Source organism: Cornus florida, unplaced genomic scaffold (genome assembly GCF_030987335.1).
Source record: "Cornus florida cultivar Cherokee Brave unplaced genomic scaffold, ASM3098733v1 CherokeeBrave_3.0.0_Hap2_Chr08, whole genome shotgun sequence".
Lineage (NCBI taxonomy): Eukaryota > Viridiplantae > Streptophyta > Magnoliopsida > Cornales > Cornaceae > Cornus > Cornus florida.
Window position 1 is genome coordinate 31,656,906 of NW_026775578.1, and position 72,089 is coordinate 31,728,994.

The 72,089-nt window shown below is 35.9% G+C and overlaps 5 protein-coding genes and 1 non-coding gene across 7 annotated transcripts; 1 reads left to right on the forward strand and 5 right to left on the reverse strand.

Moving 5' to 3' along the window:
• Positions 1-14,911: 14,911 nt before the first annotated feature.
• On the reverse strand, positions 14,912-15,385 carry LOC132269993 (protein FAR1-RELATED SEQUENCE 1-like). Its single transcript, XM_059771219.1, has one exon. It carries the CDS (start codon positions 15,383-15,385, stop codon positions 14,912-14,914), a length of 474 nt encoding a protein of 157 aa, XP_059627202.1.
• A 529-nt stretch (positions 15,386-15,914) lies between these two features.
• Positions 15,915-17,029, reverse strand: LOC132269994 (protein FAR1-RELATED SEQUENCE 5-like). The gene is made up of 4 exons (XM_059771220.1): positions 17,022-17,029; positions 16,853-16,919; positions 16,562-16,754; positions 15,915-16,462 (listed from the first exon to the last, which is right to left on the reverse strand). Exons 1-4 carry the CDS (start codon positions 17,027-17,029, stop codon positions 15,915-15,917), a joined length of 816 nt encoding a protein of 271 aa, XP_059627203.1.
• Positions 17,030-24,820: 7,791 nt separating this feature from the next.
• Positions 24,821-30,911, forward strand: LOC132271132 (bark storage protein A-like). 2 transcript variants are annotated; one of them, XM_059772417.1, is made up of 7 exons: positions 24,821-25,096; positions 27,730-27,998; positions 28,091-28,158; positions 28,849-29,004; positions 29,105-29,314; positions 29,853-30,032; positions 30,644-30,911. In XM_059772417.1, the coding sequence occupies exons 2-7, from the start codon at positions 27,764-27,766 to the stop codon at positions 30,809-30,811; spliced, it is 1,017 nt and encodes a 338-aa protein (XP_059628400.1). In that variant the 5' UTR covers positions 24,821-25,096; positions 27,730-27,763; the 3' UTR covers positions 30,812-30,911. The 2 variants fall into 2 exon arrangements, with proteins under 2 accessions (XP_059628400.1, XP_059628401.1); XM_059772418.1 differs by having other exon boundaries at positions 27,735-27,998.
• Positions 30,912-31,709: 798 nt separating this feature from the next.
• LOC132271133 (uncharacterized) lies at positions 31,710-34,110 on the reverse strand. Its single transcript, XM_059772419.1, has 4 exons — positions 33,887-34,110; positions 33,665-33,784; positions 32,608-32,838; positions 31,710-32,275 (listed from the first exon to the last, which is right to left on the reverse strand). The coding sequence occupies exons 1-4, from the start codon at positions 34,064-34,066 to the stop codon at positions 31,892-31,894; spliced, it is 915 nt and encodes a 304-aa protein (XP_059628402.1). The 5' UTR covers positions 34,067-34,110; the 3' UTR covers positions 31,710-31,891.
• Positions 34,111-35,476: 1,366 nt separating this feature from the next.
• Positions 35,477-35,549, reverse strand: TRNAR-UCU (transfer RNA arginine (anticodon UCU)). The gene has a single exon. It is a non-coding gene; the product is annotated as a tRNA-Arg (tRNA).
• Positions 35,550-36,613: 1,064 nt separating this feature from the next.
• Positions 36,614-46,334, reverse strand: LOC132271135 (pyruvate kinase 1, cytosolic-like). The gene is made up of 16 exons (XM_059772420.1): positions 46,062-46,334; positions 45,783-45,879; positions 45,397-45,494; positions 44,882-45,037; positions 43,142-43,219; positions 42,580-42,711; positions 42,096-42,176; positions 41,805-41,876; positions 41,611-41,700; positions 41,090-41,234; positions 40,782-40,870; positions 39,038-39,133; positions 38,803-38,870; positions 38,490-38,589; positions 37,512-37,571; positions 36,614-37,042 (listed from the first exon to the last, which is right to left on the reverse strand). Exons 1-16 carry the CDS (start codon positions 46,128-46,130, stop codon positions 36,890-36,892), a joined length of 1,584 nt encoding a protein of 527 aa, XP_059628403.1. The 5' UTR covers positions 46,131-46,334; the 3' UTR covers positions 36,614-36,889.
• Between the last annotated feature and the right edge of the window lie 25,755 nt (positions 46,335-72,089).

Below are 72,089 nucleotides of genomic sequence, written 5' to 3' on the forward strand. Positions count from 1 at the left end.
ATCAAAAATGGGTTCGATCGATCGAACTGCATCTTGGATCGATCGAAGTGGTCTGACTCCTCCGAATAAGGAAAAGGCTGAGATATTTCGAAGATATTTATGGGGAAAAGGACAAAAGTGGTTGGTAGGCGTACAGCTATGGATGAGATCAATCATTTGAATAGGACAAAATAAAGTTCGATCGATCGAAGGTGATGTTGGATCGATCGAACTTTGAATTTCAGCAAAGGCCAAGGTTGGATCTATCGAGAAGTACTGTGATCGATCATAGATGTTCGATCGATCGAACTCTAAGTTGGATCGATCGAACTTTTCAGCTGCACAACTTTGATTCCTTTTTGCTCATTTCTTTCTCCACTTTGCTCCCTCCTTTGGTTTATCTCAGGATTGCTTCAATTAAGCTCTTATTTGGCTGAGTTAGCTCAATTTTGGGATTAGTGCCTGAAAATATAAATAACACGTAATAAGTCTAAAACGGCAAAGTAAGATAGATAAAGGTACTAGAATGCTTAAGCTTAACGGGTTTAAATGCGCACTTTTCAGTGCTCATCACACCCCCAAACTTAAATATTGCTAGTCCCTAGCAATGAACTAAGAAGTAAAGGAATGAAATAAACAACTATACAAGTATAAACTGGAAAGCAAGTAAAATGATAACACCATTTTCGTAGGGAACACGATTGCATTTAGCATATGCAACAAGCCTTTTAAACCCCTAGGTTACCCCTAATGGACGAGTAAAGTCTCGTGAGGGTTTCCAAAAATGGTACCCACAAACATTAAACTCATTATTTCAAAAGAGGCACCAATATTGCAAACAAGCATTGGGAGAAAACTACCTCAAGTATGCAATTTTTCAATCGTTTCTAAGCAATCTCCCAAAATTTCAATATCAAGCAAGCAAGCATGGTCCTCCACACATCAAGAAAATGATCATGAAAATCGAAACAAGTCTAGAATCCATGTGAGAGGTCCGGCATCAAGTGTGTTGCTATCTTAGCCAACTAGAGAAATAATTACATCCTTACCCTCAAACTAGCATACAAATCTAGTACCGATCATCAAGACAAGAGAGTGGACCTTTTATTAAAGCTTTATTGTTCTAGGTACGCTTATTTTTTTCACTCATTTTCTTCTTCTTTTTTTTTTTATTGAGGATCAAAGATGGAAATATTGTACAATGTGTTAATCTCTTAAGCTTTTTAGAAGATTCATGTAGCGAGCTTTAGGTCAATGACTCCCAAACCAGATGGCTTTAGGGCATTAGGTGTTAAGACACCCCAACGGACTTACAAACTCAAATTAACTAGGCTACAAATCAAGACAACAACCATCTAATCATTTCCTACTTCTCACCTTTTGGGAGAAGTCCTCACTTTTATTGCTTTTGCAACTTCTTCTTTTTTTTCTTTTTCTTTTTCTTTTTCTTTTTTTTTTTCAATTATTAACCTAGAGTTTGGCCCTCCACCTTTCGGCGCGAGAAGTTCACTGCTTAATGAGGCAAGAATCCCGGCTACTCAATGAAAAGGGGTTGTTATCCACCTTTATCAAGAATGAAAGCTTTCAATGCACTACTAGCCCAATTGGGATATAACCAATTCAATAATCAACAAAGCATGTACCCCACAATTGAATGCTAGCGTGCGCCAGTACTAGTGTAGAATCCTAGAATGAATCTCAAAACAATCGCAAATTCAAGATGATGTGGACCACAAATGCAAGCAAGATATCAATCTTTTGAAAAATTTACTCCTAAATGGCATTCAAAAGGCATACAAGGAGTATTGGACTCTCAAGTCAAGCAATTTTTAAATTTTAAGCAATATAGTCCTCAAAAGATCAAAATCATAGTTAGAAATGGACCAAGTATAGAAATATCCCTCAAATACACAAAACATGCTCAAAATTTGAATTTTAAAGCAACACTAAAACATACACCAATACCCCCAAACTTAAACTACACATTGTCCTCAATGTGTGAAGAGAACAAAGGAAATAGTATACCAGTGCTGTAGACATGAATGATCGAGATAGAAATATCCAAAGTGGGTGGTATGGCCCCCCCAAACTTGGGATAAACTGTGGTCCTGAAAAGTTTGCACTCGGATAAACTCATTAGATAACAAGATAGGATAATCAGTGCACAGTGGACATGCAAGTGTAAAATGGGATAAAAGATAGAGAATAGAGAGAGGTGTAAGGTGGTCCTGAAAAATTGGGCAGCACTCTCTCACTGAAGTCACTGTGGTGTACCTGATGGAGTCAAACATACAAATATGAGATACTAAGACACATCCATAATCAAAAAGCAATATATAGAGAATATAAAGTGCAGGTACATCAATAAAATAATAAAGCCGACAGACTGGCCGTAAAGTATAATACAATAACAGTGATAGTATAATACAGATCCAGAATAAAAGAAATGAAAGCATAGAACAACTGGAAGTGGAGTCTCAGGAGGCCTGATCGTGAAGATCTGCAGTGGCTGGAGGTGCAGGTGCGGGTGCAGGTAGTCGGCTGGAGAGATCGGCAAAGCAAGCCATGACATTCGCCCTGAAAGAAGTGAACTCAGCTCGGTGGGCAGTGATGTCGGCTCACATGGCTGCTACGTCCTCCTCCAATGTCTGCAAGCGTGCTCCAAATCTGGGAGTGGGAACTAGAGACTCAGGCAGAGATGCCTCTGAAGAAGACTCCCAAACTCGCTCCTGAGCGACTCGATCACTGGTATCATCGGCATCAGCATTATCTGCAGCATCGGCATACTCCTCCGTAAGTCGCTCCAGGTCAATGTCCATGCGATCGGCAGCCGGATCGACTGGTGCGTCGTCCGTTACGATATCTGCTGCTGCTGGAGGTGCCGGCTGTGCCTGGGCTGCCTCCTCCTCCTCTAGTTCAGCTGCTGCCTCTACAGCTGGCTCCTGAAGACTCCGAATAAGAGCATTATAACTCTTCTTCCAGTCGCTCCTCCCATAGAAGCTGGACCGTGGAAGGGGCTCCTCATCTGGGGGCACTCTGTAGCGCTGGTCAAGAAGGATCTGCGTGATGAGGTGTCCGAAGGGCAAGACCTTGGACCGCTTAGGGTCCTCCCTGGAAATGAAAGAATCATACAGCAACCTCATCACGCTCCAGATGAGGGCTGGGATAGATACCCAGCAGCCAGTGTAAAAAGTGTAAAGAGCTGTCAAGTAGTCATGACGCCTCTGGATCTTGTGGCCCGCCATGTAAATGTTCTGGAAGAGAACTGTGTCGATGAACCAGAGGTCGTCAGGCAAGAAGGTCCTGGTGGCGAATGTCTGACCACCGACATGATGGCCTGTCAAAGAGACAGCCATGTCAGAAAATGAAGGCCTATGCAGCCTCGGGTATATCTCTGCAAGCTCAGGTGGACACCGGTGTGGGCACTGGCAAGCACGGGCCAGAGTGTCAACTGTGATGACAATCTCGTGGCCGTCCACTGTAGTGATCATCTCTACAGTAGATCGTGGCGAGGGCCGGAGATGCTGAAAGAATAGCCGCACCAGTCGCGGGTATACAAGGCTGGTAACTGGGGCAAGGATGGCTGAGAGGCCCCGTTGCATGATATCCTGATAGCCAGACCGGGTCAGGATGGACTCGGAGAAGTACGCAGTATCGAAGTACGACTCCTGAGCCACGGTCATGGCAGCATATCTCGGCAGTAACTGGTCACGGCGCTGAGCCGGTAGAGGTGGCTGCGGTGATGGCATGGTGGCTGCATCTGCCTGATGGCGCGTAAGAGAAGGTGATGGTGTGAAGGCTGGAGGAGCCTGGGATGTAGATGACATGTGGTTAGCTCCCTCCTCAGCCTCGTGGGATGGGGACTGAGGGGGAATAGCCTGTGCGGGCTCTTCCTGAGCATGAGATGGCTCTGCAACCATCTCTATCCTGGGCCGTACATGTCTGCGGGGTCGCTGTGGCCCCGAAGATCTCCTGGCTGTACTCTTGTACCGCAGAGGCATGATCTGTAAAAAGATAAGAAAATTTCAATATATAAGTCAGTGCCAGATATATAAGAATTTAAGTGCATAATAAAAACATGTATGTCAAATAAGATAGACAAAATATGGATGACATGAATCTATGATAATAATGAAATGTAAGTCATGCTAAGCAATGTGGGTATGAAATGCATCCAATGTGGAATATCACAGGCATTGTGCATATAAAGATAGCATAAAGACGACACAAGATGAATGGAGTGTGTATGTGTGATCTTTGAAAGTTCGATCGATCGAAGTGAAAAATGTTCAAAAGTTGGATCGATCGAAGTTAATTGGATCAATCCAACACTTGGATCGATCGAAGCATGAAAATGCACAGGTTGGATCGATCGAAGATAGTGAAATGAAGTTCATTACTTCGATCGATCGAAGCACAAGTTCGATCGATCGAACTGTACCAATGCCGATTCTGAAAAGTCGTAGATCTGTGAGATCTAGAGCACGGGGCCCACACAAACGTGTTTGTGGGCCCATCTACACACCAAACATCCAATCCTCAACACCCAAACACTCCCCAAATGCCACAAATCACATCACAATCCCCAATTTGGTTCGGCCGAATGGATATGTATATGTATATCATGTAACAGGAAATTTAAGCTTCAATAATGGACGATTTACACATTTATAACATGATTCAACATAGAAAATCAATAACATGCATCTATTTAAGCTTGGAATCAAGAAAATTGCATTCAGTTTACCGCTAAACCGAGAGAGATGAGATGAGAGAAAGGTGTTAAGCCGCAGGGAAAATGAGACTTGAGTTGGCCGAAATTTGCTCGCCGGAGATAGGGAAGATGATTGGGAATTGGGTTTTTGCCGGATTAGGATGAGATTGAGAGAAGAGGGAGACTAGGGTTCGGTTTCCTTTTGAAGTTGGATCGATCCAAAGTGATCGATCCAACTCGGTTATATTTTAAAAACACGATATGCAGAGTTCGATCGATCGAAGATGGAGTTTGATCGATAGAACTTAGGTCTCCACTCTTAATGGCATTTTTTTGAAATTTTGGATTTTTTTTTTTTTTTTTGAATTTTGAATTTTGAAAAATAATCAAAGGAAATTAAATTAATGAGATGTAAATTTCGATTGATCAAAGAAAGATTTCGATCGATCGAAGAGGATAAAGAATGTACAAGTTTAAGGGCTCAAGAGTTGGCACGTGCTGGAACCTTGGATCGATCGAACTTGGAATTCGATCGATCGAACATGAAAAATTTTGAAAAGTCCCGAGAGCATGCATTTTGGAATTTGGATGCAGGTCCAAAATTTTTTTAAGTGTTGGGACTCATGATCGATCGAACCACATGTTGGATCGATCGAAGGGTAGTTCAATCGATCGAAATAGTTTACGATTGAAAATTTTTCTAATTATTGGGTGCAAAATGAGAGCTGGATCGATCGAGTCCATAGTTAGATCGATCAAACCAATTTTCGATCGATCGAACCAAAACTTGGATCGATCGAAATTATGCCTAAATGCTCAAAATGACTTGAATGCTCATACAATCCCTTACTCAGTTCCTTCCAATGTGTATGAACCACAAAAACAGTATCTAGGCTTCGCAAGAATCAAAATGCAAGATAGAAATGAGGGAAGAATAGGGTTTTGACATCCTACGAGTTTCGGTGCTAGTCTTTAACGTCTCTAGCAAGACCTTGGGCTCTTTCAGCCCGGATCAAAGATCTTGCAATGCATCCCCTCCTTTTTGGGATGAGAGATGTTTCGAGTCACTCCCAACAAATGGTTCTTGGAAGAACTTGTTGGGGTAAACTCAAAAGACGTCTTGAGTTCCTTGTCAAAACTTTCCTTGGGCTTCCACGCCCTTTCACAACAAGAGTTTGAAATCACTTTTCTTGCATGCAATGCTGAAGATGAAGATGAAGGCTTTGAAACATTGTTCATACACAAAAGCTCATTCCTTTCACAAGCAAGATCATGATATTCCTCTACCACATTAACCTCTTCCTCATATTTGTCAAATGGATTGGGTGTGGGGTTAAAGATGTTCAACTTCACTCTCATGTGCCCAAAAGAAATCTTCATTATCCCCGTCCTACAATTTATGTTGGCATTTGAGGTTACCAAGAAAGGACGGCCAAGGATGACCGGAATTTGGTTCTTTGGATTGGGCACCGGTTCCGTGTCAATAACGACAAAGTCAATTGGGAAGAAGAACTTATCAATCTTAATCAACACATCCTCAATTATCCCCCTAGGCTTCTTAATGGATCGGTCGGCAAGTTGTAAAACCACCGACGTCGGTTTCAATTCACTTAGGCCCAATTTGACATAAACCGAATAGGGAAGAAGGTTAACACTAGCCCCTAAGTCAAGAAGTGCCCGGTTGATGACATGTTCACCAATGACACAAGATGTTGTAGGTGCACCGGGGTCCTTAAACTTTGGCAAAGTGTTGTGTTATAGAATGGAACTCACTTGTTCGGTTAAGACCACTTTCTTTGATGTTTGGCTCTTGTTCTTCCGCTTTTGGGTGCATAAGTCCTTCAAGAATTTGGCATAAGCCGGAATTTGCTTAATTGCATCCAAAAGTGGAAGATTGACTGTGACTTGCCTAAACATATCCATTATCTCATTGTTCTCGGTCTTTTGCCTTTCTTTTGAAATGGACCCTTTCAAGGCATCCGGAAATGGAGCTTTTTCAAAAACTCTTTCAGCATTTTGTTTCAAAGAATTTTCAGCATTGGACTTGTTCAATTCATTGGATTTCAAATCACTTTTCAAAGAAGAATCATGAATAACATTTTTCAAAGAACTTTTCTCAAACACATTTTTCAACACTGTTTTCAATGAATCTCTTTGGAAATCATCTTTCAACTCACAATTTGAGGGCTTCTCATTCTCAAGATCATGCACATGCAATGAAGGAGGAATAGTGTGTGGAACAGGACGGGTGACAACTTGAGGTTGTACCGGTTCACTCTCTTCATTAGGCATTCTAACTTGATTGTCTACTACCTTACCACTTCTCAAGGTTGTTACCGCATTGACATGCTCAACATTTTGCCCTTCCAATGAGGATTTGGTTTCTACAACACATTGTTGTTTGATTGGGGCATTCATGTGCATCTTTCCCTTCTCTCTAGCATTAAGTGTTTCAGCTATTTGCCCTACTTGGGTTTCTAGCTTGGCAATTGATTGAGAATGAGAATGCAACAATTGAGTATTTGCTTCTAGAGTGCCCAAAGCATTTAAAACCTTTTCCTCAAAAGCGGAACCTCTAGAATTTCCTTGAGAATATGATTGGTTAGGAAAATGAGAATTAGCAAATTGATTTCCTTGTGAGTTATATGGTCTTGAACCTTGGGATCCTTGGTTTTGAAGTGGAAGTGGAATGTATTTCCTTGAAAACCGCCTTGGGAAGAGTTTGAGCCCTCCCCTTAGTTTTTCCAAGAAAAATTAGGATGATTCCTCCAACTGGGATTGTAATGGTTACCATAAGGATTGTTCCCTTGATTCACAAATGTTTCATTAACTTGCTCAATGGGTTCATTTTGAATTTGTCCATGAGGACAATTAGAAGTAGAATGAAGAACACTAGAACAAGTCATACATGATTCATTTTGAGCTCTAGGAGAATGGTTAGGAAAGGAAGACACTTGATTCGCCAAGTTTTAATTGATTAATTGATCAAACTTTTGAGATAAAGACTTCATCTCGGCGGTTATATCATTTGAGTGGTCAACTTGATGCAAGCCAACACTCTTCCTACCTTGAGAATTTCTACCATTCCTAGATGACAATGTTCTATGCAAAGAGTTTTCACTCATGCTCTCATAAAGACGCCACACGTCTTCCTCTTGCCGTTCTATAAAGGAACCTCCCATTGAAGCATCAACCATGCCTTTATAATTGTCCAATAAGCTTTCAAAGAAGAATTGGACCAATTGCCATTTAGGCATGTCATGGTGAGGACACTTCCTAAGCAATTCATTGAAGCATTCCCATGCCTCGTGGAAAGTTTTTCCTTCCCCGTGTGTGAATTCTCTAATGGCTGTTCTCATAGCATTGGTCTTAGAAATCGGATAGTACTTTTTCAAAAATTCTTGTTGCATTTATGCCCAAGAAGTTATAGAAAAAGGCCTAAGGTTGTTAAACCAATACTTCGCCTTATCTTTAAGGGTGAATGGAAAAAGTTTCAGCCTTAAAACTTCTTCCCGCATGTCCGTGTATCGAACGGTAGAACAAACTTCAAGAAACTCATCCAAATGCTTGTAAGGCTCTTCATTAGGAAGTCCATGAAAGTTAGGTAGCATTTGGATAGTTTGTGCTTTAATCTCATAATGGTGTGCTCTAAATGGTGGCAATTGAATGCATGTGGGTGCATTATACTCATTAGGCACATAGTGATCTCTTAATGCGAGTGGTGGATTAGCAACTTGAGGTGCAACATGGACACCTTGGTTATATTGAGCTTGATTAATGATGGGGGGTTGTGGTGCATACATTGGCCTTGGAATTCCCATTGGAATTTGGCCTTGTTGTTGAGGAGGTTGATGAATGTATGGCCTAGGCATGCCTAATGGAACTTGCATATTATCATTTTGCACATTAGGATGAAGGATGCCTTGTTGGTCTATGTGACCAAGGTCTTTAACATGATCATCATTGAGAGCGTCCATTGGTAGATTGGTTCTATGTGAACTTCCTCTTCCCCTTGGATTCCTAATAGTGGATTCTAAATGCAAATCAAGATGGACAAGAGTAGGTCTCAATGAACGACGACCATGCATGCACAATGCAACACGAATAAGCAACTTTCTCAACAATGCAATTAAACTTCACAACCACAATTTTCAAATGCAATGTATGTCAAATAAATGCCTCCACGTGGGCCCCTGATTTATCTAAGGAGATTGAGTAAGAAGGTCTCACAATAGTTCTTTAGCACTTCAACTCCAAAATTAAAAGCTTAGCTTAGCAATTTTACTTAGCAATTTTTCATTTTAAGCATTTTTCCTTTGCTTTGCTTTGCTCCTTAGCTTGGAATTACTTTACTAGCTCCTTGCTCAATGCACCTAGTCAATGAAGAACAAACTTAATAAGCAATCAAAAACAGAAAATAAAAAGAAAGTAAAGACACGATCAAAAGTGTACTAATCCTAATTGAATTTCACAATTCGACGTTGCCAATTTAAAATCCCCGGCAAAGGCGCCAAAAACTTGCTGTCGGTTTCCTTGATGGAGTCGCCACAACCAACAAAGCTTGAAGAGTTGTGAATTTAGGAGGTGGCCAAGTTTTACATTTATAAAAAACCACTACTACCTTTCTCTATATAAAATATAGATAGGGCGAGTAGGGATCACACAATTGATTGGTTGGTTGATTAAGCTAAATTGAATTCAACTAAATGAAATAATATGAAGTAAACAAGAGAGAGAGAGGTCTTGGGGTGTAGAGATCACCACCAAGCAATACTTTTCTATACTACTAACAAGTGATCAATTGAGGGTAATGGATGTGTTGCAATATGATAAGGGTGTGTGTGCATTAGGTTGATTCAATTGGCAAGGATGACAAATCAAGCAAGTATTGTCTAAACATCATGTGAAGAGCACAATATATCTAAGCAATAGAGCATATATTGTCTAGACAACATGGGGATAGCACAATAGATCAAAACAAGTCATTAATCCCTTATTAGGCTCACAATCCACATACAACACAATATTAGAGGAATATGCCATTTGGACTCACAAGCATGGAACATCAAACATCAAGAGTAGATTGTCCTCCCATCTAACATTACACTACCACTACACTAAATCTACACTACTAGCATGAAATAAAGCTATCTAGACTAGAGAAGAGGCACAAACCATCAAGAATAGGCATAAACCATCAAATGAACCAAAATAGCATTCATTAAGCATATCATCTTAATAATCTCTAGATCTATAGCATCAATACACATAGACATGCATCAAAAACACTAAATCTAGGGATAAGCACATGAATATCCTACTCTAACATACATAGACATATGGATAGAATAGAATAGTCAATTGGAAGCATTAAACCATACAAACCATGAAATAATCAAGATTTATATATACATGAATATCAAGATGTATCATACAACACTAATCCCTCAATAATACACAAGATTAGAGTATAAAAAGCATGCTTGGGGCTAACTCTAGCCCCAAGAGGATGTCTAGCCACTCATGGTAGGGATGATCCAACCCTCAAGGGCTAACTCCATGGCTGCTCCTTGTTGGTGAAGATCTCCTCCAATGGTTGCTCTAGCTTCCTCCCTTCTTCCTCTCCAAGAATAGCCTCCAAGATGATTTTCAATGTGTGACAAGAGACTTTAGAGACCCTCCCAAAAAGTGTATCATATTCCTTATATAGGTAGGTCAAATACACCCCATGATGAGCTGTGGTCGTGCAAGGCATATTCTCCAATGATTGGATGAAGGACGGAATAAATGAGCTGGACTTTAACTTTTTCTCGCTGGAAGAAGTTCGATCGATCGAACTTTAACTTGGATCGATCGAAAATGGGTTCGATCGATCGAACTGCATCTTGGATCGATCGAAGTGGTCTGATTCCTCCGGATAAGGACAAGGCTGAGATATTTTGAAGATATTTATGGCGAAAAGGACAAAAGTGGTTGGTAGGCGTACAGCTGTGGATGAGATCAATCATTTGAATAGGACAAAATAGGGTTCGATCGATCGAAGGTGATGTTGGATCGATCGAACTTTGAATTTCAGCAAAGGCCAAGGTTGGATCTATCGAGAAGTACTGTGATCGATCATAGATGTTCGATCGATCGAACTCTAAGTTGGATCGATCGAACTTTTCAGCTGCACAACTTTGATTCCTTTTTGCTCCTTTCTTTCTCCACTTTGCTCCCTCCTTTGGTTTATCTCAGGATTGCTTCAATTAATCTCTTATTTGGCTGAGTTAGCTCAATTTTGGGATTAGTGCCTGAAAATATAAATAACACGTAATAAATCTAAAACGGCAAAGTAAGATAGATAAAGGTACTAGAATGCTTAAGCTTAACGGGTTTAAATGCGCACTTTTCAGTGCTCATCAATATGCTTCTATCCCTGACACACTCGACAAAATGGTGCTCCGCAGCGATTCAAATATGGCGACGATGTTTCAATTGAAATATCCCTGTAGAATGCTGATTGTTTTCTTTGAAACAGAGGAAATAAGTTATCCATTAGCTACCTATTTTTGACACATGTTATGTTATGTTATGTAGTTGTGACACATGTTTAAAACGTAAATAAAGTTGTGACATATGTTATGTTATGTGGGAATGGATCATCTGCAAGGAAAAATTTACATTTAAAGCATATGTATATGTGTGTGTATATATATATATATATAAAGAATATATTTATAAAAGGTTAGTGTGAATTCATACCTTAAGGGGTAATGGGACCGCTGAAAAAAAGGAAGGATGTGAACAATTCACATAAGTAAAAAATTAAAATTTATATAATGAAAACAGTACTACCCAAATATATTTATAAAAAAAAAAAATTAATAAAAACTACCCAAATATACATACACAAATATCTATACACAAATTAAATAAGAATTACAAATATTAATGAATAAAGTCCATTGTGATATGCTGAAAGTGCACACACAAACCCAATAAAAATGCCGAACTACCCAAATAATCCTTCTATGTGATGTTGCAAAAGACGACCTTGCAAAATTATGATATTTAAATCACACCAACAACGATTACAATTGATGACATCCTCGTTTATGATCCAACAATGCCAATCAATATGGTTGCCTTCGGGACAACATTTTGGAACATGCATAAAGAATGACCGATTGTAGACAAAACTCCTCTGAATAATTGTTAACATCTTTCTACGGGCAGACTTGATAGAAGGGCTCAGTATTGAATTTGTCCTCAACAACGTTAACAAATTAATCCCCGCCTCTTTGTCCACTTCACTGGAAAACAATAATGCAATATACATAGGATAGAGGGACGGGTAACCATTTTTACAGAGGAAAACCAATCCTATTTTTTCATTGTAAACAATCCAATCAACCTGTGCAAATTTTTTTGCATGTTAGACCTTACAAATAAATAAAGTGTAATGCGTAAAAGAGTACACATGATCTTACTAAACATACCACTCCCCTAAAGAACTTTGCAACATGATCCCTAGATTGAAAACATTGTTCCAGGTACATACGTCTTGCTTGGATACTTTCATCTGGTCAATTATGTGCAAGTAAATCAATTGTTGTAGCGTATCGCCGTAGACCCATCGTCCATGGTCCAGTGCCCAGTTCTGTCGTTTCCCTGCATTTTAAATACGAACAACACCCATATTCCTCACTTCAGTAATGAAGACCCATAACCCGATAATGCATGTAAATTGTAAAGTATAAACCTAACTCACCATGCATACTTCTCCGCACTATTTGTAAAAGCTATAGCCTCAACTCGTCTGACCACATCTTCAATCGCAGTCTGTAGAATAGAATCCATGGCTTTCGAATAAATGCACCGACTAGATATGGCGATATAAATAAACACATGAATTAACCGTTTATACTTTGCCTAGGATAGTTAAATAGTCAAAACGTTTCAATATAACAACGGTTAGAAGGGTAAGGTGGAAGTTCCCAAGTAGTTAAATAGTCAAAACGTTTCAATATAACAACGGTTAGAAGGGTAAGGTGGAAGTTCCCACGTCTGGATCATTTAAATGTTTTTTTAAAGTTCATTTATGTTGTCCAGGTGTACACGTGTACATTATAAAATAAATTTTTATCTAAACGGTAAATTTTTTTTTTGACTTCTGTTACGAAATAATTCCTACATTACATATAAATTAATTACGACAACACATAAGAAATCGTTTTGATGTTATTCCCAGTAATTTAATTAGAATATAAGTATTACAATAAAGGTACAACTCCATAAATAACATTTGTTACATCCACTTACATTAGAAGGGTAAGATGGAAGTTCCCACGTCTCAATCATTAATACGTTTTTTTAAAGTTCATTTATGTTGTCCAACTGTACACGTGTACATTATCAAATAAAATTATCTTTTCAAGTTCATTTTTGTTTTGACTTCTGTTACGAAATTATTCCTACAGTACATATAAATTAATTACGATAAAACATATGAAATCGTTCCGATGTTATTCCCACTAATTTAATTGGATAATAACTATTACAAAAAAGGTACAACTCCACAAATTATATTTGTTACATCCACTCACATTATTTCTTTCTACCATGTCTTAGAGGTGGAATTACAAAGTCATCATCTGCTGGGTCTGAAAAATCGAACATTTCTGAATCTGATTTTAGGCTTGGGGGCATTGAAGATGGTGGCCAACTGTTCTGCCGGATCTTCATATGTTTCTTTAGCATGTTTCACTTTCTGGAACTTACGCCATCTCACATATAGTTACCGGATCTCGCGTTTGATTTGACCAATCACGAAATCCATATTTGATGTACCTGAGAACTTCATTTCAAATGAACGGGGTCTTGGAATTAACAGACCTTGTCTTCTGTACTCTGCCACAATTACACCCCTAGCATTTTTTAACTCATTATACCTAATACAATGTTGTCGCTCACTGTCTGGATCAAGCGGATGTGGAGGTGGACCGCCTTTCACAACTTCAATACCATCTTCTACCGCACCAATATCCATGTTTAACAGTTCACCATGGAAGTGGGCATTCCATCTACCCAGGGCTTGAACAGTTTGTGCATGAGTTTTGTATGGATAATACCTTGCATCAGCATACCCTCGTGTCTGTGCCTTTGATTCCGCCAACTTCATGTATATACCAACATTCCGGCCCTTCACTACAAGGTAAAACCGACGGCCAGCCATTGCTTATACTTTAAAGGGCTGTCAATTTAAAAATGGGATGGGACGACTGCTATGGAGATACAGATGCCCTAAATATAGATCTGAGGCATCGCGTAGGTTGAAAATAATAAGTAGGGTCTTTAATATACTAAACAAACCATTCAATTGCAATGAAGGCAAGGAATAAATGGTCAAATATAAAGTGTTCATTATAAAAAGGGAAGTGCAGTTCTGACTTAAATATAATATTTTTAACATAACAAATATACTGGAGTAGAAGATATCATGTACAGTCACACCCCAACAATATCTTGACCACTCAGCAAAATAAAGGAAATGCAACCATGGCAATAACGAAGAAATCGCGATGAAGTACACTTATTGTACCCTGCTACCATATCATGGTAATTCCTAGAACCCTTGTTGCTCAAATGTAGAATTCATGTTTGGCATTTGGATCATTAGCGAGAAATTTGTGTCACGTACAACATCTACATCAACTCCCTTTTTATATCACATGCATGCAAAAATAGGTCGTTAAATTTCTTAAATAATTTCATGAGTTTAATTAATTTAGATAACATCACATACCTGGTTATTTAATGGAGTCATGGGCTGACCAAAATAAGTAGCTGGACTGTTATCCCAATCGTGGCCCTATGTTGAACATGTTGGCATATAACATTCATCAGAGCAGAAAAACTCTACTGTATTTCAGCACCATTCACCAAAAATCATCACTTCATTAATACGTTAGACTATAGATCGGGTAGGGGATATATAAAACATAAAATAAGACTCACATTGTTTAAAATATACGTAGGGGTTGTCGTAGTACGACTGCGACCTGGCATAACGGCCTTTCTCTTCTTCGCAGTGGCTCTCTCCAAAGCAAGTATGAGCCTACGTCTTCTTCTTTTCAATGTATCTTTCGTGGCAATCCCTTTTGAAGTCAATCCTTCTATGGTTTGCGCATGAATATTCAGCTCTATATTTGTAAAGCTGTTTCCCATGGCATTGGCTCATGCGGTTTGGTTACATGCAGGCCTGGGATTAGGTTGTGCTCCTTGAGCAATCTTCTTCAAACTTTTCACCTGTACCAAAACATTGTTGAATCCCTCCTTGCTCACTGATGCAATGGCAGAAATTTCAGTTAGATAACGACAAAGGATCCTGTGTCTTCGCCTAATTTCCAATCTAGGATCTGTAATAACATCGCTGCCAATTATGTCTTCCACCCTACCGTCCTTGCCATTTCTGGTCCACCTTTTTAAAATATAGTGGCTGGGTATTTCACTGGCATACATCACATCTTTAAGGACTTTCAGAGTGTGGCTGCACATGATACCCTCCATTTCAAATTTTTCACATGAACATGATAATAAGTCGTCATTTGTCCTTATGACGACCCGATGGAAGTTATCATTATAAACCGCAACTTCATATGAAAAAACCCCATTACCAAGGTCGTTGCACTTCCGAACATTTTCACTCATGCTAGCTACTATTAACTATTCCTGAAAAAGGTCAAAGATATTAGTAGTGTATAAACATCCGACTTGATCTAAAATAGGAGACCTTGCTTTCAGCCTGGGCATCTTATGCAGCAAGTCATACTCAGCTGCATACTCCTTGTATCGCTTGTCGAACAAAAGTGTTTCAAAATGCTTGAAAAACTCTGGCAGTGCATATTATCTCGCTAAGTACTGTTTTAAGCGAGCATTGAAGCTCTCATTAAGCTATGTGGTACGCATACCAGCCAACCACACATGTGTAACGTATGCCCTGGCCCATACATGTTTCAAACCAAATAAGTTGGCCAACCACTTGTTATTCTCTGCAGCAAATTCCTTTTCCATCCACGCCCATTCCAGCAAGAATTCTTCCTCACCTTCAATCTCGTACATTAATTTTGATATCACACTTTTTATGCCTTTTCCCACCAACAAACAAATTCCCAAGATGCTTTTGGGCATTCTGCATTAGGTGCCATGTACATAGAAGGTGTTTTGTATCGGGCATGACCTAAACTAATGCCTTTGCCATTGCAGCATCTTGGTCGGTCAAGATCGTCCTTGGTGCTTTATGGGATATGGCATTCAAGAATGTATTGAATAACCAACCAAAAGAATCGGTTGTCTCATCATACATGAAAGCTACTCCAAACACAACTGTCTCCCGGTGATAGTTCAAACCGAGAAAAACTGCAAAAGGCCGATTCCTATGAACAAGTTTGTACGTGGTATCAAATGTCAGCACATCTACAAAATGCCCATAATCTGATATCATTTTTGAATCGGCCCAAAATATATTTGTTATCATTACACTGCTGTCCAATTGCACGGCATAGAAGAATGATGGATCTTCCAAACACTGTGTCTGGAAATAATTCATCAGCCAATTCGCATCACCAAGTTTAAGGTCGTTCTGTCTTCTCGTCCGAATATAATTTTGTACATCAACCTTCGTGAAGCCAATACTTTCTCTACCACCAAATTGCTTCGAACTTAACTCAAAGGCTTTACGAACTGGTATTCCACAATCGGTAGCCAACTCCACATCAGTAGCTTGCACTGACTTTATTTTTCACTGCGACTGCATCATGTGGGCACAATCCTCACTGATGAAGGGATGGTTGTGAGTATCTTTAAAATCTTTTACAATGTACTTACCAAATTTCACATTAAAGGCAATAAGCATGCGTGCACGACAATCGGTGCGTGTTTCAGCCCTTCGATTCTTTGTTTTCCTGTCCCTCTTGTCCTCACCTCTTTTTCCCTCCTTACAACACACAAAATTTCTAGATGTTAGTTTTCCATCCTTCCGACTATTGTTTTTGTACTCTCTCCGAATACTAAATCCACTCTGCCACCATATTCATTGTAAAAATCATAAACCGCTTCTTCGGAATCAAACTACATATCAACGCGAGGTATCCATTCTACTTCAGGAATTTCGCAAACTGAATCACTATCTGTCTCTTCAATGTTAATAATTGTCTCTCCAATAGCCATAACTATAATAGCAGACCTACAAAAACATGACAAAAAAGTAAGTATATCTTAACAGCACAACATTTATATGACATATGTCAACAGTTTCACAAATACAACATCACATCTTTCACCTAACATATCCATATCAAATTTACTTCTACACTAATATCATGCATTGCCATTCATGCATCCATTTTCTAATATGTGCCATAACAAATACATGCAATATACTACAATTGTACACTGTTGTAAAATACATAAATACAACATTACATCTTTCACCTAACATATCCAATGAAAATTTAATTCTATACTAGTATAATGCATTAACATTGAAACAATAACTTTCTAACATCTAGCATATGTTGCCATAACAAATAAATCTAACACCATTCAAGTGTACACTAGATATGCAAACAACTGGTTGCAAATATAATTTCATATTCACAGCACAACCTTTGTATAATATATGTCACCAGTTTCATAAGTACAACATCAAATATTTAACATAACAAATCCACATAAAATTTAGTTGTACACTACTATAATGCATTAACATCCAGCCAAGAAATTTATAACATGTGGCATATATTGCCACAACAAATACATCTAACATAATTCAAGCTTAAATTAGATATGCAAACAATTGGTGGCAAACATAATTTGACCTTCACATCAAAACTTTTTTATAACATATGCCAACAGTTTATAAATAGAACATCACATCTTTCAGCTAACACATTCACATAAAATTTACTTCTACACTACTATGATGTTTTACATTCATGCAACCATTTTCTAACATGTGCTATATGTTAACAGATCAAATTCATATAACAAACTTCAACTGTACATTACATGTCAAAACAAATGGTGTCAAACATAATTTTACTTTTTCACCACAACTTTTATATAACATATGTCAACAGGTTCAGAAATACAACATCACATATTTGACCTAACCTATCCATTAAAAATTTACTTCTACACTACTATAATGAATTACCATTAATGAAACTTTTTTTTAACATGTGGCATATGTTGCCATAACAAATACGTCTAATATAATTCAAGCTTAAATTAGATACAAACAATTGATGGCAAATATAATTTAACCTTCACAGCACAACTTTTTTATAACATATGCCAACAGTTTCATAAATAGAACATCACATCTTTCAGCTAACACATTCACATAAAATTTACTTCTACACTACTATAATGTTTTACCATTCATGCAACTATTTTCTAATAAGTGCCATATGTTAATAGATCACATTCACATAACAAACTTCAACTATACATTAGATGTCAAAACAAATGGTGTCAAACATAATTTGACTTTCTCACCATAACTTTTATATAACATGTGTCAACAGGTTCAGAGATATAATATCACATGTTTGACCTAACATATCTATTAAAAATTTACTTCTACACTACTATAATGGATTACCATTAATACAACTTTTTTCTAACATGTGGCATATGTTGCCATAACAAATACATCTAACATAATTCAAGCTTAAATTAGATATGCAAACAATTGGTGGCAAACATAATTTGACCTTTACATCACAACTTTTTTATAACATATGACAACAGTTTCATAAATAGAACATCACATATTTCAGCTAACACATTCGCATAAAATTTACTTCTACACTATTATAATGCTTTACCATTCATGCAACCATTTTCTAACAAGTGTTATATGTTAACAGATCAAATTCATATAACTTTCTTTAACTGTACATTAGATATCAAAACAATTGGTGTCCAACATAATTTGACTTTCTCACCACAACTTCTATATAACAAATGTCAACAAGTTCATAAATACAGCATCACATATTTAACCTAACATATCCATTAAAAATTTACTTCTACACTACTATAATGAATTACCATTAATGCAACTTTTTCATAACATGTGGCATCTGTTGCCGTAACAAATACATCTAACATAGGTATGCAAACAATTTTTGGCAAACATAATTTTACCTTCACAACACAACTTCTTTATAACATATGTCAACAGTTTTATAAATATAACATCACATCTTTCACCTAACATATCCACATAAAATTTACTTCTACACTACTACAATACTTTACCATTCATGCTACCATTTCCTAACATGTGTCATATGTTAACAGATCAAATACATCTCAAATATGGCAACTGTACACTATATATGAACACAGTTGGTGGCAAACCTAACATATGCACATATAATTGACTTCTACACTACTATAATGCATTACCATTAATGTAACCGTTTTACAACATGTGACATATGTTGACCTTCACAACACAACTTTTCTATAACATATGTCAACACTTTCATAAATACAACATCACATCTTTCAATATTTGGGATATACAGATACTATTCTACAATTTTATTCAAACTGAAAAATAATAAAGTTTAGAATTGGACAAGGCTAAAACAGATGAATATGGACATAACATTGGCACAAGAACAATCTTCAAAATGGTATATGCATATACAATCTTAAACTTCTATTATAACTGATCACTAATATAGTTCATTCACAAATAAAGTTATTTCACAAAGGCTAAAACAGATAAATATGGACATATAATAGGCAGAAGAACAAGCATCAAAATCTGGTATATGCATATACAATATAAAATTTTCTTTGTTCAGTGATGACTAAAAGGGTTCATTCAGAAAAAGAGAAAAAGGCTAAAAAAGATAAATAGGAACATTAAATATGCACAACAACAAGCTTCCCAATTCTCGGGTTGCCTGAAAATAAAAAGCATTCATGCTCATCAAGACTAATGTGATACCCCTCAGATCTGAGACACGGGTTGATCAAGTCCGACCCGAGTCCGAGGGATACCAAACAATTAAAGTATTTTAAACGAACACAGATTACAAAAATGATTTAAGAAATAAAAGAATAAGCGGAAAGAAACTATAAAAGAAATCCTCAATATAAAAACCTTAAAATATTAATAACTTAAAATCCTACAATCCAAAATCTCCAATCTTTTAACAACTCGGGAATCCATCTCTAGTGGACCCCTAATATAAAAATCCCAAACTGAATCAAAGTAAAACTGAAGATAAAATCCAAGTCGAACATCTGGAAAGAGATCCTACATCGTCGGAAGAATGAGTGACCGTCTCTGCTCCACACGAACAAGCTCAAGCCTGGAACTGACGTACACCTGTAAAATAGGAGTGGGTCAGGCCCACGAACAAGTTCTATCCTACTGCAATCCAAGCAGAGACCCGATACGCATGTACATACTAAATAGTTCAACAATAGCTAATAGTCCGTACATAAATATATATCCATACTACTGGACCCTCGCTAGACTATGAAGAGGGTCTCAATCTGAATAGAAGGCATCACACAAATCGCACCTGAGTGGGTATGAGTACCTAAGCCTAAACAGGGTATACCTCAATCCCTACAGTCAGCTACACATCCAACTGCATATACGCATCCTAACCGTTGACTCTGAGACTCAAGCTCATGTCACTGTACCATAAAAATATATTTAAACTCCAATTCCATCCATCCACAAGAAATCCATTAAGTCATTCGGCGTAGTCAACCGCACCGACTTACATACATATAAGGAAGATTTATTTAATAACCCGTACCCTCATTCCAAATAGGTAGTACTTAGCAACTTGTGCTGTCCAAACCTAGTATGTCACCGTCTCATACCGATACATACAATCCATTCCATCCAACAGTTGATACCAAACATAAACAATGCACATAGCAACTGAGCTGTAATAAGCATAAATAGAAATATAGACTAACATGTTTACTCCAGTAATTGATAACCCAAAATCATAAGACATATCAATTAATACCATGATGAATATAAAATAAATATATAGGTTATCATATTCATCCCATATCTCCATTATAAATTATCATATTTCTGAGCATGCAGATAATTCATCATTCTCGTCCACGAGTCCATGACAAGTACAATAAACTTAACTATATTAATTATCATGCTTGTCACTATTAATAGCATCATAATAATCCATTTTCCATCCACAGAGAATATAAATTAAGTTCAATAAAATTATAATTTCTCTGCACTATAATGAACAACTTCCGTCGATGCTTACTAATGTTTAAGCTATAAACACATATTGGTTTATTAAACTTTAATCCACTCTCATAAGTGTTGATTAGACTTAGAACATCTCAAAACACCCAAGTATAGCTTCCTACAGCTTCTGAAAAATCCAAAATCCGAGTTCCGTAGCCAAATTGGTCGTAGAATACGCAAAACTGGAAGCCCGTGAAAGAGCCTACTCTTTCAAATGAAAGAGCCTACTCTTTTAACCGAAAGAGTCTGCTCTTTCTTTGCTTAGAGCCTGCTCTTTGGTTGTAAAGAGCCTGCTCTTTGCTTCTATGAGCCGTCTCTTTGCAAACTTAAAGCGTTTCTTCTCTGTTCTTCATACTTAGAGTTCTTAAGTGTCTAAATTAGATTCCAATGTGCTTCAAGAAATATTTTAATTCCCTATTCAATCAACACTATCCCATAAACAGGAGGTACACAGAGAATTCACCAAATTCATACATCTCTGTAAGACACACAGAAATACTTCCACAGACTTTTAACATTTAATGCTCTGAGTTCAATTCTGTATTATTCTGTTCTTGGAGACTTTAATCCTACTCTAAACCATTGCTAAACCATCCATTACAGTCATAATTCTACTTAGAAAAACTTAGAAAATCAACCCCCAAGAAGCCACTTCACTGAAAACTGAAGACACCACAAACAGAACGTAGTAAAAACTGGAAAGTAAAAGTAGAACCGGCTCCCCAAATATTGGAGCCGCCTCCAATAGCCTTGGAGCCGCCTCCAATTGCCTAGGAGCCGCCTCCACCTCAAGGAGAGCCGGCTCCAATCAAGGGAGAGCCGGCTCTCCCCCTCCTCTGCCTCGTGTTCTCTTTTCCGGCTACGTTTAACCCTTCTACAGATCACCGTTTTGATTTCCAGAAATTTCTAAGTAATTCCCAGTAAATTCTAATGTGGGTTTAAGCCTTGATTATACTTACTAATATGAATTTAACCAAGCACAATGCAAGATCAGTCCCAAGCTTTAACAGTTTATCAAACCAAACCTAAGACTAACAGTTTGCGTCCTAGTAACAGATAGCCTATCTATTTTTGTTTTAAAATCATATAATAAACCTGGAACCAATTTAATATGCAAAGAACATGAGTATAAGGGAGAGAGTAAGGTTAGAACTTGCCTTTGAGATCTTTGTTCAAAATCTCTACGCCGTCTCTAAAGCTTTCCGACGATTCCCACTGCAAAACTACTCTGTTGCTTCTCTATCTCTAGAGACGTGAATAGGGTTTTGTTTGTTTTCTAAAACCCTATACAGACATCTCACATATGTTTATAGGGTTTTACTAAACCCTAGATTAATTCCAACCCTCCTAAAAATCCTCACCGACCCAAAGAAACCTAATAAAACCTACGTCGGCAACAACTGACTTTTAAAACAAAACCCTATTTAAAAATACAATTAAATTAAAATAATTACCACTTAAATTAAATTAATCAAACCATTTTATTAAATTAGATTAAATCAATTAAATAGGTAAATTAAATCAAGTAAAGCATTTAATCCAAAAAAAAATAACTAAATGCAATCAAAACACAACCATGAAAACAATTAAACTAAAACAAGGTATAAACATAAAACCCAATAAACTCATAATGAAATTTAAATAAATTTTCAATTAAAACAACCCAATTCATAATTAAATAAATAAAAATATAATTTAAACAATAAAATAAATTCCAAACCTATCCTTTTTAAATTAGGGGTATTACAACTAATAACCCAGCCTTCAGATTTTTGGATTACCAATAATCACTACCGGATTTCATATATCATTATGAATAAAGTTACAAAAAATTCAAAATAACAACCTAATACTTATAATGATCAGAGCTTCTAGCATGACTGGTTGATCGGAGCTTCAGCTGATCACCGGAATGGATGATCGGACATTCACCTTGTCACCGAAATCTTTCACCTTCGTGCCGGAATGGATGATCACAGCTTCAGTATCTCGTCGGAAGGTAGATTAAAAAGTTCAGCTTGTCATCGGAATGTATGGCGATTTTTCCCAACCGAGGCTCTCAACTGGGTCATTCTCTTCAAAAATCTTTATGTGCCTAAATCATTGACCTTCTCTTCATAATTCTTCATTTTTATGTGTTGGTTTACAAAGCAGAGGCTTCGATTTTATGTGTTGGTTTACAGAGCAGAGGCTTCGCATCTTCGTTTTCGGTTATAGATCAGAGTAGAGAAACATCACATATCCGAGGCATATATCTGTATATATATATTAGATCAGTTTTGGCTCCAACCTTAATTTTGGTTTTGGGGGGAATTTTGAGTTGAAAATGAAATACAGAAAGGGAAGGTATATTGAAAACGTATAAGCAAAACAGAATGAGTATAAGCAAAGCAAAACGTATAAGCAGGTATCCGGAAAACTACAGTGCTTCTCTCTTTTACCTGCCTTGCCACCTCAGTCGTGGGTCCCACAACTGGACCGATTCCAGTGAGAAGCGACTGGAGACGATTTTTATCCTCAAAATATCTTAATGTCTCCATCTGACAAAACATATACTCCTATGTATATATATAATATATACGATTGCAACAAACTTTGTGGACAACATCTAACGACCTGCTCACTTTCTTTTTACTCATTTCGGTAGGTGCCTGCTCCTTCAACATCACATTATATATATATATATATATATATATATATATATATATATATAACAAGAAAACTAAATCAAACCCCTTTAAATAATTCAAGTGGGTAAATCTCCAATTAAATTTAAAATAATCAACTATGACAATTTAAAAGTCATGAAATAAATTAAATTAAAGTCTTAAAAATTCAAGTTGTCACATACCTCACCACTTAAAAAGAATTTCGTCCCAAAATTCAGACCCTACAATTTTTGCATACCCGAAAACATCAAAAGTGGCAAAACATAATCCAAAAATCCTTACCGAAGGCGATGTGAGATACCGTGACATAAAAAACGTTGTGGTAGCTAACAATGCTAGTTACTCGCCCACACACTCCGTAACCGTTGCAGTAGAAAATCAATGACGTCACCCGCCTACAAAAATAAAACCAGAAGTGAACCCGGGAAATATGCCCAATCACAAATAGTAATCATCCAAGTAGCTGCCAGTGAACGACATCCGCCCACACTCACCCGGCTATGAGTGGTAACTTGCCAGAACTAAACGCTCGCCCACTCACACCCGTCAAATACATCATCACTACACTCACACTTCTAGCTGGGTACAGGCTCTGATACCCTTCTGTAACGACCCGAAAATTCTAAATAAATTTCTCGATTTATTCAAATCAATGTACTTCATAATACTGTGACAGCCCGAATTTTTTAAGACTTTAAATTATATTTATCTCATAATTTTTAGTTATCAAAGATTGATTATTTAATTTTAAATTGGAGTTTTACCACTTGAAATGACAGCCCGAATTTTTAAGACTTTAAATTATATTTATCTCATAATTTTTAGTTATCAAAGATTGATTATTTAATTTTAAATTGGAGTTTTACCACTTGAAATGAAATGTTATATGGGTTTGATTTAGTTAGTTTCATATTAAATATATATATACATATTTTGTGTATCATTTGATGAGATAAGAAGGGAGCGGCCGAATAAGGATGGGATGAAAATGGGTGGTAGCCAATAATTTAGAGAATAAGAAAGAAAGAACAAGGAAAAAGAAATTGAAATGGTGGTGATTTAGTGGCGGGTCCATTTAAAGGATTTTGGTATACATCTTTGGACTTTGATTTTTCTTCACGTGGCTGAAGCTTTGTTTTATGGGGCAGATAGATAGATTTTGTTCGGTATTGAAATGATAAGGAAAAGTAAGAACGAATGGGTGGCGGATATTTAATATTTGTTTGGTGAGCAGATATATATTTGTATAGTATCGGTGGATTTGCTTTATATAAGAGTATTGTGCACTGAGTTAGAGAATTCAAAGAAAAAAAGAAAAATTATAGAATTAAAGAGTGAGAGCAGAGATAGACAGTGAGGTCCGACAGTTCACAGAGGGCCGGAAGTTTGATGCCCAGATGTTCCAGTTTGAATTTATTTTTCAGTGTAGGGTTCTTCATACCTTGAATGGTTTGGATGATTTTTTTTCAAATATTTTATTGGCTGTTATTTTGTAAAAATTACATATATATATTTTGTTTAAAGTATATGTATATTTTTATGAAGCTAATTTTGCATGAAATTTTTTGAAATCCTTGTTATGGTTTTTCCCATGGGAACTTTCCCCGTCTTACCCCTTTCAGGTACCGTGGATTGCTAGTTGCGGGCTTAAGTAAAAGAGTTGGTGTTGAGGAATTATTTTATTTTATGTAGAGATGTATATTTATTTGAGGAATTGATTTTGTATCAATAAAAGATGGTATTATTTTTGTGATCCTAGGTGAATATTGATGTATTTGGATTTGCATAAATCGAGGATTTTATTTAGAGAATTCGGAGCGTGACAGAATGGTATCAGAGCCATTTATTAGAATTTTTGGGTCGTTACAATATATATATACTAAATACCTCACAACCACACATTTCCAAATACATAACCACATAAATATACATCATAAAATATTGTATGAGGAGTAATGGCCCCAAAAAATAATTCCCAAGCGCAACAACTCCGGTAGCGGGTCCCACTTTGGACCTTTCGACCCAAAAACAGAAAAATGCCAAAATGGCAAGCAATACATTTTCAAGAGTCTTGAACTCAAGAAAATGTCCCAAATAATACTCTGACACTTCCAGCACACCCCACGATGTTTGGCACACAAAACGAGAAAATACGAAAATACCTTTGAAAAAATCAAAAAAATCTAGAAAATAGAAAATGACAAAAATTAGAAAAATTACAATATATAGGGAAAAGTGCAAAAAAACCCCTTGAAGTATTGGGGTTTTGCAACTAACCCTTTGAACTACATAAAACTCCCTTAAACTAACAAATTGTTACATTTAACCCCCTTGAACTAACAATAGGTTGCCGAAAAAGCCAAATGACAACAATACCCTCAATTAATTAACCTCTTTATTTTGGGCCCTCATTTTTCTGCACACAGAGAGAGAGGGAGAGGGAGAGAGAGAGAGAGAGCTGATGCCCCATCGCCGTTCAAAGTTGTGAATTGGAGCAACGAAAGAGAGAGAAATTGACTCACAGAAGAAAAACAAAGCTGCCTCTTTTAAGAGAAGAGGATGATTCGGCTTTACAAGTGGCTATCCGTCGCTTCTCCCATCACCGTCGAAAACGGGTTATGTGAACGGCGATTAGGTTGTGCGCTTGGGCCATCGATTGGCGATTGACGACGCCGGCGATTAGGTTGTGCGACTGGCGACGACGATGATGGGTGCTAACGGCGGTGCATGGAGGATGGGCTTGGGGAAAGCTTGGCGATGGCAGCGGTAGCGGCTGTGGTTGTTGGGGAGAGGCGGCGGCGACTGTTGTTGGCGTCGATGTGATGGTGGTGGCTGTGGATGAGAAGCAGCGGCGGCGTGGGTATATTGGGTTGCTCTGTTTTTTCTTGAAACATAGAGAGAGAAAAATGACGGATCTGTTGAAGAAGCCCTAGCAGAACTTCACGGCGGTCTCGAAAGTCTCAGAGCTTCTACATCTTTGTCTTTTTCGGCTGCTTTCCACAGCGGCAGTTGTGTCATACGGTGGTCGCATGTGTCACAAAAGGTGGCTTCGTCGACGAAACAGAAGACAGAGGCTTCATCTCTGTTACAGAGAGAAGCTTGCGGCATTGCTTGGCGGGATGGAACGGTGGTGCTTGAGGCAGAGCAATTGGGTCTCAATCTGAAATTAAATTCGGCCGCGAGGGTGAAGACGGAAAGGGGGTGTGTCGCCGGCAAAGTTTTGGCCTCGTTGTAGTACACGTTCACTCTCTCTAGTTGGAATTCTGTGCTCTGCGCACACCACCTCCCAGAACTTGGCTCGGCGACGGCGACGGGCTGAAGTGGCGGCAGCGGTGATGTCTCTCCAGTTTTTTTTTTTTTATGTAAAAAATACTCAAGCATATGTCTTAAAATTATCCGTTCAACCAAAGCCAAGCTAATTTGGCTCTCCAGTTGCTGTTATTTATTTATTTGGCTTGGCTTTGTAAATAATTGGTGGTGATGATTGGTGGTGAAAGTCTGCTAATTTGGGTTGCAATGGTGATGATTTGGGTTTGGTTTTGCAGAGAGCATATAGGTTAATTGGTTTTGCAATTGGTGGTGGCTTTGTAATGGGGATGAGTGGTAATTGTGGAGGTTTTGGGTGAAGGGGCGGTGATGGTTTTGGTTGAACGTGGTGGTGATTATGGATTTTGCAGAGATGGGTGGTGGCCGCCGTCCTTGGAGATCATCTCCTTCTCCCTCAATCCCGTCGTAGTGGGTGGAAAGGCATTATTGTCCAAAAAAAATTAATTTGTCTGTCGCGTGAGAATCACGTTCTCAATTTTGGATGGCTGGTCGCCGGATGGAGTGATCTGCAACAAATGTATAGATTAGGGGGTTTTATGCAATTTTGATAGTTTAGGGGGTTAGTTGCATGGTTTCTAATAGTTCATGGGGGTTTTTTGCACTTTTCCCCAATATATATAATGGATGCATTTGTAATTTTGCACGCGTCATTGCTGATGAAACTTTGACAATGATTTAGCATGGAGAGTATACACTAGTAGCCGGCAATGCTGACCAAAATTTTGTTCGAGTGTAGGAGTTATCTCGAGCTCTCATCAACCAGCCATGGCTGCAATACAGGTCACACCATATTTATTGACACTGTTTTTGATCTCCTTGCTCGTGTTTCCTGCTTCGGCTATTCCACTGAGAAGATGGAAGTCTTTGGACACAATAAAGGCGCTGAATCGCAAAGGGCCATACCTTGGTCTCATCACAGTCTATCCCCCTGAAGAGGATGCCTTCTTCGTGACTGGCGCATTTAAGCCTCACCCAAGACACCCTTTTGTGGACCTGTCAGGTAGAGAACAGACTCTCTTAATGAACTTGTATTTTGAGTTTGTAGGTTGTGTTACTTGAGTAGTTAGTTAAAAGGACAGTTGGATTTTTCAGGTAGGCGATTCCGGGTGGGACAGATTGAAGGGAAGAAAGCCATTTATGTGAGATGTGGAATGGGAATGGTACACTGACCTACCTAAAGCTCCTTATTTTGATGCACCAGCTCATATTTTGCAAGTTTGCAACTTCAGTGATAAGAACTTGTTTTGAGTAACCAAGATTGCTCGTACTTAGAAGATGGCAACAAGCCACAAGGGTTATAGTCTAATGGAATTTCCTCTACCTCCCAAAGTGGAAGGCAGGGTTCAAATCCCTATAGGGGCAAATGGGCGTGTGAGTTTCTGGACAACCAAAAAAAAAAAAAAAAAAAAGATGGCATCAAGGATCCTCTCCAGTACCTTGACGTCCATTTACCCTCTCAGATCTCGCTGCATTTACTTTTAGCCCATTCAATGATGAGAACCATGATGTGACAAGGTCTCGAGGTGGACTAAAAGCTGATGTGGCCTGACCTTGAGAGGGTAAATGGAGCTTCACTGAGGATGCCTCATCCAACTAATTATCAGAGAAGGTCTATAACCCCAAACAACCATGTCTGATAGCAATAGCTCAATCAGTCCCCTTCTCATAGCAATAACTCATACAAACTAGGCTTAAAGGAATCAATCTATACTTGAGCAAGTTTTCAGTTATAAGTTTTTAGACAAGAGGACATCTAGAGTACGCCACTTGAAGACATTATTCATGGAAGATGAGTAGAAAGCATATGTAATATTATCGACTAACTTAAATTGAGTCACGGTTTCATTCAGGTAAATGCTGCTGCAGCAACACAACAGATGTTGGATGTGTTTGACATAACGGGAGTAATACATTTCGGAATTGCAGGCAATGTCAACAATTCCATGTCTATTGGAGATGTCACCATTCCAAAACAATTTGCTCACACTGGCCTTTGGGATTGGCTGGTATGAAGTTAATTAACTACCCTCACTTGAACTTTTTGTACCTTTTAGTCACTTTCCCTAAAATGACAGATTATGATCTATAGAATTTAAATGTGGACAGAAACCTAACGGAACAATGGGAACTAATGATGTTGCTCACTTGGACATTGGAAGCTACAACATGCCCAAAGGAGATGGAAGTAATCTTTTGGGACATATTGGCTATAGCCCTGAGCAATTTTTCTCTGAGTCCGGTACGCCTAACAAAGCTCAAAGATTGCTTTGGGCACAGATAACAGATAATTGGCTTCGTTTAGCTGCCAGATTGCAGGTTAGACATCCATCTAATTCAAACTCCCTTTCATTGTTACTTTTAAACATTGTGGTTCTAGTTAGTGTTCGAAGGAGTGGAATTAGCCTATTATTTGCACAGAGTGAGTGCTTTCAGAGCTGAACTTGCGTTCTAACGCGTGACAGCCCATGCTTTTACTTTACCCTAACCTTAAATACAACTATTTAACTTGAGAAATTTGATCTCCAAAATGTTAACAATCAGGTCATAAGCAAGTTCTCGATGATTCTCCTCTGTAAAAATACTAAAATGACACCTTCTAGAGCTAGAGCTTCTGCTAAACAAATGCTGTTCCAAAGTCATCAATATGATATTTCTTTTAATTCAAATAAAACCACATTAATGGAATGCTGCAACTTCTATCACCCCCCACCCCCCCCCCCCCCCCCCGCGGCACGCGCGGCGGCGGGTAAATGAAAACAACTTCTTTATTGGCATTACAGATAGGCTTGCCAGGTTACTTTCATGGTTGAAAATTTACGACATGATTTAATGTGTTCAGCTTTTGGTATTACAGGGGATGGAACTAGAACGATGCGTGAACTCAAGCCTGTGCCTTCCAGAAAAGCCAAAATTACTGGTTGGACTTAGGGGCTCAAGTGCCAACATCTTTGTGGATAATGCAGCTTACAGGGACTTCCTGTTTCGAACTTTTCAGGTTTCATCAGTTGATATGGAAAGTGCAGCTGTAGTAATGGTAACTTTCTTTGCTACTTGGCTAAGCAGTGTCTTACATTCTCTCTTTCACCTTTTAGTATATGTAGTAGGCAATAGGACAGTTTGAGTTTGGCACAACAAAAACTCTCTCTCTCTCTCTCTCTCTCTCTCTCTCACACACACACACACACACACAGACAGTTCAGTCCTGGCATCATTAAGCTCAGTTCCAGGGTGCCTAATTACACTAACACCTAAAAGCCCTGCTAATCAACCCTGTACAGTCATCATTAGACTTAAATTTTACCACCCCAGATTCACCGTACTTTTCTGAGCTGTATGACAATGCACGACTCGCGAAACAAGGAGACCCTTGGCTCAATCAGTGATACACCAGTCCCCAGCTAGCCTAACATTCTTGTGACCATATCTGCATTTTCTAGATTCAGGTTAGCTATCTCAGGTTCGAGATAACCCCTGAGAGGACCTCCTTTCACTCCCAGTGACGATATGCTTTCGTACAGTTTGGAATCATATAGTGCTGCATTTTCCTTCAGGCCTTATAAATGTTGATGTGTTTTGCACTTTTAATGTTATGCAACTAAGCTAATTTATCAGTCCAATGACCAACTTAAATTGGTGGTTTGGCAGACAAGCTTGTCGAATGGCTTCCCAGTGATCGTCATTCGAGGATTATCGGACTTAGCCGGGGGACAGCCAGGGAAAAACCAAATTGATATCTTTGGACCTCTAGCAGCTCTGAATGCTGCTAAAGCTGTAATTCACTTTGTCAAAACATTACCAGGACATGCTTCTTAATATTGATATAACAATGTGACTACTTACAGAGCTGCTGGCTCAATAAGATGAAAGAACTCAGAATTTAAAGCAGATAATACTTATCGAGGTTGTATTCTTATTCTTCATCTTATTGCATGAGAAACTCTAATCTTGGATTTCTTGGATGAATCCAAGTAGATCAAATTCAGCTTTAAAAATAATAAATAAATAAATAAAGAAGAAGATGATGATGAAAATGTCACATTGTTGATTCACATATTCATGTCTCAGCAGTAAGACAGATTGTCAAGTTTATGCACAAATCCAATGCCTAATTTTCATGCCATAGACTCCATTGAGTTGATGCAACTTGCACGACGCCTTGTTATTGTTTCAATGTCAACTGGAAATGGGAAAATTTGTTCTTTTACATATGAACATTGAAAACAAGGTTGGTCATTTCTCACTCCCTCTAATTAATTACATTGTTTTTTTTCTAAAACCAAAGCAACCTCTGATTAGCACATGCAAAAGAAACAAATAATAATGAACTGGAGATTATTTAGAGCTTTGTGCATAGTTTGAACCTGTCGAAGTTCTGGCTTAGGAAACATGCTCTTGCTCCCTCTATTAAGAACCTTTTAATATTGAACCAACAACAGAAAGAAGTTTTCACTAGTATAAATCAACCAAATGAGTTATTCTGATCCGTGTCTATATTTCAAGCAAAGCCTAGAGCATGATACCGAGATGAGCAAGCTTCCCATAAGTTAAAATGGTGTAATATTATTTTTCTTATGTTGGTGGTAGCTGAGCATCTATAGGGTGCAAGGCATTCTATAATTGAGAGACATTAGCTTGTGATACCACAACCCACTTTGGGCATAAAGTAAAACTTGCATTGTAAAGAAAGAATTGAGTCTAAATACAACTTGCATTTGCCAAAGAAAAGCTTACTTAAATATGTGGACACATATTTGCTTTGTAAAATCACAGAAAACAGAATAATAATATCAACAACAGCAACAACAATGTTAAAAATAAATAAATATATATGATTTTATTGCATCAACCTATATGATGATGATTGTTGCTAACTAGAATTGAAATAATAGTCTATCATTCTGGTATGACGTCTTTAACAGCAAGAGGTTCATACCATTGAGGGCCAAACCCGGCAGCTTTTCTTGCTGCCTCATTAAAAGGAGGCTTCAATGGCCCCCTGAAGTGCGTCCTCACAGTTGCATGGAACTTCTGAATCACCTCGTCATTCTCCTCCATTATTCTGTCACTCTCTCTGGCTCCACCTTCTTCAAAGACCATGCTGCTCTCATCAACTAAGTTTTTCGACCTCAAACAAAGATACTTGAACCATTTTACTCCAGCAGCACAATGGGTAATCTCTTCTGGGTAAATTACCTTCTCTAGTAAATCAGCTGTCTGATTATCACCTCCATTGCGGAAGCGAGAGATGGTTGTGGGCAGCACATCAAGCCCTCTAGCCTGTGTTCTGACTCAATAGAGTTACAAAATTGAACTTCAAAAATTGAATGATTGTTTGGGTAAGATGTCAAAATGAATAATTCTATTATGACAAAAATAGCATCTAAAATTGTCCTTTTTGTGTCTTGAAACTAACCTAACTCATTGCATCAATGAAATTCTTAAGACTTCAAGATATAATATGAACAAATTTTAATATAATGACCTCATCAAGAACATTATGTGTTTAAATGGCATAAAATGTAACCAGGGAATGATTTGATCTCTATGTAATGTTAAGTCACTTCTATCTAAATAAATCTGGTAGCAAAGCCAAAGATAATTGAGCCCACCTCATGAACACAATGTTCAACAGCCAGGCGTGCTAACAAATCCTCAGAAGTAGCAGTGGCTGAATCCCAAAGGCCATCATGAGCTGGCAGTGCTCCATAGAAAGAACCCAGTTCCTCAAGCCTTGCTGCAAGGAGGCTGAAGTGCCGGCCTTCATCTTGAGCCACCTTTACAAAATCGGTGAAGAACTCTCTCGGCATTGCCTCTTGATTACCAAAACGAGCAATTATATCCTACAATTAATTGGAAATACTAAAACAAAAATGTTGATATGGATGCAATACGATTATGATTCAACAACGGATAGAACAAAGAAAATGAATTCATATAACAATCTGATCATGTTATTCAAGTGAGAAAGAGTAATTTGATTTGAATAAACATCATTACAAGCACGTAATTACTGCCAAGAAAAACACGTTAGCCAATGCAATCAGATGAAAACATAAGTGCCTATAAGTTAACAAATGTGTGGTCCTAGCTAGAGTCTAATGACAACAGAGATTTCAACTAGTTAAAGGGTTCGTTAACAATGATAATTCCGATTCAAAACCATTTGATGGATTAATCCTCAAAACATGGTATGTAATTATTGCTATACAAAGCACAAAGTGTCCACGTAGACCAATGTGAAACATCATTTATCAGTTTTAAAAGATAACCATTCCAAGAAATTCAAAAATGCCCCTACTACATTAATCCATGGCCCATGGGGATTTCTTTATAGATTATTGCATGGGGCCAGGTAATTGCCATCCAACCCAAAAGCTTAAGCTGTTAATTGGTGCCGCCTACCCACCCTTATGAACCCAAGACTCCATGACACTTATCCACACCATAAATATAATCATTAATAAATGTATTGTTGTACAAACCAAAAAACCGGGAGCATCATTCAACACAAACTCTGTTGCCCATCATCTCTACCATAAGTTTCAAATCAAAATGACCCTTGGCATTCCATTAACATCAAATGCACTCCAATACTGTTTGTATTCAGATCATATAGGTTTTGCAACAAAAATGGTTTGTGTAAAGTAAAACGAGTTGAAGAAGTACCCAAGACAAGTCAATGGCCCAGCTTTCAGTGTGAACAAGACTGTGCACAATAGCCTGTCTGCTCTGTAAGCTTCCAGCCTTCCCAAGCTTCGGCATCAGACTGGGTGACACTAGCTTTACCTGTATATATATATATATATATAGTGCATGTATAGTTAGTATGTTTCATTGAGTCATTATATCAAACGGATGGAAGGAAATGGAGAAGTGGTAGTTTACTACATTGGTGAGTCTGGCGGGTCGATCCGGCACGGTGAAGTGTTGAGACGGGTCGTAGGGTTGAGTGATGAGACCTTGAAGCCATTTGTTGGCCACTTCGTCGCCGAGTCGGGCCTTCTCAACTGGATCGGCCGTGTTCAGGACTCGCAACGCCACTTCTACCAAGCTCTCTGTGCCACTCATCTCTCTCTCTCTCTCTCTCTCTCTCTCAAATTTTGAATTTGAGGAAAGCGAGTATATGAAGTGTAAATATAATAGCTTAAAAAAAAAAAAAAAAAAAAAAGTGTAAATATAATAAAGACTTTATATTGATAATATAATGACAATATTTCAAAAAATTTAAAAATTATTCAAAATAATCACTTTCGCTATTTAGGATTTTAATTATACAAAAAGATAAAGAATTGAAATAGGATGAGAGAAAATTTCTATAAGATTGTTATTAGACTAATTATGTTATATGTAGCTAATTGAAAAATGTTATAATGGATGGTCCAAGTGATTAGAAATTTAGAAGTGACACGGTTATGTAGCAGAATGAGAATGTTAGGACTGATGGCTGAAGTGATAAGGTCATTGTGGAAGTGTAAGGGAAAAATTAAGAGTTGCATTCATCAACAAAAAATTAAGATAGAATAGACTTAGATGGTTTAAACACATATATTGTATATCTATAGAAGTATGGTAAAATGAAGTGTCATGGAAGGTTAGAGATGAAGAGGGAGATTAAAAATGATCAAAAAAATAAAAATAAAAAACATGGTAAGTGGAATGACATATAAAAAGATTGAAAAAGGAGAATTTATGTGACCGACAACATTTATATGAGATTAAAATAAAGATGATGCGTGCGTTATTTGAACTTTCAAGAGAGAAAATTTATTTTACAAAAAATAATAATAATAATAATTAAAAAAAAAATTGAAAAGAAAAAATAGGGTGATCAAACCAACCAAATTTGGCACAAAATGAAAAAGGACAGAGACACTCTTCAAAATAATAACAATAAAAATAATAATTAAAAAAAATTGAGAAAAAAAAGAGGGTGATCAAACCAATCAAAAAAATTTGGAATGATTATAAGTAATAAGGTTATCTAAGCAAAATGAGAATGTTATGATGGATGGTTGGAGTGACTAGAAGTGATAAAAGGTACTGTGAAAGTATAAGAGAAAATTTAAGAGTTATACCATCAACGAAAAAATAAAATAGTAGTAGACTTAGATGGTTTGAACACATACATCGGAGATCTATTGATGCGCAAGTAAAACGAAGAAGACTATCTGTTATAGATGGCCACAATTAAACGAAGAGAGAGACTAAAATTGACATAGAATGGAGTTATTAAAAAATGGTCAAAAAAAAATAAACATAGTAAGTAAAATAACATGTAATAGAAAAGATTAGAAAAAGATCATTTCAGCTACATCATATGGGAGTAAAGCAAACCGAAAAAAAAAAAATAAATAAATAAAAAAAAAATAAAAAAAAAATAAAAAATAAGGTAGTGGGGGTGATCAAAATCATCAAACACAAAATGATTAAAATAAAAAATAGAGACACTTCAAAAAATGAAAGAGGAAAATGACAAATCACGCCCGGTGGGACTCGAACCCACAGTCGCCTGATTAGAAGTCAGACGCCTTATCCATTAGGCCACGGGCGCTACTTGCTTTGTGGGTTTCACTGGAATTATATCTAAACAAAACGCTTAAGTTGATCGCGTTAACAAAATACAGACGAAGCTAGTCCACATATAATACAGACATACAAAAATTGAAAAATACTCTTTCTTTTTTTAAGCAAAAAAGAGTTATCTACTTCAATTGATTTATATATATACATATATATATATTTCATTTTACATCCAATTTTTTTATTTTAAATATATATAAAAGAAAATTCAAATGAATCATTTAACACACCTTTCAATTATTAGTTAAAAATGGAGAATTCGGCTCACAAATCATTATTCTTTTAATTTTCAATCATTTCCAAAAAAATCAACAATAAATATGACCCCCAAAAATGAATGAAGAAAAAAATCTTTATTTGTTCTCTATTCTTTCTTTCAAGACAGTTTTTGTATTCTGCGGTGCACTACCTAGAGCTGCCAAATTCGACTCACAAATCATTATTCTTTTAATTTACAATCATTTTCAAAAAAAAAAAAAAAAAAACACTCTACTATTTAATAATTAATTCAAGTAAGAGATGAAACATAACCCCAAAAATGAATGAAGAAAAATATCATTCATCTTAGATAACCTGTATTCCGCGATGCACTAACTAGAGCTAAAATTAAATTCAACGGTGAAACCCAAGTGCTCCTGGGTCAATCGTAACCCTACCAACTGCACTGTTATATACTGGTACACTGGAGAGGATTCTAGTAATATTTTCCGATAACACTGTTTGTATAACGCATTTCCAACCAACCTACGTAAACTCGTGGATAAAAACAGTCTCACCAACATAAAATGTACTTGATAATATTCATACCAGTCAGTCTAAAACGGGAGTTACCAACAGTAAGAAATCCACATACTAACATAAATAAATCGGGGTAAAAAATATTGTTATATAAGAAAGGGTTCGTCAAGTTGCAAATATAAATGCTCTCTGGAGCAATGTTGGCAGGGATCCGAGAGGTAAGTCCTTAAGATTTTACTTTTGAACCGCACTCTTGACTTGAATAGTGGGTGTGTTGTGGAACCGATACACATGCTCTAAAGGAAAAATATATATATAATAAATAAAAATTGCAAACATAAATAAATACATCTACTTGTCTTTCTGAGCTCAAAAACGATTATTAGTGAGCCTGAGGAAAGCTTTCAAGACTCACAAAGAAAAATTCCTCGTACAGCCTTAAAACATGTTAATTTAGACAGGAACTTATATCTTCTGAGCGTAAAAACCATTATTAGTGTGACCCTGAAGAAAGCTTTCTAGACTCTAAAGAAAGAAAGAAAAATACTCAAAATAGCGTGTGCAGTACAAGTTCTAATCTTCAAGCTCGATGATTTTCACCACAGAAGCATCACCGACTTTCTGGCAAATGACGACACGATCGTGCGGCTTTATGACACCAGAGATCTTGCCATGATCCAAAGCAACCTTTAAGATGGATTCATTTGTCCCACTTGGAGACTCAGCCTGCAAGGTCAAGCATATGCCAGCCTTAGTTCCAATTATAAATAAAGGATAAAAAAGCTTTAGAGAGAGGGCACAAACTGTAACATGATGGACGTGTATCGGTATGACTGTAATGTCGGGCATATGTGCTATTCAAGTTCTAACTAATGTAAAATGAAATAACATTGTGTGACAGGCATCTACCCGTTTAGCAGAAAGAAACTATCAAAAGAAAAAGCAGTTTGGAGGATTATTCAATGTTGCCATCACTGTGAAACAGATATTTTCATGCAGCAATTGGAAGCAGGTTTAGCTTTCTAGCACCATCTACATTCCGGAATCGGGTTAATGAATCACTGAAATTCTATGACAACACTTCTCTAGCAGGAGGGAGGGGGAGAGAAGAATGTAGACCATAAAAAACTTTTCATCACAAACCAAAAATGGGGAGAATGCCGAGAAAGATTCTCACTAAACCAAACACACTTACCTGATGTCGAGGATCAGCAAGCATCGGGAAAAGGCCTCTGACTATAAGCGATTGCCTTGCCTGCCCAGAATGTCAAGGAACATATATTGACGATCAGATTTAATTTTGATTCAACAATCAGTATAGAAAGCAAGAATACCTATATGCACGTATAAACGAACTAAAAGATGGAAACATGGAACAGAGAAACATATGAAGCAGAAATTTTAGAACCAAGTAACGTTGATGTGCACTTCTATATTCATAACTTCAAAAGACAACAACGGTGAGAAAGAGAGAGAGAGAAGAGAGTTTAGCTCTTATGCTATTGTCATGGCACAAATAGGAAAGTAAAAAGGAAATCCACAATTTCATTACATGTAATTCAACGATTACAAAGAATGTGGATCATCATCCGGAAGACCCAAGTTTGATTCCTAAAACACTACTTAAGATACTTCTCATACATGAGAAATAAGATGAAATGGAAATGCAGATATAATTCTTACCATGGACACTAATAAGATGACAATAACAGGTCTAAAGCAACCCAAAATTGGTCCTCGACACGACCATGAGAGGCTGAACTAACCACATTAGAGTTTCTACCAAGTAGCAACACAACTTGAGATGTCATAACTGCAAGTAGTTTTCACATGAGGAGAAGGTTTATCAGCCATTGGAGCAGTCACAGGTATGTGCTACTTTTTATTGCATTTCTTAGCTAATCTTCAGATATGACAGAGAAGGCAATCAGTAGAAGTAGAAGATGATACATGTAAATAGCTTCCAATCTTTACAGCACTTTGTTGTTTATTTGGGTTGGAAGTTTCATAAGATCATATAGTGATTAAAAAAAGCATATCTTTCATGCCTACCATAAAATTACTTGTTAAAAATTCAATAACAATAGCATGTCCTCCATCAAGGAATACCAAAATTCTATTGAACAAACTTGCGGTAGTGGAAATCATACATAAATCTATGCATATAATATACCTCGAAAGCACCACTAAATGTCCATCGTAGTTGATTTGACTTGAGCCGAGGTATTACAACTGATAGCACAGGCATTGTGGGCCTATACTTCGCGATCAACCTGCAATGTGGTGAAATAATGTAAAAGTCTAATTAATATATGTGCAACCAAGTAAATATAAAATGTTGCACAAAGACAATATATTACTGTGGATCACCCAAATCCAACTTTCATGGGAAAAATAGAAAATTATACAATTTTCTACACACCCAACACATTAGCAATTATTTTTAAATATCCATTTTTAACCAGAGGAAAAGAAAGAAGGGAAACCTCGCTGCTCTTCCTGATGAAGTGAAGCAAATGATGACAGATGCCTTCACCTTGATGGCGGCGCGTACCTAGATTAAACAAAACAGTGAGCAAGAATAATATTAAAACAAATAACCACTTTTCTGAAGAAGATTTCTCTGTACCAAAGCACAATTCTATGAGCAGATATAATGGTAAATTTTACCAAGAGAAATGAAAAATAAAAATAAAAATTGGAATTTCAAAATAAAAATACCGCAGAGGAAGCAATAGCTTCCAAGTGGGACATTGGTTCTCCAACAAATTTGACAGTCTTCTTGAAATAGAGATCGTGATTGTAAACCTTCTCTGCCTGCAGATAGCATTCTGATTGAATAACTCTCATCCACATGATAATATCAAAAGATCAAGGAAGAAGTTAAGCATGAACATTATGTTGTTAATGAAATATTTCAAAATCCAGAAAACTCGGATCACTGGCTCCAACTTAAATCGACCAAATTAACATATGCTATTTCTTTTCAACAGATATTCTAGCCTCTATCAGAAATGGGCAGAGGAAATCATATATGAGCACCAACCAAGCCTAATACTTTATGATAGACATAGACCTAGCATAAAACCATTAGATGAACCTGTAAGAACATGAATCTCAAAAGGCAAACAAAGGAATGCAACTTGGTACAGCCAATCTCAATTACGTTTTTTTCTTTTTAACTTTTATTTTCAGAGAGAGATTAAAGTCATGAATAGCGAAAAAAAATGAGAATGTTTTCTTTGCATTGCCACTTGCTACCAAGATACGAAGTTTCAATTGATCAAATATACCATTCTCCCATAATAAAAACAAGGATGCCTAACACATTTCAAACAGATTAGCATCTATTCCGAAATTAGCTAGGTTCTACATCAATAGAGATGGGCACATAAAATATTGAAATATTTGTTAGACAGGCATACAAAAAGACATGAGGGCACGGCTGTGTGTGTATGTATAATATAAAGAACATAAAAAATTTAGGGTTACAGGGAGAGGGTATGATCATTACTTACAGAAGCAATATGGATATAAAATAACAATAAATCCTGTACTCTCCATTTTTTAGTCAGGTAATCTAGACGAATGATATCCTCGTTATTAGATTATTGTTTTTGTCCAAACGAATTATTTCGAAGTCAGTGTACTTTCATAAATTGAACAAATGAGATGTCAGAGGTCATGTAGATAACATATAATAAAACTAGGGTACTTAATATAAATAACATAGAAGGGTTTGGTTATAAAAGGTCATCTTGTTCCAATAGACTCAACACAGAGACATGAAGAAGGATTCCATCATCGTCTCTCTCACTCTCAATCTACTAAGCAGTGGGGCTTCAAAATTCCAGACTAATTAAAAGCACATCTTAACACCCGAACTCTATAGTTTCTCACAAAATGACACCCGTTTTAAATTTTTTAAATTGCACAATGGCCCCGCCGCTGAGTCCCAAACATGCCCGAGCATGTCTTCCATATCTTCTGTAGATCTAAAATGTGATTTAAAAAAAAAAAACATAAATAAATAAAATAATTGGGCAAGCTTAGCAGTCCAACATGTATGACGTCAAAGTCCGACACCTGTCGAACATTGCTATGGCCCCCCTGGTGACATGCACGTGATTCCTACACACCATAAAGGTTAGGGAAAGTCACCAATGTGGTAAATGGTAGCCACGCAAGACAACTTGCTAGGAAGACTTAAAAAGTTGTATAATATGTTTGTGGAGAAGCTAGTTTAGAGCGAACTATACTATAAGTGGACAACACAACATCAGAGATGGTAGAACCGTGTCAGAAGGACCACTAATAAAAATATTAGACATGCGGCTAATTTTTTATTCTCTCTACAGCAACAATAGTTGGGGAGAGAGAGATTTCATATAGAAAACATTAGAAATAAAGTTGCACATTTCAGAGAGGGAAAAGTAGTTAACAAAAGAGAGAGGGAAAATCCTACCTCAGCACAAATTTTACCAACAATGGAAATAGTCTCAACAGGGTATAATCCCCTTAGGGTCTCTGCCCCTAGAAGAATTGCGTCACTACCTGAACCAAATAAACAATGACAGAAATCATAAGATCCTAAATTGGTTTATGCCATAATCATAATGGACGTTGATTGTGATCAACAGAAGAAAGCTATAAGGGGACAGAATTATCATTTATAGCCAATAAAAATAGGTATCTTTCGGAACAAAAATGATGTAATTAAGGAAACCCACAAGACCAAGGGCACCACATCTCATATAAGGGAACTAAAATTACCATCCAATACAGCATTGGCCACATCAGTTGCCTCAGCACGGGTGGGTCTTAAGTTGTCAGTCATACTGTCCACTACACGAGTAACCACTGCAGGCTTCCCAGCCATGTTACACTTGAAAACAGCTGCCTTTTGAAATAAGAAAACCTGAAATAAAAATCTAATTAGATTCTAGTCAGGAATCTTCCATTAACAGTACTGCACATAAATATAAACATATAAGAAAAAACAGACAGCAAGAATATAAGTGAAAACACCAATTCTAGTTACCATCAGCAACTTCTCCACACTGTTCAGTTACTGTCCATGGTCTTTGGTTGGCATGTTCTCCGCATATATAAATTTAAAAAAATAAAAAATAAAAAATAAAAAATAAAAAATAAAAATAAATCACAAGATCCGGATATATTTGTGTATACATCAGCTTATAATGTCCACACGTTGCTGATATATATCAGAATTTTTTATTATTTTTTTGTGGGGATGATTTTAGCTTATAATGTTCTAATGTTGAAGCTGTAACCTTTTCTGGGGGGAGATCTAATCCCAGATTTCCACGAGAGAGAATGACGCCATCTGCTTCTTGTAAGATCTCATCAAAATGGGTTAGGCCCTGCAAGATGTGAGAAAAATGAATCTCGAAATTACATTTTCATTCAAGCACAGCTGCTGAATTTGAAATACTCCAGAAAAATCAAAATAACTGATCCAACTCACTTCTACATTCTCAATCTTTGCAAAAATCTGAGTTTGACTGAGGTCACCTAATTTAGAAAGATATTCACGAGCCTGCATGACAGCAAGAATAGCTTTTACATAATAGGACAAGAAAACAAAAGGAGGGCTAAACAGTTGTTGAACCTTTAATATACATTACATGTATTGTGAAGTCCGAAGCTAATCCAAAGAACATGAATTAAGAGATGAAGAAAGAGAAGTGGATAAAACAAATGGCTCAACATAAGAAAAATAAAGTAGACAACAAAACCAAGCAGGAATAGTCCTTACATGTCGAACATCTTCTGCATGCCGGGTATATGACAATGAAAGGATGTCAATATTGTTTCGGACACCCCAAGTGCTTATAATCTGAAATGGTTAGTAAAAAAAATTTGGTAGAGTTAAATATGACTCAGCTATGTAGATGACATGGGATTTTAACTATTAAATGATTTTTAAGAAGTATATTGATCATAGCATCATTATTTAATAAATATGATTAATCCCGAAGACCCATGAGAATTCAAATATGATAACTAAAGAAAATAAGTTCATCACTACTAGAAGATAAGAAACAAAACAATCAGATCTTCAAGAAATGAATTCTTTAAGTTTTGCCTGTAAGTAAAAATCCCTCCAGGTAGCACTATATAAAATAATGCCAACCATTTCCCACACCAAGTTAGTGAAGTAGAAAGGATTTACGCTTAACACCATAGCATTTAGACTGATGCTGGGAATGGAAAAATATTTGATGCAGAGAACAACCTACCTCCTTATCATTATCAGTGAGGGTGGGTAGATCAATGCGAATTTGAGAGACATGTAAAGTGTACAATGACCCAGACAATGTAGCAGAATTCTTTATCAGACAAACCACATCCTCCCCGTTTACCTCAGTTACCTGCATTGTGTGAAGGGAACTTCATTAATCACATGAAACTCTAGGGCATCCAATTCATCCTTATTTAAGTTGACGCTGGCACTACCTTTTAAATTAAAAGACTATTTCTCTTGGGCGAACAATGAAAACAGAACCATTATCCACAAAAGCCTTAAAGATGCCTTTACTGCTGTTGTGACCACAGAGGCTAATTGTTATATTTTGATACAGGATTTCTATGGAACAGTTTAGATAAAGAAGGCAGGCAAGCAGCCAGCCATGTAAATATTGCACCTCCACTCAAGGATGACAAAAACAAGAAATCAGGTGATTTGACATGCCTAGCTAATTCCGAACCAACTTAGTGAAGTCAAACTTTTGTCCAGCCACCAGAGGCAAAGAAAATCTGTGTTAAATAAAAACTCATATCATCCCTCCAACATTGCCTTACCTCCAGCCACACAGAAGTTGTTTCATTTCCAGTAAACAAGTATTGCCCAATAAAAATAGTGTCTCCTGTCTTCACTGCCTGCGAGGACCAACTTAAGCTTTAGATTATGCTAACAGTGCAAAGAAGGTGAGTATGTAATGGAACTACATAAAAAAATGATTATATATCACTAAATACCCTTCAGAATACTTTCATGATTAATTTGAAGAGAAAAGGCATAACCATGGGAATAAAAGAGTCTCTTCATCTGCTAGAGCTATGAAGGAATTCACCTACTCCAAAATGATGAGATGAAGGGGCCATTGCTTAGTGTAATAGAAAAATCTCAAGCTGTCAAGAAAGAGAGTGCCGATTCAAGTTGAAGAGTTACTTCTAGTAACCAGAACTATAGTATAGGATTGTAGCCATCCAACCCTTCTAGCACACGTATCTATAAGAGCAACACTAGGTAATGGTATTCTTTCTCCCATTATATAAAGGTATAGTAGATAAGATAACCTTATTTTTCAGAGGGCTTTAGAAAAGAGAAAGAAAACCTAAAAGTTAAAACGGCTCAAGGATCAATGAATGAGATAAGAGAATACTTATTTAAAAAAAAAATATATATATATATATATATTGAGATGAAAGAATATATTCGCATAAATACTTTTTTATATGTGATATCAATTTAACCAAATAATCCCTCCGTCCCAAAATTCATGTCCATCTTTCTATTTTGGGATGTCCAAAATACATGTCTCATTCGAAAAATAAATGTACTATTTTTATAATATACCTAAACTATCCTTTTGACATTGACTTGTGCACTAATTACGGAGCATTCTTTTGTCTTTTAATAAGGATAAATTTGGAAATTCACTCTTATCAATACAATAAAAAATATTAAAACCCACTACCATAAAAAGTTGGATTCCCCAAACACCCCAAGACTTTTGGGATATAGGAAGTACGAGCTAATGTTTTTTCTCTTCTTTCTAGATTATGCTAATCGCATACAAGAAGGGTAGCTCCATACATTCGCAAGGCATTATTATGCTTAGTGATTTGGTCATGTGAATTGGATTAACGCATTGCTTATTGCACAGTAACTTTCTAATGATATCATAACAGATTCTCAATTCACTAAGCATTGTGATTCTGAAATCACCCATCACTAAACATTAAACAGAACAATTATTCATGAAAATCTCAACACGTCAGAAGGATTGTTAAGAGTGTTTAGCAGCATCAGTTACATATAGCATGTATAAAGATACTATATAAAAGGATGGCCACAAATCAAACTGTAACAATGAAAAACAAAATTGGATGAGATTGCATCTGGATGAGCAGAACAAATTTAGGGTAGAATACAATCAAAGTTATCTTATGTTCTCGGTTAATAGTAGTTGTAATTGTGTATTCAACCATATGCTTTTCTAGGTGCAGACCGAACTAAGTGGGCCTGGAAACACACCTCTAATTAATTTATATTGTAGCATGGTCCATGCCTCCGTGGCCACCTAGTCTGTCTCTAGTTGAGATTGTGAAGACCGCCATGTTAAATAAAAATCACACCCATTTTCTCGCCAAAACTAGAGAAGTATGCAATTTCACATATGCCAGTACCATCAATTTAAATTCTAGACTAGATATTGTATTTATACGACATGTAGTCCATGCGTAATATGCATGCCCGCATCTAATATGCACTTGAAATTATTACAGGTATAGGTGTCTTCACATTGAAATACTTACCTTTGCTAGTCCACCAAAATTTGTTGGCAATAGATTAGAACAGGCTTCTTGGTCTTGATCAGGTGTCAGAACAACCAAGGTCTCAGCCTCAAGTGAAATGGGGTGCTCAGTTTTGTTAACAACTTGCAACTCTGGACCCACGGTGTCTAGCATAACCTGGAAAAGGGTAGAAATTATAGGTCATATATCCTAAATCAAATTTTAGCTTGTATTTCAAAAGCAACAAAAGGAAAAATAATAGTAATGATAACTCTAATAACAAGTAAATGGGATATTATATTGCACTCCACTTGAATTTTTTAATAAAGAAAATGACAAAATTACACCTCAAAAGTGGAGAGCAATATATCTTTTAGGGATAATTGTGCAGTATGAGAGTGTTTTGAACGACAATTATGTCATTTCCTTGAAAAGAAAAGAGCAATTGGAGTGGAAGTGCACAAAAGTGCAGTGTGCATACATTTCCCCTGAATAAAATTGAAAATCATGTTGTAATACAGGAACAACAAGCTTACCGCACAGAGCTTCTTCGTACTCTTGATGGCAACCTTTAAGTTTTCCAATGTCTCTTGATGAAATTCGACATCACCCCAAGAAAAGTCAAACCGTGCCACTGAATAGGGAAAAATAAATAAATTCAAAAGAGAAAAACTCAAGTCATTACAAATTCAAGCTCAATTATGTAAAGAGGGACTTGAAAATTATTTTATCCTCCATTTTGCTGTCCATATAATTAAGAAAAAGAAAAGAAAACAAAGTTTCAAATCTCTGTTTCAAAATGAAAAAGCACACCAGAATTGACCCAATAGTAGGTTGAGTGTGCATAAGTGAAAGATAAAACCATAAACTTAGAATTATATCAGAAGGACGTCAATGTCAAACATAACAAATGATCAATTACCGGACATTCCAGCCTTCAGGCAGTCAGAAATGATCTCCACTGATCGTGATTTTGAGCCAAGGGTTCCAACGATCTTCGTCAATGCAGGAAAGAAAGTCTGCACATAAAATTCAACCAATTATTCAGTTGAGAAGGAAAGCTTTACCACTGATAATGCTATCTGAAGTACAAAATCATACAACTATACATACAAATACATGAATATATTCGTCATGATTAAAGGATCAACAGGAATTGAAGTGAAATTAGTGGAATACTACTATAGCTTTTGGTACTTACAGGCTTGGAAGGCTCGAGGATTGAAGCCATACGTATTGGTTCTTCGAGAAGCAACTGATTCGAATGCATTTTGATGAACACCGAGAAGAAGAGAACGCAGCGCAGATAGAGTATTAGAGAGAGAAAGTATTAGTGTAGAGAGAGAGAGGAGAGAGAGTATTGAATCGGTGGGACTCTGGGAAGGCCTGTAGCGTGCATAATTGGGTTTGGTTGATGGAAGCTAATATTTTAAAATTTAATTCTGGATTTTTTTTTTTTATATTCGTTTTCTCCTCCTTTCACCAAAATCTTTGTTCAACTTTGCTTATATATATATCTCGAGAAAATATATAAAATCTTCCAATTATTGCAAGTTACCTGTTTTAATGTTAATGGCTACATGAAATCACAATTTCTCACTGAATTTACTCCCGAAAATATATCTAATTTGTCAATTGTTTGCAAGTTTCCTATTTTCGCGTTAATGCTATATGAAATTACAAAAATGCCCTTGTTTTTATTTCCTATAAAAGTAACATTTTTTTTTTGCTTTTTACTTTTGACATTTTCACTTTTTTGTTTTTATGTACTTAGGATTCCATAACAAAGAATATTTCACTAATTTCACTTCAATTCCTAAGTTGAATTTCTATTATTTGAAAACTCAAAATAAATTAGGATAAAAAATAAAAATAAAAATAAAAACATGAAATGGACCAAATGGTGAGCCTCACAAGAGTGGATAAAAAAATATATATTATCTCGATAAAATCTTATTTGAGAATTTTTAGACTAGGCAAAAAGCACGTGATTAAAAATTTATAGTGAATAAATAAAGTATAAAAAATTTGGTAATATTTTTTTTACTATAAATAAAATGTTTGATAAACATAAAAAATATTTAGGAATAACTTACTTTAAAAAGTGTATAGAATTTTTATTTTTATATGTATTTTTATTCTTTTTTAAAAAAAATATTAATATACACTTTTATTTACTTAAATAGTTACAACTTTTAATTTTTTAATCTCTCTTTATTTTTATCTCATTCATCATTCATAATCTATATCAACATTAATTGCTAAAAATAAAATGATTCTCAGATCAAAGAGCTCATTTCAAATTTTAATTTCTACCATTGTGGAATCTTTGTGCTACTATGTGAAGCGAACCTTTGAATTTCACACATATTTTTGGCATTACTGGCAAATAATAATAAATGGTTCTGTCACTTTAGGGTCATAAAGAATTAGGGTTGAAAAAAAGAGAAATTTAATTGATATTTTACAAAGTGACAGAGAAGTTTGAATTTGCACTAGTCAAACTGATGCTTAAAAGTAGACCTGTCAATGGATCGGATTCTAATCCGAATCCGATCCGATTAAGTCGGATATGGATTGAACAAAAAATCCGATAATCCATTTATGATCCGAATCCGATAACCCGTTAGCTTAACAAATCGGATTTGGATTTTACCGAACCGATCCGATAATAATCCGATCTGAATTAAAATTTTATATATATATATATATATATAAGAGTCCAGCCCAAAACCCATCTCCAAACCCACTTCTTAACCCACTTCTTATTCCCAAGCCCAAGCCCATTCTTCTTTTAATATCTAAACCCTAACCATATCACACAACAACATTCTGTTCTCTCACTACCCTTGCCGCAAAACAACCTCCCCACTCCCACGTAGCAGAGCTGAGAAACGAACTCATCGATCGGCAACTGCTGCAAAATATTACTACTTTCAGGTAAGTGTTCTTCCTTTCTCTCTCGTCTGATCTCACTTCTCTCCTCTTCATATTATTTTATTTTGAAAGTTAAAAAAGGAGAGGTATTTTGAAATACCTCAAAGTAACCTGGGGGTCTAAATTTTCCCTTCTATGTGTACCAGTTTCGAGTCTTGCCTGTGGTTTAATAGTTAAGCCCCAAACCAAAAGGCTACAAGCAATAGATCAGTGCGTACTGGTGTGAGATTTAACATTGAAATTGATATCCAAACCGAGCTCTTTCAAGTTAACTCTATCTAAATCATTATATATATATATATTATATGTTGAATTACACCAATTCGTATTTGTGATGTTGAAATTTCCTACTATATTACCTGTATTGTTTACGAATCGACAAATCGAACTTGATAGACATTATTCAGTTTTTTTGGTTTTTATGTTTACAAGATGCCCTAATTTGTTGTTTGTTTGTTGATTTGTGCAAATTACATTATCGGATCGGACTATCGGATCGGACATCCGATAATCAAACAAATCGGATACGGATCGACTCAGTCTAAATCCGTCGGATTATCGGACCGGACCGGATCACTCATTATGCTTATCGGATTCGGATCGGATTGAACATGATCCGGTCCAAATCCGATCCGTTGATAGGTCTACTTAAAAGTCGAAAAAAAAAACTGATGCTTAAATGTTTGATAATTGAACAATGTAACGGCTCTAAAAATAGTAAAATTTAAGAACAAAGCCCAAAGAGTAAGAGAGATCTTCTCTATATAAGTATCTTACAATAAAAGAAATAATTCTGGGTAAAAAAAAAAATAGAAGATCAAGAAAGTCAAAGAGAATATGGTAACAAATTAGTCTAAAATATGGAAATTATATACTGTATTATGAACCAGCATTTTTTACTTTAAAAAAATGTAAAGGTTTGCTTGGTTTATAATTCTGAAAATAATTCTTGAGAAATAAGAAAATAAAAAACTGTCCAATTTGAAAATAGAAAATAAAAAATGTAGGGGCTTGCTTGAGTTGCCGAGTGACATGTTATGTTCAATAGTATTTCAATAAAATATATATATATATATATATATATATATAATCCATAAAGGCTTAAGCGCACAATAACTTAAAATAAATTTACTGATATAAATTTACTGAAATTATTGAAATACATAAAAGATAACTGATATAAATGACTTAAAATAAGTAATAAATTGACTGAAATTAACTGATATAAATGAAAGATAACTGATATTAATGAAAGATAATTACAACAGAATATAATGACTGAATATAACTTACAAACTGATATATTACTGGTAGATGGTTGTATACAGTATACTGGAGATGTAATACAACGAAGATAGAAAATATGAATATTACAAATGAAGACTGATATTATGAAAACTGAAGCTTAAGTTCCCTCTGAATGAAGCCTGCTTATCCGATGGACTGGCTTCTCTCTTTATAGCTGGGTTCCTGCACTGCTGGAGGACTGTTAGAGACATCTTTTCGAAATTTGCGGCGCAACTTTGGCTTTCAAAAATGCTTCTGACTTTTCTGACTGAGGTTTACTGTAGATGTTACAGTTCCTGTCCTTTTGCGTTGACAGCCACGGCACTGTAGATGAAAAGTGTTTTTATTGGGTGACTGTAGAAATAGTGATTTGCCGACAGTACTGTAGCAAATAGTAATGTTGACTTGGTACTGTAGCAAATAGTAACTCTGACCAAATAGTGATTTTGACTTTTTCTGGCCTAGAATTCAAATGGATTCTGGGCATCCTGAAGATCATAATAAAGATCTTGTGGGTGACTTGACTCAGTAGCAGAGGAAACATCATCTGTTTTTTCTTCATCTTGGGATAGTTCTTGGATGCAATCCGTCAGTGTGGCTGCCATCATTTTGAGTTTCTCAATTTCTGACTTGGGAGTATGCTTCCGAGACTTGGTAGATGTAATAGTGTTTGTAGGAGAAGACTGTTTTTGTTGAATGGCTTGTTTTGGTGGTGGAGTGACTTGTCTTGAGGTTTGCTTTGGGTAATCATCTTCAACATACCCAATAATTCTGTCAATTTTGAAAATGTCCCACCATTTAACATAGTGGCGACGGATGATCATGTTGTCCTGGATATCGTATTGCCATTTGAATATCCATGGGACCTTATACTTGCAGCAAAATAACAAGAAGACTGGGAATTGTGAACTGTGTTTGTTAACTTTATGAACTGTATGGAAGTATTTGACTTGATCTGCAAGGGAAAGTGGCAAGATTTCTGGAATGGGGCCATGATGAGACCACCAATGCAAAAACCAGGTAGGGAGTTGACTTTTGAAATGACTATCAAAATTGAGAAACCAGGAATGAATATATGACTCATTTTCGTATAGGAATATGGAGGACCAGGCTGATACATAATCATAATATGTAAACTAAATATTATGATTAGGCAGTGGTTGGGGTAAGTAGGATGACTGCCCCATTCTTCCATGGAGATAATCCGTCGGATATATAGGGAGTGGTAAATGACTTTGGAAGAATCATTGCGATCATAAGTTGTCTTAATGGTGATGGACTCTGTATGGTACAGAATATCTTTATAAAACCCAAGAGTTTTATGAGGATGATTTGGGGGCATAGTGAAGGTTACTTGGAAAATAAGAGCGAGCTAATTCTATAAGGTCCTTAATGTGACTAAGGTGTGGCTCGATGTGGAATAGAACAACAGGTGTTTTTTTTCATAATATGGACTTGATGGCTTTCTAGTAGATGATTTTTGGACTTGGGACTAGATTTGAACTTGTGTTTGGACTTAGAAGGGGTCTAGTGCTGGATTGACCAGACCTGACTTAAAGGTTGATTGGGAGGCAAGTGGCTGGAACCGGTTGACCACTACCAGGGCAGAAGAGGATTGTGACTGTGATCGGGTAACTAGAGCTTTGCCTGAGCAAATATCAAAAGGTTTAACTGGTTGAGGCCTCTGGGAGGCTGTCGGTCTGCCATCAGATTTTTGCAAGAATTCTCTGGTGAGAAAATATGGAATGGAATTATTACTGCCTTTAATATATTCTATATCAAAATCAAATATACTTAAGATGGCTTGCCACCAGGCAAAAATTTGTTTAGAAGCAATATTTTCAACATCCTTTTCTAAAACATATTTTGCACTTTGACAATCAACTCGAACTAAAAACTTTTGATTTAAAATATCATCGTGAAATTTACTAATACATAAAACAATAGAAAAAATTTCTTTTTTAATAGTACTGTAATTACTTTGTGCTTTTGTCCAAACACCAGAATGGAATCGAACCAATTGTTCAGGTGCATTTGGACTGACCCGCTGTTTGAGGATGCCACCATAACCAATGTCTGAGGTATCAGTTTCAATGATTTTGAAAGAATCAGTAGTTGGAATGCCAAGACAAGGCAATGACTTGACATATTGCTTAATAGATTTGACTATACTAGTATAGACAGAAGTCCATGGAAGAGGATTACTTTGAAGACGATCAAAGAGTGGTTTACATTGCTTATGAAAGATCTTTGTAGAAATTAGCAATGTAATTGAGAGATCCTAAGAACCTCTGGAGTTGTGACTTATCAAGAATTTCATCAGGGAATTTATCGGCAAATTGGATTGATTGGTCAATAGGACGGATTTGGCCTTGATGAATGTGATAACCTAAAAAGCGGATTTTGGTTTGGAATAACTTGATTTTTGAAGCAGAGACTACAAGACCATTTTTTTTGGATAACAGCAAGAAACGTTTTTAAATGTTTCCAGTGTTCATCAATTGACTTTGAAAAGAGTAGAAAGTCATTAATATAAACAATGAAAAAATGACTATAAGGATTAAAAATATCATTCATGATATTTGAAATTCACAGGGGCATTTTTTAATCCAAAGGGCATGACTTTCCACACATAATGACCAAAGGGAGTGGTGAAAGCAGTTTTATACCTATCTTTTTTTCTCAAACGAATTTGCCAAAATCCTGACTTCATATTAAATTTAGAGAAAATGACTGCCTGACTTAGGCGGCTAATAAGGTCCTTCTTATTGGGAATAGGATACCTGATCCATTCTAAAACCTTATTAAGGGGCTTGAAGTTTATAACTAGACGAGGAACTCCTCCTCTATTTCAGAATTTTTTTGAACATAGAAAGCTGGGCATGACCAGGGTGACTTGCTTTTTCTAATGATCTTTTTATGTAAAAGATCATAAATTTCTTTCTTGCAAAATTCCATAACTTCAGGACTCATTTGGATTAGTATTGCTTTAGTGGGAATGTGTCTTCTCCTAAAGCCTTTAATGTAAGGTAACCTAACCGAATGTCGTTTTCTATGCTAAAAGGCAATTGGAAGATCAGAACAAACTTGGTTTTTAGTTTGTCGTTCGAAATCTTGAATTTTTTGTTGAAGCACTAGATCAGCTAACTGATCATCAATGCGTTTATAATTAACTTCTTCTTTTAAAAATTCCAACTGTTGAGTTTTACTTTGAAGTAGGTTTACTGATTTGGAAACAGAGGAATCAATTATTGATTTTAATTCTTTCATAGAAGGGGGGCTTAGGAATTTAAACTGGACTTCTTGTCCAAAAGGACGAGTGACTAATCCTTCATTATTAGGAATGAATGGATAAAGGAGGTAGATAAATGGAACTCCTAGGATTAACTTATCAATCATATTTTTTACCAAAACAAAGGATGTCTTGAAACATACATTGTTTTGACAAATATGAGCTTTAGATAACTTGTATTTTATATCCATTTTACTTCCATTAGCTGAGCTTAGCCTTTCAGAGGTTTTCTCATAGTATTTGGTTGGTATGAGACCTTCCTGAATGCAATTAAGATCAGCTCCCGTATCAATCAAAGCAATGACTTCAAGTTTGAAATCTTTGTTGATGATAAGGGTAACTTTAGCATACCATTTCTGGAATGATATGCGATTAAAAGTTTGGAGTTTTTTAGAGGATTCTGAATGTATTGAATATTCAGAGCCTTCTTCATCAGATGATTCTTTTCCCTTGAAGGAAAACGCAGGGTTTGTGTTTAACTCCTTTATATCATTTTTTATGACTTGGTTTTCTAACTTGAGATTTTTAATTTCAGTTTTGATTATGTTAATTTCTCCCTGAAGGTCCTAAATGGTGACTTCGTTAGGCTGGTTATTAAACCTTTCTAATGTTTTATATTGGCTAAAATTGGGTTTACTAACCGTTGGGGGTTCAGTTTCTGAGTTACCGAATAATACCTTAAGTTTTTTAAGATATAAGGTTTTTAACTCAGGGTCATCTACTTTGCTGATTAAATCAATAAGTAGATGCTCCTATTCATCAGTTTTTGTGAGAACATTAAGTGACTTATTAGGATTGCAGCAATTATCTTTACATCCCAATGTAATGTTGGGAGAACTAAGAGAATTATCAGATGACTGGAAAGAAGAACTGACTTCTGGGTCACTACTACTATCATCAGTGTCTCTTAACTGGAGTATTTGGTAGATAGAGTCTTTAATTTCATCAGAAATGTTTAACTGATTGATCTTCTTTTTCGCATAACAATTTTTTGCAAAGTGACCTAGTCGACCACATTTGTAACATTTAATTTTGCTAACATCTTTGGTATCTTTGTTATCTTTTTTTCTAGAAGTATTTTTACTAAATTTCTTTTTAGGTCTAGACTTTTCTCTAGAATAGTATTCATTTTTGGGGAATACGGATTTTCTATTCTTGTAATTTCTACGATAACCTTTGTAATTCCCTTAATTTCAAAAGGATAGTCCTGCAATTTAATTTATTATTTAAGTTGCATTTTTAATTGTTTATGTGCACATTTATTGGTTTTAATAGGTTAATTGCTTGATATTTTAATTGATTGGATTTACACTGTTTTCCTTGTGTTTAATTATGTAATTGTTTTATTTAATTAGTATTTGTTTTTATTTAATTAGTGTTTTAACTGGTTAAATGTGTATTTGATTTAATTGTTTTGTTTAGTGAACATTATTGTTTCCTGCAATTGAATTAATCGTAATATGGTTTAGTTAAGTTTTAATTAATTTATTAGACCAGTTTAATTGTGAATTACATTAGTGGGATTTCCTTAGGATTTCTGTATTGACTTAGCCGACTTAGTCTCTGTATTATATCACACTTAGGGTTAGGTTTATGGGTGGCTTATAAATACATTTTTAGGGGTCTGCCTAGGGTTTTAGAACCATATACACGATATAGTAAAGGCAAAGAGAAGGTTGGAGAAGTCTGGGAAGAAACAGAAAGGGCAAACAGGGATTTCACCGGAGAGTTAAGGAAGTCGTCGGTGTAAGACAAGTTCTAATCCTAACTCTATTCCATTGACTCGTATTCTTTGCATGCCTAATGCAACTCCAGGAATGTATAAGGATTAAAAGTAAACTGGTTTTCATGTCTCTGTTATTTAAACTGAACATAGCCATGAGTTGTACTGCTTGTTTATAATTTTTTCTTTATGTAACTCGTAAAGTAATTCACGTAACTGGATGTATATTTCATGTAAATTGCTATATAAAGAGTTGAGTTAGTCTGTAACACACTAGAAAGTATTAATGTTAAACTGGTTGGCATGTTTAGGATCGTTTGCAACTATATACGTTTGCATGTTTTGTATTGGCTTGTTTTACTTCTTTCTTGAATTTTCCTGTTCTAATTAGAGTGGATTTAGGATTAAAGGTTTTAAAATATCTGGGGCATTGGAAACTTAATTTTAATCAGTAGAAACCATTTAAGTTGAGGACTGATAAAGCTGGACGTCACCGGAGAAGACACCGTTGAAGGAAACTAGCAAATAAGAGGAGAAGGGGAAGGAGGCGGCTCCATGGAATCATGGAGCGGACTCTAAGTGTCTTGGAGGTGGCTCCAACTAGTTTAGAGCCAGCTCCATCTTGGTTGGAGGCGACTCCAACATGTTTGGAGCAGGCTCTTTTCAATTCTTTAGTTTTCTGGGTTTTTGGGCGACTGTTTAGGCTGTGGTGCTCGGATTTTGGGATTTTTAAGTTCTGGTAGGAGCTGTATTGAGGTGTTTTGAGATGATCTATGTAATACCCCTAATTTTAAAAGGATAATCTCGGTATTTATTTATTTGTTTTAATTGTATTTTTTAATTATTTAATTAATTATTTGACTAATTGCTTATGTGTTTAATTGAATTAGGTATTACTTGATTATTTGATTATGTGTCTATGTATTATTTGTATTTGTCTATGTGTTAATTGTTTAATTAGATTATGTGCTTAAATGGTGTTTTGATTAATTGTAAATTAAATGTTTTCTTTTCTTTTATTATTTTATTTTATTTTTCTTTTATGGTTATGGTTATGGTTATGGTTAGTAGTAATGGGTCAACTAATTGGGTCCCATGGACTACTTGGATAGGAGGTTGGATGTGTATGGATTATTACCCATGGATAATGTATGTATATATATAGATATATATTATATACATATATAAAAAGGAAAGTAATTTATTAATTATTTTTATGGTAACTTGGGTAGTAATATTTAATCTAATGTATATGTTTTATATTTAAATAATAAAAATATACATAGATTTGATACGTGTTATGTTTTAAGTTACTTTATAATATTATGGTAACTTAAGTATTATTGGATAATCCATTAATAAATAATGGAATGTGTATAATTTATTTATTTAATAAACATATACATAAATTATATACGTAACATATTTTACTTACCTTTTTAATATATATATAAAAGAGAAAGTAATTTATTAATTACTTTTATGGTAATTTGGGTAGTAATATTTAATCTGATGTATATGTTTATTTAAATAATAAAAATATGCATAGATTTGATACGTGTTATGTTTTAAGTTACTTTATAATATTATGGTAACTTAAATATTATTGGATAATCCATTAATAAATAATGGAATGTGTATAATTTATTTATTTAATAAACATATACATAAATTATATACGTAACATATTTTGCTAACCTTTTTAATATTTTTATTTTCATTTTTTTTTAGTTGACTTGGATTGGGAAAAGGGTTAGGGTTATTTTATTTAGCCTATAAATATATAGCTATAGGTTGTAAAAGGGGGTTAGAAATATTCACGTGATATATACTGGAGAGATAGTGTTAGAGAGGGAAGGAGAAAAAGGAAGGAATGAGGAGAAAAACCCTATTGAGAGAAGATCAAGGAAGAAGAAGTTTAACTTTCGATTCGAAAGTTTAAGGCAAGTTCTTCTTCTATCTCTTTCCCTTTGATTCGTGTTTCTGTACATGCCTAGGAAATTCCAGAATTTATTAAACACATAAAATTAAATAATTATGCATGTTTAATTGGGTTAGAACATAGGTTTTATGAAATTGGTTCATATCTGTTCTTGTGTTATGAATTGATAAAATGCATGATTTTAATTTGATTTCTTATGTGAATTTTTACATGTTTAAATTATGTATTTTTCATATATGTGGAATGATGGAACGTAGAAACATGCCTAGAATTCCTGAACATTAAATAGGGACTAGGTTTGGGTTTTAATAAATTTAAATAGACTCAATCATAATGATGCTTGCTATTTGAATGTTTTAAACAAACGAATGGATTTAATCTTTTAAAATATTTTAACAATTGAGATTAAATGTCTAGGATGAATTGGATATAGAGAATCCTTATTTAATGGTATAATAAAATATCATCATGTATAAGATTCAGTTTATGTAGGACAAATGATATAGGAAGTTTAAAGAAATAATAAGTCATTCCTATTATGTGATAACTTGATATCATATTTATCATAGTTATTTATGGAATGTTTGATGTATTTCCTTAATTGTTACATCAATTGTTGGATTGTGTGGTTTAATGCACCGGTATGGGACGGTGGCATTCTAGGGATGGATTAACCTATCAGTTAAGTCCTACCTATTTTATTTAAGGGAATGGATTAACTAAAATGTTAAGTCCTACTTATATTTAAGTCAGGTCAGCTGAACAAGTTGAATGACTTATGGAGGATTAATTTATTATATAAGGGAATGGATTAACTAAAATGTTAAGTCCTACTTATATTCAAGTCAGGTCAGCTGAACAAGTTGAATGACTTATGGAGGATTAATTTATACTGGATAGGATGGTTACTAGATTTTATATATATAAGTATGGTGCCATGATATGAGCTTGAGTCTCAGGATCAATGGTTAGGGCGCGTATATCGCCAGGGATGTGTAGCTAGATATAGTGTAGTTGTGTACCCTAGTAGGTCTAGGTACTCATGCCCACTATATGTGCGTTTTGCATGTTGCCTACTATTCAGGTAGAGACAACCCTATAGTCTAGTGAGGTTCCTTTAGTGTGTATGTATATATATACGGACTACTAGTTACTGTTGGATTGACTAGGATGTATACGTGTATCGGATCTCTGCTTGGACTGTAGTGGAGTAGAACTTGTTTGTGGGCCTGACCCACCATTATTTTTCAGGTGTTCATCACGAGTAGAGGTTGTTCGTGCTGAGCGGGGATCAGTCTACTTCATTCTTCCGATACTACATAGGAGTTCCTTTATGATTCAGTTTCCTGTTTTAGATTACTATCATTTGTTTAGTTTGGATTTTCTAGGGGTCCACACAATATGGATTCCCGAGTTGTATTTTGGAGGATCAGTTGTATCAGAAGAGTTTATTAATTAATGGAAATATATTATGAGATTTATTATTAGATTATCATTTTAGTTTCTTGTCAGCATTTTATTTATTCTTCTTTATTCTTTTGTACTTTGTGTTCGTTTATTATCAATTTGTTTTGATATCCTCGGGTATTCGGGCGTGGGCCTCGCCAACCCGCATTCGGAAATTCGGGGGTATCACAATCTAACTCCATATTATAACTTCTAACAGTTGATTAATGTGTATTAAAACACCATTATTCATGGTGAAACAGAATATAAGTCGGTATATGAAAATCTGGATACTGGCATTGGAGATGTAGAGTTTAATTGCTTAAAATTAATTTAGCAGATTACTATGGATGGTTACACCCTGTTAATCATGGAACAGTGGTAGGAACAAGTATGCTTAAACTTTAACTACTGTTAGCTATGGATTAACTGACGTATAGAATTTAACTTGTTTCAGTTAGTGTTGGTTTGGTATAAAAGTAAGCATGTGAATTTGTATATTCTGTTATGTTATCTTGGACTTAAATTGATGATTATATGTATGATATGAATGATCAATTACTGGGTATATGAAATAGTTGATAACTACAGTTATTACTTGTTTTATCAACTGCTGGATGTTGGATTACATGCACCAGTATGGGACGGTGGTATGTCTAGGTTTGGATTAGTTCAAAATACTAAATCCTACCAACATGGAATAAGGGAATAGATTATAAAATAAATCATACTTATACTTAAGTCAAAGAAGCTGCACAAGCTGAATGACTAACTGGATTGCTAGTTATCTATGTTAAGTCAACGAAACTGCACAAGCTGAATGACCAACTAGATTTCCTATGGATGGATGGAATAGGACTTTAAATATATTTTTATGGTATCGCGATATGAGCTTGAGTCTCAGAGTCGACGGTTAGGGTGTGTATATGCAGTAGGATGCGTAGCTGGATATGCTAGGTTGATGTGTACCCTGTTAAGCTTAGTTACTTATGCCCACTCAGGTGCGCTTTGCATATTGCCTTCTATTCAGGTTAAGATCCCCTGCATAGTCCAGTGAGAGTCCTGTAGTGTGGATATATAAATATATACGGACTATATAGATATTGTTGAGTTGGTTAAAATGTATATGCGTGTCGAGTCTCTGCTTGGATTGTAGTAGGATAGAACTTGTTCGTGGGCCTGACCCACTTCTATTTTTCAGGTACTCGTTAGTTCCAGACTTGATCGTGCTGAATAGAGACTATAACTTACTCTTCTGGCGACGTAGGACTTTTCTCCATGGTTTACTCTGGATGTACTTTGAGTAGTTTCATTTCAGTTTGGATTTTTATTAGGGGTCCACTAGAGATGGATTCCCAAGTTGTTTAAACTACTGAAGGTTTTGGATTACTGGATTTAAGAATTTACTTTTAAAGGATTTTATTTTAGTTTCTTCCAGCTGTTATTTATTTATTTCTTATTTCATTTTGTATTCCGTGTTTGTTTTTAAATATTAATTGTTTGGTATTCCCTCGTGTTCGGGCCTGGGCCTGAACAACCCGTGTCTCGGATCCAAGGGGTATCACAACCTTTGTGACTGTTGTAGGTTTTGTTATAGGGCTTGGAGTTTTGTCTTGAGGGAGGTATAGGAGGAAGACCATATTGTTCACAAAAGGTTCCCATTTCATATTTAGCTCGTTTCCTATCATCTTGTAACTGGTTACGGATTTTCATGTCAATACACATCCTTAATCCTTCTTTTTGGATTAAGTAAAGATATCATAATCAATGTTACATGTGGCTTTACTAAGAGTATCTCTAATTTTATGGGCAAAGAGATTGGGTAGGCCATTAATGAATTTTTCTTTCCAAAATGGTTTATTACTATCATCTCTAAGCATGACTCTGGAAAGGAATACATCTTTGTACCACCTAAAATCACTCATGGTTAGACAAGTAAGGTTGGTTAGCTAGTCATGTATTCTGGAAGTGATGTTACTTGGAGTACTTATGAAGTGTTCAACTATGGTATAAACTAGTGTGTTAACTCCATCAGGAATACCACGTCCTATGGTTTCATCAAAGATGGGAAGGCCATTGTTGTCTTTTTGAACAACATTTTTTATCTTTTCACGAGAATCTTCAGTGAGATGTTTTTCCCACCATGATTTTAACATTCCTGAAAATCCCAAAGTAAGTAAATCAACTATTTCCGGCTAACTAAGGTAATGTGAAGTAACATAATTGTTAGCTACCATGGATATATGACTGAGTTTATTGAGAATTTCCTGTTCAGATAAACCATCTATATTCCATTCATAAAGTTTATCCGAAGAAACGGAGAATTGATTTTGGATATTTTGTTCTTCATATTGGAGATTAGGAGGCGTCGATCTTGGGTACCAATTTTTGGTAAGATTAGTAGGGTTGACTCATTTGTTAGTTAAACGATTGAGTTCTAGGTTGGAGAAAGTATCCTCAATCTTCTGGATGTCAGAGGGGTAACTAGAATTATCAAAGGAGAGACTATCAGAATTATCAGTATTACTGATTACAATGATAATTTTTTCGTCTTTGACTTGGGATTTACCTTTTTTGAGGGTTTTGAGGATGGTTTCAATTTGGAAGATAACAGAAGGGTCTGGCAAGGCTGTTGGAAGACTTTTTCTGTGTGAAGGCATAGAAATAATGGGTGTTTCCATGGAAGAAGTAGTAGGAGTTTTTATTAGAAGATTGGAAGGTTAGGTTAATGAGAGCTCAATTTTGTCTAATTAGGTACCAAGAGTGTGTAAATACTGGTTAGTGAAGTTATTTTCAATTATTTTTCTTGCATCAGCATCCACTGTGGTACTAACTTTTAAAGGAAAGGCAGTGATTTCAGCCCCCATTTGATCAAGAATCACATTTTCCAGGGGAGGATGGGAAAAGGAGATTGTCGTTGTATCAGAGGTTTTCCAATTAACTTTAGTTAGGACATTGACTTTGTTATGACAGTTTTCTAGATAATCGAAAATTTTGATTTCTAGTTTGTGTTCTATCATGAATGTTTGCCAATGACGGAGAATCTTATTTTGTTCTTTTTCAGTATGGGTTTTGCAAAAAGATTTTTACTTTTCTTTGTTACTTGGGGATGAGTAGTCATCATGTAATTTGGAAAGATTATACTTAAAAGGTTTACTAATAGTATTTAACTGAGGGTTCAGTGCATTAAGGTTTGCAATAAAATCAGAAGGTGTAGGAGAGGTAGGTGTAGACCTAGATTTGTTAGATTTGGGAGTAACATAACAAGTGTGAGTAACCTGTTCTTCTATTTGAATACCTTTTAACTTAGTATCTTTCGGTTGTGGATGAAAACGAGAATTTTTCCTATCTAGAAGAGGAACTTCACTTTCCTTATCTAATAAACTACCATCTGGTCTATCAAAGGAAGTAGAAGGACGTGAGCAAGTCAGAAGGCGTTGTTCATCAAAGCTTATTCTGACTGTTCCGTCAAGAAATTCCTGCACTCTATCAAGATTACTAATATCATTATTTATTTTGACTGGGTGATTCTCATTCTCAAGAATCCATTCATTGGGCAGTGAAATATCTTTCCAAGCAATAGTTTTCTTTATTTGAATATTAGCATCAGGGGTACTGCTCTCAATCAGTAGGGTATGACCTTTTATATCCTTCTTAATGGCTTTGACATTAAGATTAGTTTTCCTTGTTTTATAATAAATCCTATAGATCAAACCTAAAGGTTGTGATCCTGGAAGCATCGGATAACCTGATGTTTTAACATTAAGGGTTAAGACTTTCAATAGATGATGGTCACTTAAACTAAGAGTTAGATCTGGGTAACAATTAAAATGAACCGGGCCGTTACAAAGGCTAGTTTCAACTATTCCTAAGAGATTAGTTTCATAGTCAATAAACCTAGCATCACAGAGGGCTAGAAACACAGAGGCATTAAGTCCTGTATTGGTAAATGGTTTGACTGCTACTTGAACTAGATCTATATGGATGAAGTTGTATCCACGATCTCTATGACTTTGGATTGACTTAGCTGTAAGTAACTGACATTTTTCATGTTCTCTAGACAGGGAATAAATTTGTTCAATTGTCTTGACTGTGTAATCACTAAGAAATGTAGACTTAAAGAAACTGGTTTTGTAGAATTCTTTAGTTGGAACTCTAGGAATATTCCAATCACTGAAGTCTAAATTCGTATCTTTAATTCAATACTCTTTTTCATTGACTATGTTTGGAATTGGAGGAGGTAGACTAGTACTAGCTCTGGATCTAGAGCTTACTGAAGAGGAAGATCTAAATAACCTATTCATTATTGACGGACTCAAACTAATCTCTTTGGCTAGTTAAAACATATTATGGTCATGTTCTCTCAAAGTGGTATCTATATCCTATCCACGTGCTTATTCGCTCATGTCGCACCGCTCAGGCCCTTCCTTGGGTCTTACTGTTTGGATCTAGGACTTACTGTTTGGATTTGGACTCACAGGAAGAAGATAGAGTACTACAAGATGATAATCAATTAATAGGATGTTGTAACTGAGACAAACAGATTAGAAAGAGACAAGTAATATAAATAGATTAACTAGATCAACCACCAATAAATGGCTCTGATACCATAAAGGGTAATCTATTTATATTACTTATCTACTTTTTGCAATACCAACATATTGTCTATGAGTTTTAAAGAATCAAATTAAAATCTATTTATATTACTTGTCTCTTTCTATATATATTTATATATATATATATATATTTATAAAGGGTAATTTATTCTACTGTTTGCATACCAACTTTTGGTTTGTTGGTGGTTGATTTAGTTAATCTATTTATATTACTTGTCACTTTCTAATCTGTTTGTCTCAGTTACAACATCCTATTAATTGATTCTCATCTTGTAGTACTCTATCTTCTTCCTGTAAATCCAGATCCAAACAGTAAGTCCTATATCCAAACAGTAAGACCCAAGGAAGGACCTGAGTGGTGTGGCATAAGCAGATGAGCGCGTGGATAGGATATAGATACCACTTTGAGATAAACATGACCATAGTATGTTTTAACCAGCCAAAGAGATTAGTTTGAGTCCATCAATAATGAATAGGTTATTTAGATCTTCCTCTTCAGTAAGCTCTAGATCTAGAGCTAGTACTAGTCTACCTCATCCAATTCCAAACACAGTTAATGAAGAAGAGTATCGAATTGAAGATACTAATTTAGACTTCAGTGATTGGAATATTCCTAGAGTTCCAACTAAAGAATTCTACAAAACTAGTTTCTTTAAGTCTACCTTTCTTAGTGATTACACAGTCAAGACAGTTGAACAAATTTATTCCCTGTCTAGAGAACATGGAAAATGTCAGTTACTCACAGCTAAGTCAATCCAAAGTCATAGAGATCGTGGATGCAACTTCATCCATATAGGTCCAGTTCAAGTAGCAGTCAAACCATTTACCAATACAGGACTTAATGCCTCTGTGTTTCTAGCCCTCTGTGATGCTAGGTTTATTGACTATGAAACTAGTCTCTTAAGAATAGTTGAAACTAGCCTTTGTAACGGCCCAGTTCATTTTAATTGTTACCCAGATCTAACTCTTAGTTTAAGGGACCTTCATCTATTGAAAGTCTTAACCCTTAATGTTAAAACATCAGGTTATCCGATGCTTCCAGGATCACAACCTTTAGGTTTGATCTATAGGATTTATTATAAAACAAGGAAAACTAATCTTAATGTCAAAGCCATTAAGAAAGATATAAAAGGTCATACCCTACTGATTGAGAGCAGTACCCCTGATGCTAATATTTAAATAAAGAAAACTATTGCTTGGAAAGATATTTCACTGCCCAATGAATGGATTCTTGAGAATGAGAATCACCCAGTCAAAATAAATAATGATATTAGTAATCTTGATAGAGTGCAGGAATTTCTTAACGGAACAGTCAGAATAAGCTTTGATGAACAACGCCTTCTGACTCGCTCACGTCCTTCTACTTCCTTTGATAGACCAGATGGTAGTTTATTAGACAAGGAAAGTGAAGTTCCTCTTCTAAATAGGAAAAATTCTCGTTTTCATCCACAACCGAAAGATACTAAGTTAAAAGGTATTCAAATAGAAGAACAGGTTACTCACCCTTGTTATGTTACTCCCAAATCTAACAAATCTAGGTCTGCACCTACCTCTCCTACACCTTCTGATTTTATTGCAATCCTTAATGCACTGAACCCTCAGTTAAATACTATTAGTAAACCTTTTAAGTATAATCTTTCTAAATTACATGATGACTACTCATCCCCAAGTAACAAAGAAAAGTGAAAATCTTTTTGCAAAACCCATACTGAAAAAAAACAAGATAAGATTCTCCGTCATTGGCAAACATTCATGATAGAACACAAACTAGAAATCAAAATTTTTGATTATCTAGAAAACAGTCATAACAAAGTCAATGTCCTAACTAAAGTTAATTGGAAAACCTCTGATACAACGACAATCTCCTCTTCCCATCCTCCCCCGAAAAATGTGATTCTTGATCACATGGGAGCTGAAATCACTGCCTCTCCCTTAAAAGTCAGTACCACAGCGGATGCTGATGCAAGAAAGATAATTGAACAAAATAACTTCACTAACCAGTATTTACACACTCTTGGTACCCAATTAGACAAAATTGAGCTCTCATTAACCCAACCTCCCAATCTGCTAATAAAAACTCCTATTACTTCTTCCAAAGAAACACCCATTATTTCTATGCCTACACACAGAAAAATTCTTCCAACAACCTTGCCAGACCCTTCTGTTATCTTCCAAATTGAAACCATCCTCAAAACCCTCAAAAAAGGTAAATCCCAAGTCAAAGACGAAAAAATTATCACTGTAATCAATAATACAGATAATTCTGATAGTCTCTTCTCTGATAATTCCAATTACCCCTCTGACATCCAGAAGATTGAGGAAGCTCTCTAACCTGGAACTCAATCGTTTAACTAACAAACGAGTCAACCCCACTAGTCTTACCAAAAATTAGTACCCAAGACCGACGCCTCCTGATCTCCAATATGAAGAACGAAATATCCAAAATCAATTCTCCGTTTCTTCGGATAAACTTTATGAATGGAATATAGATGATTTATCTGAACAGGAAATTCTCAATAAACTCAGTCATATATCCATGGTAGCTAACAATTATGTTACTTCACATAACCTTAGTCAGCCAAAAATAGTTGATTTACTTACTTTGGGATTTTCAGGAATGTTAAAATCATGGTGGAAAAAACATCTCACTGAAGATTCTCGTGAAAAGATAAAAAATGTTGTCCAAAAAGACAACAATGGCCTTCCTATCTTTGATGAAACCATAGGACGTGGTATTCATGATGGAGTTAATACACTAGTCTATACCATAGTTGAACACTTCATAAGTACTCCAAGTAACATCACTTCTAAAATACACGACCAGCTTACCAACCTTACTTGTCCAACCATGAGTGATTTTAGGTGGTACAAAGATGTATTCCTTTCCAGAGTCATGCTTAGAGATGATAGTAATAAACCATTTTGGAAAGAAAAATTCATTAATGGCCTACCCAATCTCTTTGCCCACAAAATTAGAGATACTCTTAGTAAAGCCACAGGTAACATTGATCATGATAACCTCACTTATGGCAATATCATTAGCTTAATCCAAAAAGAAGGATTAAGGATGTGTATTGACATGAAAATCCGTAACTAGTTACAAGATGATAGGAAACGAGCTAAATACGAAATGGGAACCTTTTGTGAACAATATGGTCTTCCTACTATACCTCCCTCAAGACAAAACTCCAATCCCTGCAAGAAATCCTACAACAGTTACAAATGTTATCGTAGAAATTACAAGAATAGAAAATCAGTATTCCCCAAAAATGAATACTATTCTAGAGAAAAGTCTAGACCTAAAAGGAAATTTAGTAAAAACACTTCTAGAAAAAAAGATAACAAAGATACCAAAGATGTTAGCAAAATTAAATGTTACAAATGTGGTCGACTAGGTCACTTTACAAAAAACTGTTATGCGAAAAAGAAGATCAATCAGTTACACATTTCTGATGAAATTAAAGATTCTATCTACCAAATACTCCAGTTAAGAGACACTGATGATAATAGTAGTGACCCAGAAGTCAGTTCTTCCTCCCAGTCATCTGATAATTCTCCTAGTTTCCCCAACATCACATTAGGATGTAAAGATAATTGCTGCAATCCTAATAAGTCACTTAATGTTCTCACAAAACTGATGAACAGGAGCATCTACTTATTGATTTAAACAGCAAAGTAGATGACCCCGAGTTAAAAACCTTATATCTTAAAAAACTTAAGGTATTATTAGGAAACTCAGAAACTGAACCCCCAACGGTTAGTAAACCCAATTTTAGCCTATATAAAACATTAAAAAGGTTTAATAACCAGCCTAACGAAGTCACCATTCAGGACCTTCAAGGAGAAATTAACGTAATCAAAACTGAAATTAAAAATCTCAAGTTAGAAAACCAAGTCATAAAAAATGATATAAAGGAGTTAAACACAAACCCTGCGTTTTCCATCAAAGGAAAAGAATCATCTGATGAAGAAGGCTCTGAACATTCAATACATTCAGAAACCTCTAAAAAACTCCAAACTTTAAATCACATATCATTCCAGAAATGGTATGCTAAAGTTACCCTTATCATCAACAAAGATTTTAAACTTGAAGTCATTGCTTTGATTGATACGGGAGCTGATCTTAATTGCATTCAGGAAGGTCTCATACCAACCAAATACTATGAGAAAACCTCTGAAATGCTAAGCTCAGCTAATGGAAGTAAAATGGATATAAAATACAAGTTATCTAAAGCTCATATTTGTCAAAATAATGTATGTTTCAAGACATCCTTTGTTTTGCTAAAAAATATGATTGATAAGTTAATCCTAGGAGTTCCATTTATCTACCTCCTTTATCCATTCATTACTAATAATGAAGGATTAGTCACTCGTCCTTTTGGACAAGAAGTCTAGTTTAAATTCTTAAGCCCCCCTTCTATGAAAGAATTAAAATCAATAATTGATTCCTCTGTTTCCAAATCTATAAACCTACTTCAAAGTAAAACTCAATAGTTGGAATTTTTAAAAGAAGAAGTTAATTATAAACGCATTGATGATTAGTTAGCTAATCCAATGCTTCAACAAAAAAATTCAAGATTTCGAACGACAAATTAAAAACCAAGTTTGTTCTGATCTTCCAATTGCCTTTTGGCATAAAAAACGACATTCGGTTAGGTTACCTTACATTAAAGGCTTTAGGAGAAGACACATTCCCACTAAAGCAAAACTAATCCAAATGAGTCCTGAAGTTATGAAATTTTGCAAGAAAGAAATTTATGATCTTTTACATAAAAAGATCATTAGAAAAAGCAAGTCACCCTGGTCATGCCCAGCTTTCTATGTTCAAAAAAATTCTGAAATAGAGAGAGGAGTTCCTCGTCTAGTTATAAACTACAAGCCCCATAATAAGGTTTTAGAATGGATCAGGTATCATATTCCCAATAAGAAGGACCTTATTAGCCGCCTAAGTCAGGCAGTCATTTTCTCTAAATTTGATATGAAGTCAGGATTTTGGCAAATTCGTTTGAGAAAAAAAGATAGGTATAAAACTGTTTTCACCACTCCCTTTGGTCATTATGTGTGGAAAGTCATGCCCTTTGGATTAAAAAATGCCCCAGTGAATTTCAAAATATCATGAATGATATTTTTAATCCTTATAGTCATTTTTCCATTGTTTATATTAATGACATTCTACTATTTTCAAAGTCAATTGATGAACACTAGAAACATTTAAAAACGTTTCTTGCTGTCATCCAAAAAAAAATGGTCTTGTAGTCTCTGCTTCAAAAATCAAGTTATTCCAAACCAAAATCTGTTTTTTAGGTTATCACATTCCTCAAGGCCAAATCCGTCCTATTGACCGATCAATCCAATTTGCCGATAAATTCCCTGATGAAATTCTTGATAAGTCACAACTCCAGAGGTTCTTAGGATCTTTCAATTACATTGCTGATTTCTACAAAGATCTTCGTAAGCAATGTAAACCACTCATTGATCGTCTTCAAAGTAATCCTCCTCCATGGACTTCTGTCCATACTAGTATAGTCAAATCTATCAAGCAATATGTCAAGTCATTGCCTTGTCTTGGCATTCCAACTACTGATTCTTTCAAAATCATTGAAACTGATACCTCAGACATTGGTTATGGTGGCATCCTCAAACAGCGGATCAGTCCAAATGCACCTGAACAATTAGTTCAATTCCATTCTGGTGTTTGCACAAAAGCACAAAGTAATTACAGCACTATTAAAAAAGAAATTTTTTCTATTGTTTTATGTATTAGTAAATTTCAAAATGATATTTTAAATCAAAAGTTTTTAGTTCGAATTGATTGTCAAAGTGCAAAATATGTTTTAGAAAAGGATGTTGAAAATATTGCTTCTAAACAGATTTTTGCCCGGTGGCAAGCCATCTTAAGTATATTTGATTTTGATATAGAATTTATTAAACGCAATAATAATTCCATTCTATATTTTCTCACCAGAGAATTCTTGCAAAAATCTGATGGTAGACCGACAGCCTCCCAGAGGCCTCAACCAGTTAAACCCTTTGATATTTGCTCAGGCAAAGCTCCAGTTACCCGATCACAGTCACAATCCTCTTCTGCCTTGGTAGTGGTCAACCGGTTCCAGCCACTTGCCTCCCAATCAACCTTTAAGTCAGCTCTGGTCAATCCAGCACTAGACCCCTTCTAAGTCCAAACACAAGTTCAAATCTAGTCCCAAGTCCAAAAATCATCTACTAGAAAGCCATCAAGTCCATATTATGAAAAAAAACACCTGTTGTTCTATTCCACATCGAGCCACACCTTAGTCACATTAAGGACCCTATAGAATTAGCTCGCTCTTATTTTCCAAGTAACCTTCACTATGCCCCCAAATCATCCTCATAAAACTCTTGGGTTTTATAGAGATATTATGTACCATACAGGGTCCATCACCATTAAGACAACTTATGATCGCAATGATTCTTCCAAAGTCATTTACCACTCCCTGTATATCCGACGGATTATCTCCATGGAAAAATGGGGCAGTCATCCCTACTTACCCCAACCACTGCCTAATCATAATATTTAGTTTACATATTATGATTATGTATCAGCCTGGTCCTCCATATTCCTATACGAAAATGAGTCATATATTTATTCCTGGTTTTTCAATTTTGATAGTCATTTCAAAAGTCAACTCCCTACCTGGTTTTTGCATTGGTGGTCTCATCATGGCGCCATTCCAGAAATGTTGCCACTTTCCCTTGCAGATCAAGTCAAATACTTCCACACAGTTCATAAAGTTAACAAACACAATTCACAATTCCCAGTCCTCTTGTTATTTTGCCGCAAGTATAAGGTCCCATGGATATTCAAATGGCAATACGATATCCAGGACAACATGCTCATCCGTCGCCACTATGTTAAATGGTGGGACATTTTCAAAATTGACAGAATTATTGGGTATGTTGAAGAGGATTACCCAAAGCAAACCTCAAGACAAGTCACTCCACCACCAAAACAAGCCATTCAACAAAAACAGTCTTCTCCTACAAACACTATTATATCTACCAAGTCTCGGAAGCATACTTCCAAGTCAGAAATTGAGGAACTCAAAATGATGGCAGCCACACTGACGGATCGCGTCCAAGAACTATCCCAAGATGAAGAAAAAGCAGATGATGCTTCCTCTGCTGCTGAGTCAAGTCACCCACAAGATCTTTATTATGATCTTCAGGATGCCCAGAATCCATTTGAATTCTAGGCCAGAAAAAGTCAAAATCACTCTTTGGTCAGAGTTACTATTTGCTACAGTACCAAGTCAATATTACTATTTGCTATAGTACTGTCGGCAGATCACTATTTCTACAGTCACCCAATAAAAACACTATTCATCTACAGTGCCGTGGCTGTCAACGCAAAAGGACAGGAACAGTAACATCTATAGTAAACCTTAGTCAGAAAAAGTCAGAAGCATTTTTCAAAGCCAAAATTGCGCAGCAAATTTCAGAAAGATGTCTCTAACAGTCCTCGAGCAGTGCAGGAACCCAGCTATAAAGAGAGAAGCCAGTCCATCGGATAAGCAGGCTTCATTCAGAGGGAACTTAAGCTTCAGTTTTCATATTATCAGTCTTCATTTATAATATTCATATTTTCTATCTTCGTTGTATTACATCTCCAGTATGCTGTATACAACCATCTACCAGTAATATATCAGTTTGTAAGTTATATTCAGTCATTATATTCTGTTGTAATTATCTTTCATTAATATCAGTTATCTTTCATTTATATCAATTAATTTCAGTCAATTTATTTTGTTATATTTCAATAATTTCAGTAAATTTATTTTAAGTTATTGTGCGCTTACCCTTTATGTATTTATATATATATATATATATATATATATATATATTACTTCACTCTATAATTTTATCAACATATTGTCTATGAGTTTGGTATGCAGAAATGAAATGAAATGAAATGCAAGTGGGGGAATGGAATGGAATGAAATGGTCATTCTCATTTCATTGTTTTGTTGTAAAATATGAAATGTGTAGGAATAGAATAATAATAATAATTCTAGTTTTTGGTTAGATAAAATAAATTTTAATTTGAATTCTCTAAAATACCCCTCATAGTGACAAATAAATTAAATTAATAAAATAATATTCCTCTATAAAAAAATATAAAAGAATTGGCAATGGTGGTAGATGGCAGTGATGATGGTGGTGGTGGATGTGGAATGCAGTAGTGGTGTATGAGGTGGTGTTGGAAAGCGGTAGTGGTGGCGATAGTGGAAGCAGGCGGCGGCGATGGTGGCAAAAGGTAGCAGTAGTGTTGGTGGAAGGTGGTGGCAGTGATGGTCGCAGTGATGTGGTGGTGAAAGGCAATGGAGGTGACGGTGGTGGTGGTGGTGGAAGGCAATGAAGGTGGCGGTGTTGCAAGGAAGTGGTGTTGAAAAGCGATGGCGGTGGAGGGAGTCGGTGGAGATAGTGAAGGTGCTGGCGGAAAGCGCGACACTGGTGGAATACAACGGTGGTGGGTGGAGGTGGCAGTTGTGGTGACAACGGTGGTAGTAGTGGTGGTAATGCTGATGATGGTAGTGGCAATAATGGAGGTTGCGATAGTTGAAGGTGGTAATGGTGGAAGGCGATAGTGTTGGTGGAATGCAGTGATGGTGGTTTTTGGATTTGGAACATAAGGGCTTTTTGGGAACTTGATATTTTTTTTAAATATTGGGAATGGAATGGGCATTCCATAGGTTTAGTTGTTGAATGAATTTTCGTTCCAATGGAATGACCATTCCCACTTTAAATTGCATACCAAACAAAGTAATGCTTAGAATAAATATTCCATTTCATTCCTATAGTGACAGCCCTGGATTTTTACAAACCCAATGCGTCCTGTAATAACCCGAAACGGATCCAAAAATGTAGAAGCAAAATAAAAACAAGTCTTTGGAGATGTACGTCATCCCTAAGACATAAGAATGGCCTACCGAGGAATCCCGTGACTCTGCGGAAGCAAGATCGAAGCTAGGGTTTCAAAACCCTTTAAAGAATGGATCGAGGGCAAAATGGTCATTCCAAACTGAAATGGATGCCACTGTGCAGACCATTGGATAGACAATAAAAAATCAACTATTCTAGACTCAAGAATCTCTTGATTCGGAGTCTGGATGACAAAGATATGAAGATAGGATGAAACGACGTCCTCTGATTAATGGATACCACAACCCTATCTCACTAAAATTGTCATAATTCTCACTACGGTTAAAGTTTCTATGTGTGTATGGTATCATTGGGAAGCTGACTTCAAGCTCTTGAGGTTAGACTCAAAAATGACCCAATTTGGACTAGAAATGAAGAAGTTATGACTGTATGAAGTCAGAGCAATAATGTTGTCCCAAAACTGAAGAATAAAGAGTTGAAGCATTTAAGTCGACCGAAATGCCATTTCAGTCGACCGAAATGAACCCAGAATGACCAAAAATTTGGAAAATGAAGGAAAATCACTTCGATCGTCTGAAATAATGAATCAGTTAACCGGTTGTGACCCAAGCAGTACTTTAGCTATTGAAAATGCACTTAAACTGTTCAAATGAAATTCAAAAGTCACCGGTCGACCGAAATGGCATATCAGTCGGTCGAAATGACTCGAAAAAAATGCAAAAACACTTGTTATGCACCAGAAATGATAAGGTTTCACCCAAGCCTCAAACCCCATCATGAAATGGTCCAAAAACAAAAATTAAAGCTGTGTAAGCATGCCAACAAACGTAATTTACATATTGAATTGTGTTACAATGGGCCATGGCCTTAATACATGATAAATTCACAAAATCATATACCAAACCTCCAATGCTCATAAAAATCTATTTCAAGGGTAAAAACAAGGAATTACAAGGCAAAAACGTAAACTATAAGATGATTGGCCCTTGGCCACAAATCATACATATCAAATCAGTACTAAAAAGAGTGCTTAGACACTCATTACATACCCGGAATTGAAAATGACA

Excerpts from the sequence above, each read along its gene's own strand:
- LOC132271135 (XM_059772420.1), bottom strand. The coding sequence starts at position 46,130 with ATGCATTCGAATCAGTTGCTTCTCGAAGAACCAATACGTATGGCTTCA. Across the intron at positions 45,038-45,396 it reads GTACGAAGAAGCTCTGTGCG|GTTATGCTAGACACCGTGGG; the intron begins GTAAGCTTGTTG and ends ACCCTTTTCCAG. Across the intron at positions 37,043-37,511 it reads TTGCTGATCCTCGACATCAG|GCTGAGTCTCCAAGTGGGAC; the intron begins GTAAGTGTGTTT and ends TTGACCTTGCAG.
- LOC132271133 (XM_059772419.1), bottom strand. The coding sequence starts at position 34,066 with ATGAGTGGCACAGAGAGCTTGGTAGAAGTGGCGTTGCGAGTCCTGAAC. Across the intron at positions 33,785-33,886 it reads GACCCGCCAGACTCACCAAT|GTAAAGCTAGTGTCACCCAG; the intron begins GTAGTAAACTAC and ends ATATATATACAG. Across the intron at positions 32,839-33,664 it reads GGGCCATTGACTTGTCTTGG|GATATAATTGCTCGTTTTGG; the intron begins GTACTTCTTCAA and ends AATTAATTGTAG.
- LOC132269994 (XM_059771220.1), bottom strand. Across the intron at positions 16,755-16,852 it reads AAGAGACAGATAGTGATTCA|AGTGGATTTAGTATTCGGAG; the intron begins GTTTGCGAAATT and ends ATATGGTGGCAG. Across the intron at positions 16,463-16,561 it reads TGCCTTTAATGTGAAATTTG|TGCAAGCTACTGATGTGGAG; the intron begins GTAAGTACATTG and ends AAATAAAGTCAG.
- LOC132269993 (XM_059771219.1), bottom strand. The coding sequence starts at position 15,385 with ATGAGTGAAAATGTTCGGAAGTGCAACGACCTTGGTAATGGGGTTTTT.
- LOC132271132 (XM_059772417.1), top strand. The coding sequence starts at position 27,764 with ATGGCTGCAATACAGGTCACACCATATTTATTGACACTGTTTTTGATC. Across the intron at positions 27,999-28,090 it reads CCCTTTTGTGGACCTGTCAG|GTAGGCGATTCCGGGTGGGA; the intron begins GTAGAGAACAGA and ends TGGATTTTTCAG. Across the intron at positions 30,033-30,643 it reads AAAGTGCAGCTGTAGTAATG|ACAAGCTTGTCGAATGGCTT; the intron begins GTAACTTTCTTT and ends GTGGTTTGGCAG.